This window comes from Mauremys mutica, chromosome 2 (genome assembly GCF_020497125.1).
Source record: "Mauremys mutica isolate MM-2020 ecotype Southern chromosome 2, ASM2049712v1, whole genome shotgun sequence".
NCBI lineage: Eukaryota > Metazoa > Chordata > Testudines > Geoemydidae > Mauremys > Mauremys mutica.
In genome coordinates, this window is record NC_059073.1 from 27,508,070 (window position 1) to 27,579,555 (window position 71,486).

At 46.8% G+C, this 71,486-nt stretch overlaps 1 protein-coding gene and 2 long non-coding RNA genes across 5 annotated transcripts; 1 reads left to right on the top strand and 2 right to left on the bottom strand.

The window, feature by feature from the left end:
* The first annotated feature begins 17,419 nt into the window (after positions 1–17,419).
* Positions 17,420–30,854, top strand: LOC123364983. Its single transcript, XR_006577387.1, has 3 exons — positions 17,420–17,688; positions 23,550–23,654; positions 30,437–30,854. It is a non-coding gene; the product is annotated as an uncharacterized LOC123364983 (long non-coding RNA).
* On the bottom strand, positions 27,291–33,624 carry CCN3 (cellular communication network factor 3). The gene is made up of 5 exons (XM_045007558.1): positions 33,486–33,624; positions 33,180–33,405; positions 32,315–32,566; positions 29,484–29,692; positions 27,291–28,609 (listed from the first exon to the last, which is right to left on the bottom strand). The coding sequence occupies exons 1-5, from the start codon at positions 33,555–33,557 to the stop codon at positions 28,316–28,318; spliced, it is 1,053 nt and encodes a 350-aa protein (XP_044863493.1). The 5' UTR covers positions 33,558–33,624; the 3' UTR covers positions 27,291–28,315.
* Positions 33,625–45,004: 11,380 nt separating this feature from the next.
* Positions 45,005–50,231, bottom strand: LOC123362900. 3 transcript variants are annotated; one of them, XR_006576633.1, is made up of 5 exons: positions 50,123–50,231; positions 48,587–48,682; positions 47,731–47,835; positions 47,178–47,333; positions 45,005–46,610 (listed from the first exon to the last, which is right to left on the bottom strand). It is a non-coding gene; the product is annotated as an uncharacterized LOC123362900 (long non-coding RNA). The 3 variants fall into 3 exon arrangements; XR_006576634.1 differs by lacking the exon at positions 50,123–50,231 and adding an exon at positions 49,138–49,292; XR_006576635.1 differs by lacking the exon at positions 48,587–48,682 and having other exon boundaries at positions 50,123–50,230.
* Positions 50,232–71,486: the final 21,255 nt, after the last annotated feature.

A 71,486-nucleotide genomic window follows, 5' to 3' on the forward strand; every position in this document is an offset into this window, starting at 1 on the left:
AGCCCTCACTTCTATTTTCCCAGCCTCCTACTCTTGACTTAACCCTTCTTGCTTGTTCTTTTAGTTCTATCTCTATTTCATTTTAAAGGTACAAATATAAGTGCAAGTGAGCTTTTTATCTGTATTACGGTAGCATTTAGAAGCCTCAAATGCAGGGGTCTCAAACTCCTGGCCCATGGGCCATCTGCAACCAGAGAACCTCCCCAATGTGGCCTGCTGGGCTCCAGCAGTTTTGGGACCAGGTCTCTCCCTTGGCCCCACCTGCCACCCCTGGGCGCTCCCCCGACCTCACAGGTCTCCCGGGTGATTTACAATGGCCTGGGACCCCGCCCACCAGCAGCAGCATCTGCCTGCTCGCTCCACGTGTCTGCCGGCCCCTCCCTTCAGTCCCGGGGCGGGGCTGCCCTGTGCCTCCACGTGCTGCCCCCACCCCAAGCACCCCTGCGGCCAAAGGGAAGCTGCGGGGCAGTGCCTGGGGACAGCAGTGTGTGGAGGCCCCCCCGGCCCAGCCCGCCTTGGAGTCCCAGGTAAGTGCTGCCCCTCGACCCCCCTCCCAGAGCCTGCACCCCCTCCCCTTCCCACAAACCCTCTCCCACCCCCAACCTCCCTCCCAGAGCCTGCTTCCCCTCCCCCTTCCCACAAACCCTCTCCCGCCCCAACCTCCCTCCCAGAGCCTGCTTCCCCTCCCCCTTCCCACAAACCCTCTCCCGCCCCCAACCTCCCTCCCAGAGCCTGCTTCCCCTCCCTCTTCCCACACACTCCCTCCTGCCTCCCTCTCAGAGCCTGCACCCTCCCCCTCCTCTCTCCCAGATCCTGCAACCCCACCCTCTCCTCCTGCACCCCCACCCCTGCCCCAGCCCAGAGCCTGCATCCAGTACCCAAACTCCCTCCCAGAGCCTGCACCCCCTCCCCTTCCCACAAACCCTCTCCCGCCCCCAACCTCCCTCCCAGAGCCTGCTTCCCCTCCCCCTTCCCACAAACCCTCTCCTGCCTCCCTCCCAGAGCCTGCAACCCCACCCTCTCCTTCTGCACCCCCACCCCTGCCCCAGCCCAGAGCCTGCATCCAGTACCCAAAATCCCCCCCAGAGCCTGCAACCCAGACCCCCTCCCCCATCCAAACTGCAGCCCAGAGCCTGCACCCCAATCCCCTACCCCAGACCTCTTCCCCCAACCAAACTCCCTCCCAGAGCCTTAGGTGGGGGGCGGAGTTTGGGGGGGCCCAGAGTTTTAGGGCCCGGGTTCTGGGCAGCATGAGTGACATTATTGGCCTGCTGGGAGGATTTGAGGACTGGCACTGGCCCTAAGGTAAATTGAGTTTCAGACCCCTGCATAAATGAGATAAAAGCCCCGTTATGCTAGGCACAATATTTACTCAAGGGAATGGACAGTCCCTTCCTTGAAGAGCTTGGTGGAGGTGACTGAGGTGCAGAGACCTGGCCAGTGTCACATGGCACAGGCAAGAATAGAACTGAATTCTCCCAGGTCACAGCCCCATGCTCGAGCCATTGGATTACACTGCCTGTCTATAAGACTACACTCTGTTTTTATAACTGATCTTCAGCCTTTAATGGTGCATTTTTTTGGATTCACTAAAACCTTCCGGGGAGCATGGCCCCCACGCCCACTGAGAATCTCTTCCCTGGCTAGAGGTGCCTTTTTAATTTTTACACACCTGGCGGCTCTCCGGGTCTTCGGCGGCACTTCGCCAGTGGGTCCTTTGCTTGCTCTGGGTCTTTGGTGGCACTTCGGCGGTGGGTCCTTAAGTGCCACCAAAGACCTGGAGCGGGTGAAGGAGCCGCCGCTGAAGTGCCGCTGAAGACTCGGAGCACCGCCCACTGAGTATAAGCCGCATGTGGTTTTTTAAATTTTTTTTTTTTAGTCATCCCTGCCAGGGCCCTGTCAAAACTGTTCGAATTGGGCCCCGCACTTCCTAAAGCCGGCCCTGCCGGGGAGTAGGTCTGTCTTTTTTGGATTGTTAATTGTTTTAATTTCTTTTAATGTTATTTTTTATAGGGACGAATCCTAGGCCTAGTTTGTGCATCCTTAAGGGAAACAGAAGCTGCAAAGCTGCATGAACTGGATGCACATTGGGATGACAGACCCAGGGAACTGGGAAGGAATCTGCATTGGTGAAGTGTTGGGGACAAGGGGAAGAGAAATACAAGTGAGGGCTTGTCTACACTTAAAACAAAGCAGCAGCTCAGCTGTAGTGCTTTAGTGAAGCTGATGGGAGGCCTTCTCCCTGAGAAGCGATAGCTAGCTTCCCCTGACAGAATTCTCCTGTCAACCTAGCGCTGTCTACACCAGGGCTTCAGTTGGTTTAACTGTGTCACTCGGGGGGGGGGCGGGGGGTGGATTTTTCACACCTTTGAGTGACACAGTTATACTGATCTAATTTCCTAGTGTAGACCAGGCCTGAGTTTCTCAGTTCCATTTAGCAGTGCTGTGCCAGCCCTGCTCCTCCCCAGTGTGATCAAGGAGGTGAAAGTAGCCCTTGGAACAAGTGTGGAATTGACTGAGGAACAGCACAAGGAGAGGGACCACGTTAGACAGGCAACCTTAATTCTGGCATTTCCCAATTTTGGAAAGCTTGACTTTGCTACCTTAGTAATATTCTTTTTAATGTAGTTTTTTGTGTGTAATAGAGATATTTATGGTTTGAATCTCTGATCTCCCCAACACTAGAGAAGCTCTGTTGGCTTCACTGGTATTACTCCTGGTCTACTCTGGAGTAAAGTTCAGTCAGAATCAGATCCTAGGGCATGTGTGGAGCCAGTTCCCCAAGCAAATCCTTAGCCCAATGTCCCTGCACCCCTTCTGCATATCTTTACTACTGTTCAAAGTACTTCCTTCCTTCCAAGTTACCTGCAAGTTCTTTTCGTGAGGTGAAGTGAAGGTTATGTATGCCTGGATCAGAAACTGGTTTGGATGTGGGTTCTTCATTCTGGAAATACATGAAGCTATTGCTTCAAATGGGGCTAGTACTTGCCAAGTGACATTAACACATCTACACTAATGGTAAGAACATAAGAATGGCGATACTGGGTCAGACCGAAAGTACATCTAGCCCAGTATCCTGATTCTGACAGTGCTCAATGCCAGGTGCCCCAGAGGGAATGAACAGAAAAGGTAATCACTATTGATGGACCTATCCTCCATGAGCTAATCTAGTTCTTTTTTGAACACTGTCATAGACTTGGCCTTCACAACATCCTCTGGCAAGGAGTTCCACAGGTTGACTGTGCATTGTATAATAAAATACTTCCTTTTGTTTGTTTTAAACCTGATGCCTATTAATTTCATTTGGTGATCCCTAGTTCTTGTGTTATGAGAAGGAGTAAATAACACTTCCTTATTTAGTTTCTCCACACCAGTCATGATTTTATAGATCTCTATCATATCCCCTTTAGTCATCTCTTTTACAAGCTGAAAAGTCCCAGTCTTATTTCTCTCTCCTCCTATGGCAGCCATTCCATACCCCTAATAATTTTTGTTGCCCTTTTCTGAACCTTTTCCAATTCCAATATATCTTTTTTGAGATGGGGTAACCACATCTACACACAGTATTCAAGATGTGGGTGTACCATGGGTTTATATAGAGGCAATATGATATTTTCTGTCTTATTATCTATCCCTTTCTTAATGATTCCCAACACGTTGTTCGCTTTTTTGACTGGTGCTGCACATTCAGTGGATGGTTTCAGAGAACTATCCACAATGACGCCAAGATCTCTTTCTTAAGTGGTAACAGCCAATTTAGACCCCATCATTTTGTATGTATAGTTGGGATTATGTTTTCCATTGTGCATTAATTTGCATGTATCTACACTGAATTTCTGAGAATTTCTGCCAAGATTTGTTTTCTATGAAATTGAGTTTACTCTAGGCCGATAGACACCATCTGTAAATTGCATTGATCACAAGGGCATAAATGTGCATTGTTTGATGTTGGCTTGAATAAGTAGGGTGTCACTCAACTGCTATTGTTGTTGCCTTTCTAACAGCAACAAATTACAAAGGATATAGTAGCTCTAGTTCCCGGTTGCCATGTGATGTGGTTCTGATTCCTGGTGGCACCTCGGGCTGGCCTTTCCTTGTGCTGCTGTAACAACTCATGACCACAGAGTATTAAGTGGAAAACACAAACATCGGGCCCCTGCTCGCATGCTGTGTCCCACACACATTGAACACTGCAATATTTGTCATTTGCAGTAATGTAATTCACTAACCCCTGAGTGGAGCTTTTCTAGAAAGTCATTCATTTTTAAGAACCCCCATCAAGCAAAAAAATAATGTTATGGAAAAATCTAGATAAAACCAATGGTTTGCACTTCTCTAGTGCCATCCACCCCGTTCTACCAACCAGGTGTCTAACAAGCAGGATTGGCATTTAAGAGTTTGCAGCACCACTGTGAGATAAGTAAATGCTGTTTTCTTCTCATTTTTACAACGGGGAAACTGAAGTGAAGAAAGACTGAGTGATTAGCCCAGTGCTACACAGCAAGTCTGTGGCAGGGTTTGGTGTAGAGCCCAGACTTCCTGACTCCCAGTCAGTGTGCTCTGACGTGGCACTAAAGGATGTATCAGATAACCACAGCTTAATTTGGTTTCTATGTGCTCTGTAAGCTGGGGAGGGAGCAGACCTTTGGCCACCCATAGGCATGTTATTGAGGGCTTTGCTGTTCATTCCCCTTTACGAGGCCCATCTTGTTATGGTTGGAGTTGCTCTCGGTTTCTGTTTGTTTTGCCTGTTTTTTTGCATGTGGGGCTTGTGTATTTTATTAAGCTCTTGGCTAGTATCTTGTGGCTATTTAAGATTATTCTTCTTATGAAGGGCTCTTTAGAAGTTATTCATTAGGGCTTTCAAAGGTGCCCTGTTATGTGGCCTTGCCATTGAATGACAGTGTTTGGTGGGTTTGTGTCTTATAGAGGGGAGATGTCTGGTTTTTATCTGTCCCTAATTATGGCTTCCCAAAAGCTAGTTCAGTTGACTTGATATTTTGTCCCTTAACTGCTTTGGTGCTTGCTAAAATTTCAGGTACTGTGTGTGGGGCCACAAAAGTTTATTTTTGTTAATGAAGTAACCAAATATGAGTCTAAATGCTCATGAGGTGCAGACTATAAATGGTGTGATCTAGTGCCTAGGGCACTGGACTAGGACTTGGGAGATCTCGATTCTGTTCTGGCTCTGGCACTGACCTGCCGTACGACCTTGGGCAAGTTACTCAACACTCTGTGCCTCTGTTTCCCTTCCCAGCCCTTGGCTGTGTCTACACTGCACACCAGTTTCAGCAGCCTCTAGGGTATGTGTAGCTACATGCCGCTGAAAAGCAGGTGGCATCTGCACTGCCATATGTAGCTATACGTATCAGTGAAAGTCTCTGGCGGGGGGAGGCAGTGCGGAAAGGCTTCCACGGGTCCCCATTGCCAAAGCCTTTCATTGGGTGAGGAAACGCTCAGACTTTCCTGCCTGCCACGCCCTGCCAGAGTCATTCCCTGCTGCCCAGGGCCAGATTTCCAATTAGGCACAGTAGGCACATGCCTAGGGGTGCCTAAAAGTGGCTTAAAAGTTAAAAAGTTAACACATACAGCGGGTTGGTGACCGCCCAGCATGTGGGGCTGGAGAAGGGTGAGCGTCCGAGTCAGCCCACCTTAGGGCGCTGTGAGCTGTGGCCGGGCGGGGCGGCTGCTGAAGGTTCTGGGAGCTTCCCAGCCCCTTCCCAATCTCGGCATCCCCACTGCATCCACCCTATGCCGGGGAGGGAGAAGGAGGGGCGTGGCCAGCACCCCTTTCACTTGCATGGGCAGAGCCAGAGTACAGCTGCCGCGCTGGGCTGCGGGAGGGATGGAAGATCCCTGGGGACCACTCGCTGTGGGGAAAGGTACAGTCCCCGTCTTGCACCTCACCTAGGGCGGGTGGGCTGCACCCCGCCTCAAGCTGGGAGTGCCGTGCATGGCGGAAGATCTCATGCCTTCCTGAGGAGACTGTGCTTATATTTCTTTTCATTTAATTTTTTATGGAAAACACAAAGGTCAGCTGTAAGCAGTGGGGGAGGGGCAGTGCTGAAGATGCTGTGCCTAGGGGCATGTAAGGTGTAAATCCGGCCCTGCTGCTGCAGGAGTCTCCCCCTCTGGCAGGGAAAGGCTCTAGCAGTGGGGAGCTAGCAGAGCGTTTCTCTTCTGCTGGAGTCTTACCTGCAGTGGGGAAAGGTTTTAGCAGTGAGGAGCTGGCAGAGCCTTTCCCGGCCTCCTCCCTGCTGCCTGAGCCTTTCCCTTCTGCTGGAGTCTTTTCCTGCAGTGGGGAAGGGCTCCAGCAGCTGGGAGGCAGCGTGGCACCAAATGGCTAAAACTAGCAGTGTAGACAGGGAAGCAAGTACACACCCTTCATGCATGTCTATATTCTACCAGCCAAGCCGTGCCTCACCGTCTACACTGCTACTTAATCCTGTGCTGGGGGACCACCTTCGAATGTACTCTACACAACGCCAAAAGAAGCGTGCAGTATAGATTAGCCATTGTCTGCCTTGTCTGTGCAGGCTCCGACTGAGTTATGTAGGCAGTGTATGATTTATGATGTCCTTAGCTATTGTTGATTTCTTTGCTTTCGCATTGTTGGGCTTTGTAAATGATGTCAAATAGGTACATTGTAGTCATTTGATAATTGTAACTGGTTTGGGAAGCAGAGAATTTTGGTTCTGGAATAGCACATCATTTTAGAGAGTATAGCTCTGGTTTTGACTTCATGCATACATTTTGGATTCAGTGTACAGCACAAGCAAACAATATGTAGCAGTGTATTATTCTTTGAGCTAGTTTGCAGATAAGTATGGAGGTGCATTTGCCATTTGATTTATATGTAGGATAGACTATTTTTGTCATTCCACAAAGGGTGTTATAGAAGCTGGTGCATGGTTTCAAATATCTGATCTCCTTTTCTTGCCTGATTTCAGAGTTTATTATAAAGCTATACAATGTGCATTTATTAGGGCTTTGAAAAATCTTCCTCAAGAAAAGGGCACCAATAAGAATGAAAAGCTGTGAAAGGGTTAAGATTTCCTGCTAAGCTCATGAGGACAGATTCTACCAACCTCCTTTTGTATGTGGCCCAGGTCTGCTTTCTCCAAAAAGCAAAGGAAATTTTAAAATGATTTTCTGATACATTTTCAGTTGGCTCCATCTTGTGGTAAATTGTGAAAACATCTTTACATGCAACTATATTAAGGGACTGAGGTTAATGGTACTACTTTGTACATCTATAACATTTTTGGGCTTAGGACTTCAACGTGATTGAGAAATTTATTAGCCTAAAATCCTCCTTTTAAGCCAGGGAAATATGGTAATCTCCATTTTATAGATGGGGAACAGAAACTCAGAACAAATTGGTATCAAAGCTGGAACTAGAATCCCTATCCTTAGACTCCGATTTACGTGCTTTGACCAAAAGCATTATAATATCTTAATCCGAGATGGACTGCTAGGTTATGCCTATGCTTAGGGTGGTATTTAGAGTACATACGCTGCATGCACGGGTGTAAATAGTAGTGTAAAGCCTGCTTAGGTGAGCAAGACACATCAGAACCTTAGGGTATATACCCTACAAGACTCTCTCTACATGCCCAAGCAGTGCCGTTTGCAGCCTCCCCACTGCCAAAGCCTTTCACTGCCATGTGCAGCTATACACCACAATGGGGATGCAGCTTGCTGTTAACTGTTGCATGTAGTTACATGTACCCTACATCCCACCACCAGTGTAGACAAGGCTTTAGGGTGAGAGGCGGGATGACTCAATAGCTAGGACGGTAGTTGGGCTTTGGTAGATCTGTATTAAATTCCCTGCCCAGGCTTCCTGAGTGACCTTGGGGTCTGTTTGGACTCACTGCCTGTGCCTCAGTTGTGTAAAATGGGGAGAGATGTTGGGAGGATAACTAAATTAAGAACTGTGAGGTTCTCAGATACCACAGTATTGGCAACCATATGAGGCATCTTAGACAGTTGGAGAATCCCACTTATTGTCCAAGAACAAATAATTCCTCTCCACTTAATCTTTTGGTTCCTTTCTGTTTAAGTGTCATGGATGTACTAATTACAATTAAATAATTAAAAATTCTAATTGTAAACCTGTTTAAACTTCCTAAATCAATCAATATTTATTTAAAAGAATCCTAATTTTCTCTCTTTAAAATGTGATTAATATAAACACAGAAGTTAAAAAGGTAGATAATATCATATGCAAAAGGCTTATAAAATGTAATAGAGATAAAGCCAATAGTTGTTCTAAAAACCTATAGAAATAACTGACTAGGGTGTTGTTTTTTTAAAACCATTCTGCTTTTGTTTAAGTGCGGTATTAATCTTTGGTTGAGCCTTAGGCTATGTCTACACTACTGCGGTAAGTCGACCTACGCTACGCAACTCCAGTTATGTTAGGTTTAGTCTACACCACGGGGGGTCGACTTGCCTTACTCTTCTTGTTGGGGGTAGAGAGAGTACAGGGGTTGACTGGAAAGCGATCTGCAGTCAATTTGGCAGGTCTTTACTAGACCGCCAGTGAGTGGATCGATCTCAGAGCATTCATCCCTGCCCTAGTGTAAACCTGCCCGTAGAGTTTTATGGCTTTTTGTTCTGAAACAGAAGGTTTAATTCTCAAGACAACCTGCATGGAAATGATTAGTCAAATTATCTGAATACTGTTTAGCACAAGTGGGAAGTGATTAGTCTTCTCCAAAACATCCCGAATGAAATGTACAAAATAAGATTTCTCCTGCACAAACTGAAAACTTACATGCAGTAAGGTAGTTTATTATCAAATGGGACAGGACTCTTGCATTAGTGTATGTAAGGCAACCAGATATTACAGCCATTCCCTGGAGGATGTGGTCATGCAGGAAAGCATGTATTTGGCTCTGTTTATTCGGAGTTGTTTTCTGAGTGTTGTTGTAGCTGTGTTGGTCCCAGGATATGAGAGAGCAAGATGGATGAGGTAATATCTTCTATTGGACAGTAGTCTGTATTTTTATTTACTGTATTTATTTAAATTCTTGTCATCTATAGGAATAGGCAGGGCCGGCTCCAGACCCCAGCACGCCAAGCGCGTGCTTGGGGTGGCATGCCGCGGGGGGCGCTCCGCCGGTTGCCAGGGGGGCGGCAGGCGGTTCCGGCGGACCTCCCACAGGTGTGCCTGCGGAGGGTCCACTGGTCCCACGGCTTCAGTGGAGCATCCGCAGGCGTGCCTGCGGGAGGTCCACCGGAGCCGTGGGACCAGTGGACCCTCCGCAGACACGTCTGAGGGAGGTCCACCGGAGCTGCGGGACCGGTGACTGGCAGAACGGCCCCCACGGTGTGCCGCCGTGCTTGGGGCGGCGAAATCGCTAGAGCCGCCCCTGGGAATAGGGAAGCATCCCTTTAATTAGTTTGTTAGCCTTCTAGTGGTGCTCCCTGTGTTCTATGTTTTAGAAGCAGCAGCAGTGTTTGAGTTGTAGGCCTGCTTGAGAACTTCCTGTTGAAATGATTTGTGACAGAAAATGCAGTTTCTGCAAAATTGAAATTTTCTGCTGGAAAATTTTAATTTTGATGAAATTTTCATTCTGGGTTGGAAAACAGTTTGATTTGAGTCAATCTGACATTAAACTGTATCTGCCTAAAGCATCATGGTGCCTCATGGGAGTTGTAGTTTTTGTACCTCATGCTCCCATTCTCCTCTATGGGCTGGGCTCCTTGGCCATACTACATCTTCCATGATGCACTGTGATCTTCCTCTGACCAAGATACTATGTGCATCATTGGAGTCTCATGGGATGTGGCCTGGCCAGGTAGCCTTGTCCATAAGAGGACACTGGGCTCCCAACCTATAATGCCCAGGAAGCATCATGGCACCACAGAGACATTACAGTGCATGTTGATACTACTCAAAACAAACCATTTTGATTTGGTTCCACAAACTGAACTGAAATGTTTACATTCTGGAATGATGAAAGTTAAATGAGTCATTCTGATCAAAATTTTCCAGAATTTTTCATTCCATGAGAGGTTTTAATATTTCAACTTTTCATTTCAATTCGGGACAAAAACAAATGTCACAAATCAAAATTTCCAGGGGACATAATTCAGATTTTTGCCTAGCTCTAGTATGTAGCTAGGCCTTGCATATATGTATATAGTTAACAAATATAGTTATCTGAGACCCAACTGTGCACATGTGATTTATTCATATTATTGTTGCTGTGTAAGGAGCAAAACCCACAATAAATCTTAATAAATCCCTCCTTTCATCTTGCTTCCCGCAAGCACTCTGAGGAAATCCACTTGCAACCACCCAATGTTTTATGTACATTGGGACAAATTCTGTCGTATGTCTTCTGAGAGATGCAACACAGAAGATACAGCTTAAGGCAGGGGCCAAAGGTGGTTTTAGGCCATCTTTGTGCTGTCAAGATTTCAGACTGTCAAGATGTCCAGACAGCCCCCGATGTAAGTTACAACAGCTCTGAGAGCTAATTTATGGCAGCTTTTCTTAGCCTGCCTTTGGGCTTCAGTGCAGCTCAGAATCTCTGTACTGGCATATAAGGGCCATAACTGGCCCTGTTGACTGCATTGCTTAGATGCTAGAGTCATCTATAAAATCTTAAAATACTTAACAAAACATTAACAGCATGCTTGTAGGAAAGAGAAAATGTTGAAACTGTGATATTGCTAACCCATGGCTATTGCTTCCAAGAGCAGTTCTCCTTTCCCTCTTGTTCTTTGTTGCCTCCTTCACATCCTCCTCCATCATAGTTTGTTTTCCTTGTGATTAAGACTGTAAACTTCTCTGAGCCAAGGATCTTATGGTCTGATGTCTCTGTAAAGTGCCTGACACTTCTATGGTGCTACCTAAAGAGAGAATATTGTTCCACTCCCCCTTGGAGCAGGAATCGTTTGAAGAAAAGGATGGAGGATAAGATGGAAGATAAGATAGGAAGGATGGCCCTAGATTGTGCCTCAACAGGCCCCAGTACACTTCCTGACTGTTAGCCTCTCTGTGTGACAGGGAAAAATCCTTCCCTTCTCCCATTCTTTACCTGTCTTATCTTTTTAGATTTTAAGCCTCTCTGGGGGCAGGGACTATCTATCTCTCACTATGTGTATCTACAACACCTACCACAATGGGGTCCCTAGTCTTGGTTGAGGCCCCCTGGTACTACCATCACGTTAATAATAATTTGAAATACTTAAAGAATGAGACAGCTGTCAGGGCATCTTTTGCCCTAACAGCCTTGGTAATGCCAGTCCAACATATGAAGATGAAATTACTATCAATCAAATTGTCTATAGGCTGAATCCTGCCAGATGTTGAGCACCCTCTACTTCCAGGATCAGACCCACACTAAGGCCTGGTCTACACTAGGACTTTAATTCGAATTTAGCAGCGTTAATTCGAACTAACCGCTCAACCGTCCACACCAGGAAGCCATTTAATTCGAACTAGAGGGCTCTTTAGTTCGAATTTGGTACTCCACCCCGGCAGGTGGAGTAACGCTAAATTCGACATGGCTAGCTCGAATTAGGCTAGGTGTGGATGCAAATCGAACTTAGTAGCTCCGGGAGCTATCCCACAGTGCACCACTCTGTTGACGCTCTGGACAGCAGTCCGAGCTTGGATTCTCTGACCAGCCACACAGGAAATGACCTGGGAAAATTTGAATTCATTTTCCTGTCTGGGCACTTTGAATCTGACGTCCTGGCTGGACATCGGGGCGAGCTCCGCAGCACCTGCAACGATGCAGAGCTCTCCAGCAGAGGAGTCCGGCCAATCCAAGAATAGAAAGAGGTCCCCAGCATGGACAGACCGGGAAGTCCTGGATCTGATCAGTGTGTGGGGCGAGGAGTCTGTGCTGTCGGAGCTGCGCTCCAGCAAGCGGAATGCAAAGACCTTCGAGAAGGTCTCCAAAGCAATGATAGAGAAAGGATACAGCCGGGATGCAATGCAGTGCCACGTGAAAATCAAGGACCTGAGACAAGGCTACCAAAAAGTCAGAGCGGCAAACGGACGCTCCGGAGCCCAGCCCCAGACATGCCGCTTCTACGAGGCACTGCATGCCATTCTAGGTGGGTCTGCCACCACTGCCCCACCAGTGACCGTGGACTCAGTGGATGGCATAGTGAACCTGGACAGTTCCTCCTCGATGTTCGCCGATGTGGAAGATGAGGAAGGGTCTGTGGAGGACGGCGCAGGCGACAGCGAACACAAAACCGCTTTCCCTGACAGCCAGGATCTCTTCATCACCCTTCAAGAGATCCCCTACCAACCCTCCCCGGCCGTTAACCCGGACTCTGAATCAGGGGAAGGATCAGGCGGTACGTGCTAGAAACATGTAAACATTTATTTTTTATAAAACAGGTATAAAAAATAGAAATACTATATATAAAATTTTCAATGAAAAACTATATGAAAAGTAGGTCCACACATATAGGGATTGAACAATAATCCTCCAGGGACAATTCAAGAAAGGTCTCATTTAGGTCCTCGAAAAGCCTCCGCAGGAGGTTCCTGGGGAGAGGTGCCTTGTTGGGTGCTCCGTGGAAGCACACTCTTCCGCGCCAGGACATCCTTATGTAGATGGGAATCATCGCCTCTACAAGCATGGCCGCATATGGTCCTGGTCTCTGCAGGGCTTCCCTTAGCATCCGCTCTTTGTGACTCCGAGGGACCCGCATCAGGGTGATCTTGTTCATGAAATGCTGCATCTAATTAGGGCAATTAGTGTATTGTTACTGTTGTGAATGGTTGACTTTTACTTTGCATAACAATGACCCTCGCTTAACAGCCACGTGTTGTAGGCCACATAGGAAAAGCATACATTGATCTTTCCCGTGCACTGGCGGGAGTGGCTGGAAAAGGGTCAGAGTATATGATTTCCAGATTGCCTTTAGCGGGAGGGCACAGCTATCCATTAACTGATAAGCAGAATGTACTGTAAGGCTTACCAGGACTGTCTGCTAGATGGATTCAGCTGTCTCTCCCCACTTGTCCGCTCTCCTGTGCAATGCCGCAGCCAATGAGAGCGTATTCCAAAATCTCGAACTTGTCCCGAGATCTCATGAGACTTGTTGCCCTGTATGGTCTTGTTCAGAGAAACTGACTAGACTGTGTTCACTGTTCGCAAACATGTATCTGTTCAAGGAAATCAGTTACTTTTCCCATCACACAGCTTCGGCTCTTTCCCGGACTGCCCCGGCATCCCCCTCGCAGAGGCTGGCGCAGATTAGGCGGCGAAAGAAAAAGACTAGGGACGAGATGTTCGCGGAACTGATGGCTTCCTCCAGAGCCGAGGTGGCAGAGCAGACACAGTGGAGGGAGACCCTATGTCAACAGCATCGCACACACATCGAACGGGAGGATAGGTGGCGGCAGGAAGACCAGCAGGCGACTCAAACGCTGCTTGGGCTAATGAGGGAGCAAACGGACACGCTCCGGCGCCTTGTTGATGTTCTGCAGGACCGCAGGCAGGAGGACAGAGCCCCCCTGCAGTGTATCTGCAACCGCCCTCCCCCGCCAAGAAGTCCTGCCCCCCCCCCACCCAAAAGTACAAGACGGAGGGGCGGTAGGGGCCGTGAGAACTGTCACTGCACCACTGCATAGCGCTAATGTACCACACACCTCTCATGCTATACATTTGTAGAAGTGCTTCCCTTACAGGCTCACCCAGTCCCAAATCCAAGTTTCATCCCCCCACTGTGTATTAGATTATTAAAAGCTGTTTGCTGTTATTCACTGTTTCGGTCACGTCTTTCGTGTCAGAGGATTTCTTTGTGTATGGGGGGGGGAGGGGATTTATAATTGCACGATATAGCCTACATTACCAGGGTACAGACTTGGGGGCATGATCAACTGCAGGGCACACACACACTGCAGTCAGTAGGCACCAGGGTCACTCTGTGTGGTGTATGCTGCCCCGGGTCATTCTGTGATGTGTATGCTTGTCCAGGGTCCTAGCACCTGCCACCCCCTTAATGTTAAGGCACGCTGCCCTTACCATGCACTTCCACCGTAGCAACGAGCCTCTCCGCTGCCCTGAGCCCCAGCAAGAGCCCTCATCCACGGACAGATACTCACCCTTCCCCCACACCCCTCACCCCTTCCTACGCCCAAACCCGCAGCCCACTGCCGTCATCAAAACCCCTATCCAAAGAAGGCACCACTCGCCCCTTCCTGCAAACCCACCCCTTCCTGCAATCCCTCCCCTTGATGCACAACCACTTGCAACCGTCCCCCACCCCAGAGACCTATGTAGGAGCAGGAGGATGTCATTCCTCTATGGAACAAGTGGTCTGTACATCAGTGCACACCGTGCCCAGCACAGTATGCGTCCGTGTTTCAACAACTGAACAGAAATGCAAAGTAAAACAAAGATTTATTAATAATGAGTGTAACAATTAATTGTATTTAAAACGTGCTTTGGAAGTGGGGGAAACTTGGAGAACGGGGTATGTAACCACAGATCGAAATCGACACATACAGACACAGGCCCAGGGTCAGTTTCTCTTGAAAGCAAGTGGAGAGTCAAAGGTTACCCTGCTCTCTGAGGAAACTAGCTTTCAAAGCCTCCCGGATACACAGCGCTTCCCGCTGGGATATTCTCTCGGCACGGGTGTCTGGCTGAGCGTAAACTGCAGCCAGGCGATTTGCCTCAACCTCCCATCCGGACAAAAAGGTCTCGCCATTGCTCTCACAGAGATTGTGGAGCACACAGCAAGCAGCAATAACTGCGGGGATATTCTTTTCGCTGATGTCCGAGCGAGTCAGTAAGCTCCGCCATCTCCCCTTGAGACGTCCGAAAGCACACTCCACCACCATTCTGCACTTGCTCAGCCGGTAGTTGAAGAGTTCCTTCTCTCTGTCCAAGGCGCCTGTATAGGGCTTCATGAGCCAGGGCATTAGCGGGTAGGCTGGGTCCCCGAGGATCATTGTAGGCATCTGCACATCCCCAACCGTTACTTTGTGGTCCGGGAAGAAAGTTCCTGCCTGGAGGCGTCTAAACAGACCAGAGTTCCTGAACACACGCGCGTCATGAACCTTGCCCGCCCACCCAACGAAGATGTTGGTAAAACGTCCCCTATGGTCCACCAGTGCTTGCACCACCATTGAAAAGTAGCCCTTTCGGTTAATGTACTCGCTGGCCTGGTGGGCCGGTGCCAGGATAGGGATGTGAGTCCCATCTATAGCCCCACCGCAGTTTGGGAATCCCATCGCGGCGAAACCATCTATGATGTCCTGGACATTTCCGAGAGTCACTACCTTTGAGAGCAGTTGCTCAACGATTGCGTGGGCTACTTCAATCACAGCAACCCCCACAGTAGATTTGCCCACGCCAAAGTGGTTCGCTACTGACCGGTAGCTGTCTGGCGTTGCAAGTTTCCAGAGGGTTATGGCCACTCGCTTCTGCACACTCAGGGCTGCTCGCATCCGGGTGTCCTGGCGCTTCAGGGCAGGGGACAGCAAGTCACAGAGTTCAAGGAAAGTGCCCTTACGCATCCTGAAGTTTCGCAGCCACTGTGATTCATCCCAGACCTGCAGCACTATGCGGTCCCACCAGTCCGTGCTTGTTTCCCGGGCCCAGAATCGCCGTTCCACACCATGAACTTGACCCATTGCCACCATGATCTCCACGGCGCGGCGTACCCTGCTTTGTGAGAGGTCTGCGCCACTCTGTGAATTCCTGTCCTCACCGCGCTGCCGGAGCCTCCTCGCACGATTTCTCAGCAGCTGACTGTGGAAGAGGTGGACGATAAGGTGCGAGGAGTTGACAACGGCCATAAGTGCAGCGATGATCGCAGCGGGCTCCATGCTCGCAGTGCTGTGGCGTCCGAGCTGTAACCGACCAGAGAAGGGCGCGAACAGATTTCCCACCGGAGCTTTCAGGGAGGGAGGGTGTGATTGACGGTTCTATGATGACAGTTACCCAAAACCACCCTCGACACATTTTTCCCCCCAGCAGGCATTGGGGGCTCTACCCAGCATTCCAATGGGCAGCAGGGACTGCGGGAACTGTGGGATAGCTTCCCACAGTGCACCGCTTCCAAAGTCGACGCCAGCCCCGTTACTTTGGACTCAGAAATTCGAATTAGTGTATTTACTGTGGATCCACAAATTCGACTTCATAAGGTCGAATCCACAAATTCGACTTAAGTAGATTCGAAATAGTCTTGTAGTGTAGACAAGGCCTAAGTAAATTGTAATTTCCATATAAATTCATTTATTACCACTAGATGTCTCTCTTTTCTGTAGTTTGCTATATAATGTGGCCAGTCTGTTTAAATCCATATAATGAAGTACAATGCTAGTAGAGCAGTGGCTATCAACCTTTCCAGACTATTGTACCCCTTTCAGGAGTTTGATTTGTCTTGCGTACCCCAAGTGTTACCTCACTTTAAAACGACTTGCTTACAAAATCAGACATAAAAATACAAAAGTGTCAGACCACACTATTACAGAAAAATTGCTTACTTTCTAATTTTTACCATATAATTATAAAATAAGTCAACTGGTATATAAATATTGTACTTACATTTCAGTGTATAGTACATAGAGCAGTATAAACAAGTCATTGGCCATATAAAATTTTAGTTTGTACTGACTTCGCTAGGCCTTTTTATGTAGCCTGTTGTAAAACTAGGCAACTATCTAGATGAGTTGATGCACCCCTTGAAGACCTTTGCATACGCCCAGGGGTACATGTGCCCCCAGCTGAGAACCACTGCCCTGGAATCACTGGGGACATTGGGGTTTGTCCTTTTTGCTTTCCTTTTTCCTCTTTCCCTCCCTCCTTTCTCTTGCTTCTTTTGTTCCTTTTCCCTGCTTCTTTCCCTTCACAAAGCAGGTTTGTGTTGGGGGGAGGGGGAGGGACTACTCTCATTGTGGGAGGCCCTCACAAAGAGGTGGGGCTGGAATAGTGCTCAGAGAGTGATCCCCTCCGGTGGTGACCTGGGCCATCCTTTGGGACATCTGGTGAGACCCTCTCAGACTCTCACCTCTAAGAGGCTCAATGCTGTTTGGCCGAGCAGCAGGCTATTGACAGGGAGGACACAGGTCTCTTGGTTCTCTTTTAAGATCAAGCAAATAAGTCATAGCCAATCATGTATTTGATTAATCTTGCTGCTTCTCTCCAATAGTTGTCTCTGTGCGGTTCCTGATTTTCTCTAACGTTCTAGTTCTTCTAACATACCAGCTGAATAATGGCTATGAACAAACTGTTAGTTGGTAGCTCATTTGAGAGCACTTCATTCTGATCAGTCAGTGTATCCAAAAGGGCAGGCCAGGCTCAGGACATCAGCCATGCAGTGGAGAAGTGGGCATGGCAGTGACATCACAAAGGCCTGTATTAGAACCTCAGCCTATTGGGCAAAGGTGTGTTTGTGTGTGTGTGGGGAGGGGGAGGAAGTGTTGACCTAAAAGAGAGACCCTGACATCAGCCAGGCAGGACAGAGGTGCAGGGCAGGGGGTAAACTCAGAGACCCCTGTGGCTTTGCTGCAGTAAGTCTCCTCCTCAAAGTCTCTCCCTGAGGCTGAGAGAGAATTAATATTCACGTACGTGAGCATGAGGATGAACCTCTTCGGAGTTTTCTCCTTTCCTACTACTGATTTTGCTAGAAAATGAGCATCCACATTTCCTACCTAGGACTTTCTCCCATAGAATCACTGAGGACATTGAGGTTTGTCATTTTAGGTTTCGCTTTTCCTCCCTCCTTTCTCTTCTTCTCTGCTTCTTTTTTCATCCTTTTACTTGCTTCCCTCCCTCCACCTCCCTTACCTGTGTTGGGGGGAGAAGGGGAGGGGTTGTCTCATTGCAGGACACCCTCACAAAAAGGTGGGTCTGGAATAGTGCTCTGAGAGTGATCCCCTCCGGTGGCGACCTGGGCCATCCTTTGGGACAACTGGTGAGACCCCTCAGACTCCCACCTCTCAGAGTCTCAATGCTGATTGGCCAGGCAGGAGGCTATTGACAGGGAGGAGAAATTTCCCCAGCTTCCCTAACTCTGACCCATGGCTCTCCCTTCCTTGGCAGGCTCTGCACAAGCTCTTGGCAGAACTCCTGGATGCCATGCTGGGAAACCCTCTGGCAGAGTCCGCAGACACAGACAGGCTCCAATACATATTGGAGGTGAGCACAAGGAGAGGCAGGGGACAATTTTACCTAAGCTCTGGGGAGGACTAGAAAGGAGAGACTGGAAGATGCATTTTCCAATCTATCCTCCGAGCCCATAGGCACTGACTCAGTGGGTGCTCCAGGGCTGGAGCACCCATGAGGAAAAAGTGCTGGGTGCTGAGCAACCCCCCATCAGCTCCCCCGCTTCCTCCCAGTGCCTCCCACCCACCGTTGAGCCCCTCTGATCAGCGCTTCCTCCTCTCTCCCTGTGCCTCCCGCCTCCCACAATCAGCTGTTTCGTGGTGTGCAGTAGGCTCTGGGGTGTGGGGGGGGAGGAGCGAGGGTGTGGCGTGAGGGGGCGAACAGAGCTGCTGGGCTGGCCACTGTGTACGTATGCCTGACATTCGCCTCCCGAAGCCAGTGCTCTTCTCTCTGTTAAGTCAGGGAAGAAGGGCTCATGGAGGGCAGCAGAAGCACTTCAAAGACATGCTGAAAGTACACCTTAAAAAGGGAGGCAGCAACCCAACAAACTGGGAGGACTTGGGGCGGAACATAACACAGTGGCGCCACACCATACACCAGGGGTGGGCAAACTTTTTGCCCTGACGGCCACATCTGAGTGTAAAAATTGTATGGCAGGCCATGAATGCTCATGAAATTGGGGGTTCAGGTGCAGGAAGGGGTGAGGGTTCCGGCTGGGGGTGTGGGCTCTGGGGTGGGGCCAAAAATGAGGAGTTCAGGATGTGGGAGGGGGCTCCGGACTGGGGCAGGGATGTGGGGGGTATGTGCGCGAAGGCTCTGGCTGGGGGTGTGAGCTCTGGGATGGGGCTGGAGATGAGGGGTTTCGGGTGCAAGAGGGTGCTCCAGGCTGGGACTGAGGGGTTCAGAGGGTGGGAGGGGACTCTGGGCTGAGGCAGGGAGTTGAGGTGCGGGGTGTGTGTGAGGGCTTCGGCTGGGGGTGCAGGCTCTTGGGTGGGGCTGGGGATGAGGCACTTGGGGTGCAGGAGGGTACTTCAGGCTGGGACTGAGGGGTTTGGAGGGTGTGAGGGGGACCAGGGCTGAGGCAGGGGATTGGGGCACAGGGAGAGGGCTCAGGGGTGCAGGCTTTGTGCAGCATGTCCCCACTCTGGCTTCTACATGGAGGCATGGCGCCGGCCATGCATCTCTACGCACTGCCCCATCCAGAGGCACCGCACCTGCAGCTCCCATTGGCCATGATTCCCGGTCAATGGAAGCTGCGGATGGCAGGGCTTGGGGTGGGGGCAGTGTGCAGAGAGCCCCCGGCTACCCCTACATGTAGGAGCTGGAGGGCAGCTAAAGAGGACTGAGGAGGCAGGACAAAGGAACTCCTGTCAGCAGAGTGCTAGAGAGCCGCCCAGAAAGGGGTGAACCATGCCAACAGACCGAAGAACCTAAAGAGGCCTGAGGAAGGAGCTCAGGGCACTGTCAGACTCAGCAAACCCTGACTCCTTGTCTAGTTTGAGGATCCTGAGCTGTAGCCCGATGGAGGGGCAGGCCTGGGTTCCCCTTACCGATATCCTGATGGACCTGAGAACCTAGAAGATGTCCAGATTACTGGACACCAGGAGTGGACTGACAGCCCCGCTGAGCTGAGTGAGCTGGAGCCACACCACCCACCCCATTTGGCTAGGGCAGGACGCCCCACCTCACAGAGCCAGACAGCTCAGAAAGGGGAGAGACAACAGAGAATAAGAGACTTACCTCAGAAGATCCTGAATAAGGGTGCGGCAGGCGTCTGGGCTGCAGGAGAGATTCTGCTAGTAGCAGCTACCCCAGGCCTGAGAGGAGGGGCTAGCCTGTCCCTAAGACTACAGAACCCTTTGATCTAACTTCTGGAGGATCATGGGTGACGCATTTGACCATATGCCCAGTGGAGAGGGAGGGCCCAGGCTCCAGTAATGACCACCCATTTCATGGATGGGATATGGGCCCCTTTTCCCTCCCTTGGAGAGCAGGAGAGGTTAGAGACATTATAAACCATGTGCGACTTACAGGCAACCAGAGGTGGGTTGAAGACCCTTTCTTTTGTGGGGATGTTGGATTGTATACATTTTGTTAGACTCTATTAATCCAGAACCTAATTGGTGAACCGGCCAGAGGACCAAGGCCTCAGATCCCCAACACTGAGCCTGGTTGATCCCATGCCTCCTATTATCCCCTTTTGAGCTACTATATGGGAGGCAGCCCTACAGGATCCTAGCTCTCCTCCACCAGGCATGGGAGGAGCCAGACCCAGGAACAACCAACATGGTACAATATGTGTTCTGTTTGAGGATAAGGACGCCTCAGGCTTTCTTGAGGGAGAACCTGCTGAAATCTCAGTAGAACCAGGAATGGGCCTAGAATAATGGGGCCAGGATGTGAAAATTTAAGCCTGATCCTAGGGTTTGTTGTTGCTGCCAACCTTGAAGTCAAAACTGCTGGCCAATTGGCAAGGATCATTCAAGGTTGTAAAAAGGGCAAGGGCAATTGATTATGAAATCTGCCATCCAGGGAAGAGAAAAGAGACACAGGTGTACCATGTGGACCTACTGAAGGCTTGGAAGGACCAAGAGGTCCTTTTCCACCAGAACTTGGACTCAGCCAAAAAGTGCCCTTAAACCATTATTCTGACCTGAACAGAAACAGCAATACAACGGCTAATCGAAGACTTCCCCTTGGTGTTCTTAGAACAAACCCACCCAGCCTACCATCAGGTGGATACCAACCTGGGGAAAAAGGTCCTTGAGAATCTATGACCCCCTTTGGCAGAAGTTGTGGAAAACAGTGTGCCAGAAACTATTGGCCATGTTGGACCTCAGGGTTATTGGGGAATCATCCCCTACTGCAGTCTTCTTAAATTGAGGATCCCAACCCAAAATGGTGTCACAAGGTAGTGTAGGGGGGGTCGCAAGCAGGGTCACCATACGTCCAGGTATTCCTGGACGTGACCTCTTTTTTGGTCCTCTGATCTCCCTCTGGGTAGATTTTGGAAATATGAAGAAATGTCTATGACTTTCCCTTGTCTTCAAAGCTGGGCAGCGTGAGAGCAGCAGTCACTGGTCAGGTGTCCAGCTTGGATGCCAATGACGCCACCAGCAGCAGGGCAGAAGGTAGGGTGGCATGGTGTGGTATTGCTTTCCTTCTGCACCACTGTTGGCGGTGGTGCTGCCTTCTGAGCAGACATGCCAAACTTGCAAAAAAAAAAAAAACCACACAGAAACTGGGCTTGTTTTTGGCTTAGTTGGCTTGTGAGTTGCTTGTTGGCTAGTTTTTGGCTTGTAGCTTGTTGCTTCTTTATTTTTTGATCGGCTCCCAGCAAGCAGGGGCAAGGCGGGGAGAGAATCAGGGGTGCACAGTGGGCCCACCACAGTCCCAGACTGCACGCCGGGCGGAATCTAGTGACAGAGTGTTGGGGTTCTTAGGGATTGGCTCATTTTGGCCTTATTTTGAAATGGGATTAGCTTGATTTTTTGGCTTATTGTGAAAGTCAGGGTGCTTCAGAGCTGGGTGGCTGCAGAGCAAGTGGCTGCTAGCTGGGTGCCCCCATAGATGGCAGCGCCACCTCCAGCAGCAGCGCAGAGGGAAGGGTGGCATGGTATGGTATTACCACCCTTACTTCTGCATCACAGCTGGTGGTGGCACTGCCTTTTGAACTGGGCAGCAGAGAGCAGCTGCTACTCTATAGCCACCCAGTTCTGAAGGCAAGGAAAAATCATGGACATTTTTTCATATTTCCAAAATAATCCAAGATGGAGATTGGAGGACTAAAGAAGTTGGCCCAGGAAAACCCAGATGAATGGTGACCCTACTTGTGACCCTCCTGCACTAGCCTTGTCATCCCATTTTGGGTTGGGACCCCCAGTTTGAGAAACACTGCACTAGGGGATTCCCCTACAATACTGAGGTACAACACAACCAGTAATTCTTGGTGGACTGTTTCCCACATCTTCCATGGAAGTGGTCACAGATTCTGAGGAAATCTTTTCATATTTCAAATATCCGCCCAGATGGAGATCAGAGGACTAAAAAAGAGGTCATGTTCAGGAAAACCCAGACTATGGTACCCCTATCAAAACATCAGCACTCCTAACTTTACATTTCCAGATACTTGTTTGTATATAGTTGTGTATAAAGCCACAATCCATGGACAACATTGTGATTATTACCACAAATTGGTCAATGTTATGATTCTTGCCACAATCACTGAAAAAGGCTTCCAGCTCCCCAAACTGTATCCTGTTGTCTATTTTTTCCCCAGAAAACATGTTTCTTAAATGTCCACCTATTTATTCCTGAAGGCTGTTGCTTTACACTTTTTGAGAGGCTTCAGAGCCTTTGACTGCAAGGATAATGATTACATGCTTCATTTAATGCCCCTTAAAGTATGTACAGTAATTTGCAATCACTTTTTCTTGGGGGTGGGGGGGCAGTGCCAGCTCCAGACCCCAGCGTGCCAAGTGCGTGCTTGGGGCGGCATGCCACGGGGGGCGCTCTGCCTGTCGCCGGGAGGGTGGCAGGTGGCTCCAGTGGACCTCCCGCAGGCATGCCTGCGGATGCTCCACCGGAGCCGCGGGACCAGCGGACCCTCCGCAGGCACGTCTGCAGGAGGTCCACCGGAGCCGCGGGACCGGCAACCGCCAGAGTGCCCCCCGCAGTGTGCCGCCGTGCTTGGGGCGGCGAAATTCCTAGAACCACCCCTGGAATCACAGCCCGAAATATTTTCAAAGGGGAAGGGGGGCAGCAAAAAAAGAGAACCCCTGCCTTAGACACTGCTTTAGTTGAATTCAACAAGGAAAAATACATTGGCCTTGTCGAGGTTATTGGCCCAATGATTTATTAAGACAAAGTTCATATGAAGCCAAATTGTTATTCAACCTTCTAGTGCCCAATCTTGCTCCTGTTGAAGTCAAAGGTGAAACTTCCAATAGATCCTCATTTGTGTTTGTGTACGCGTGCGTGTGTGTGTGCAGACAGATCTAATGCAGAGTCACCAATGAGTGAGGGAGTTTCCAATGAACTCCTGCAGGGATTGGTTCTTGGCACAATACTATTCAATGTTTTTCAATATGCAATGACCTAGAAGAAAGTATAAAATAATTACCAACAAAGTTTGCAGATGACACAAAGGTTGGCGGGGTGGTAAATAACGATGAGAACAGATCACAGATGCGGTGTGATCTGATTCGCTTGGCAAACTAAGCACAATCAAAACATATCTTTTAATGCAACCAAATGTATAGACACAGATAACTATGTATATATTCATATACTCATGAGAAATCAGGTTGTTGTCATGCTGTTTTGTAAGTATAGCTTGAAGTAGAACTGACCTTATGCACTACCAAATTAATAAGCATCACATTTTCTGCCCAGTTCAGTTTTGTTTCAAGTTTCATGAAATTATTTTTAAAATGCGCCTTTCAGTATTGCAGTGGTGGAGTGAGGAGTCCATGCATCCATTGTGAACTGAGAAAGTGTCTGATGTGTCCTTTCCCCAGAAGGAGAGATCTAGATACTATCAATTGGCAGGTGAGTGGATTTTTTTTTAAATATACCAGGCCCTCCACTGACAGCAGGGAAGAGGACTTAAAGATTGTTGACCCAGTATTCTTGGGGCACCTTTAAAGACAGGGGTTCAAGTGTTGATTGCTTAACTTTAGGAGCACCTTATCTGAAACCTTGAATATTATGGGCCAATGTGAGAGGTCCCATTTTAAGCCAATATGAGGTTTATATTATACATTGTGAGGAAAATGTTGATCTCATATCTGTGTGGCAGGTGTCTTGACTGATATCAGTTCAGATATTCTACATCCATAGACCAGCTGTTGACATTACTGGAGTACAGAATATTGGAGCTAAGAGATTAATAATGTGGCTCTCAGAGCAAAATTTTGCACTAATTTTCAGCCCTGTGTTAAATCTCAAAGCAAATATTGTAACTTAGACATTGATGACTACACTAGATATTTGAATATAAATGGTAGGAATAACCATAATAGGTATGTCTACACTACCCACCGGATCAGCAGGCAGCGATCGATCCAGCGGGATCGATTTATCGCATCTAGTCTAGACATGATAAATCAACTCCCAAGCCCTCTCCCGTCGACTCCTGTACTCCAGCGCTGCGAGAGGCACAGGCGGAGTTGATGGGAGAGTGGCAGCAGTCGACTCACTGTGGTGGACACCACAGTAAGTCGATCTAAGTATGTCAACTTCAGTTACGTTATTCATGTAGCTGAAGTTGCATAACTTAGATCGATTCGCCCCACACACTCCCAGTGTAGACCAGGGAAATGGCTCAGTGAGACTTGAGCTAATGCATGAGGCTTCAATGCATAACAATTCTTCATGACCGTTTAGAGAAAAATTAACTAAAAGTAGGACTAACTATATTCTGGATCTTCCTAGCAGAGAAGAAGGGTACAAGTCTGCTCCATTAGCTTTAGATTTGTTACGGGATGTACATTGCCATGCACAGCTGCAGCACTATATAAATAATAATACCCAGATAGTAAAGCTTGCTTTACTACAAAGCCTAGACTGGGAAGGAAGAGTGGAAATGGTTCTATTATCCCTGCAGTTGTCATGTAATGCAACATCTGAAAAAGCACACAGGATGAAATCCTGATCCCATTGAAGTCAACCCCAAAATTTCACTCACAATGTTTGCTCCTAGCAGAAGGGGAAAAAATATCTTTGTTTTCCCACCGAGAGGATTCTCACTTTAGTAACTTGCGGAGAGCTTCATAGGCACAGAGGCAATGACTTAGTCCTTCAGAGCAGCAGCTTGTACAGAGATTGGTGCACATATCAAAAAATGTTGTAGCAAAGTTGCTGCCCTCAACATGCTCCCTCCTGACTGGATGTGGTGTTGCAGCACATTTTGCCTCAGTTTCCCTCACCTTCTTTTGGCCTACTCGGGCTGTAGGAGTGTCCTTGGCCTTCCAGCCAGACTATTTTGCTGCATCCTGCTCCTTTTGGGGCCACAGAGTTCTTAGCAAAGTCCAACAGAAATATATACAAAACCTAAATTTCAGTCTGTCTGGGCTCAGCTGGTAGCCACCTCATCACAGGCATGCCTCTGTTGCTCTAGACTGTCTTCCTGCCTAACCAGTGTTCTAAGCCTTGATCAACCCCACAGACCAAGGCGAACTCCTCCTCTCACTCATCCGACGAAGTGGGCATTCACTCACAAAAGCTCATGCTGCAAAACGTCTGTTAGTCTATAAGGTGCCACAGGATTCTTTGCTGCTTTTACAGAACCAGACTAACACGGCTACCCCTCTGATCCTCTCACTCAGGCATTCAGGCAGGCTAAAGTCCATCGATAAGTTTAGCCTTAAAATTAGATGAATGTTTCTAACCATCAGAGGAGTGAAGTTCTGGAACACCTTCCAAGGGGAGCAGTGGGGGCAATACTGACTTGGACTCTAAATACATTCTATGGGTGGTGTACCCAAGATGACTTATCCACTGACATTTTAAAAACTTCTGCACCCCAATCTGGGTCTATGCTGGTTATATACTATTATATATCTTATGAACCTTGTAACCAAACACTTGTAATCCCTCCTAACCCAAGCCTGACCCCAAGTGTACAGTACCTTCCTTCTTAATATTTAAAATCAATTTTACATGAGTTAACTTTAATTCTAAAGTGTTAAAACACACCTGGGCAACTGCACCACTTTGCTACCTAATACTTGGCTTGTCTGCTGCAAATTAAGAGATGAAAGTAATAATTTGCAGGAAGTTTTAAGAAATTTGTTAACTTACATAGTGCTAAAAGTGTACTAGGGTCTTAATAAACAGGCCTAAACACACACAACTGAGTAGCTGGAGCACAAACTGCTTTGACCTCTCCCCATCTTGGCACACCTCTGTACTGGGGGCTTAGAGGGAGGAATCATAGCATTTCCTACACAAACTCTGCTGTGGGAATTCAGATGTGGGATTGTGTGTGTTACAGAATCTTTATGCCACATGAGCAGTGTAGAGTGGCTAGAACATAAACTAGAATTTGGCCCAAGCTTCCTATTTTAGGGAGCTACATTCTCAGTCATTAAGACTGAAGCCACAAAATGCAGATTTATTGAGCTGATTCTACACATAGCACTTTATTATATTTACATGAGAGCATTTCCTGCTTTAGCAATGAATGAAATTATATCTTGTAAAATTTTAAGAGCTATAGTGAAAGGTTTCAATAAGCTTCTTTGTGATCATTAATGTTTTCATCAGTAGGTTGTCACTAGTACATTCAGTCATGCAGGCCATGAGTAAGCAACCAAATTCCCCCTGGCTTCAGAAAAATGAAGACTGGGGCCTTTTCAAGGTGACCTGGATGAGAAAGTTTCAAATTTATGATAGATCTTTATAAGAGTAAGGCATCTACACACCTGGTTAGCTTTACTCATGGAAGTAGACCCATAATGATGGTGCTGTTTAGCCAATTGAATGGCTGAACATGGTACAGTGCTTTGATATGGAGTTTATATCCTCCACATTGTAAAGTTTGCATGACCTAAGACCAAATTCAACACAATGTATACAAAATAATGCAAATCCATATTAATGCAGTCTCCCTATTGTAAGTTCCTTGGGGGACAGTGTTTGTACAGTACCCCACACTGTGGGGTCCTGGTCGATGTTTTGGTTTCATAGGTGTTACCACAGCATGGTTCTTTAATAGGTAATTACCATTGCAGTCTATTTATAGAGTGGTTGCTATTACAAGGCAACACTTCCACAGTGGAAGAGTTATTTCCTAATTATAGGAGAAAATTGTAGTATCTTACAACTGTGTGCCACAGTAAATGCTGGAAATTAACTTGTTAGACAGTAGTCACAGATTAAGAAAAGCCACCAAAACCCTTATGACAGTATATCTAATCCCATCACTTCTTTGCTGCACAAGCCTTTCCCAATGTCAGTTAACTGCTCAAAAGGTGAGTATCAGGTGTGTACATTCTAAACCTATCCCCTTACAAATTCTCCATCTCTTCTAGGAACTTGTATCACCTCACTGTTAGTCAGTAGAGATTTAGGATTTAGAGGTGTACCAAGCACCTCACAAGAATAGGATCTGATTTTAACTGCATCTTTTCGCCTTTTCCTTTTTGGAAGTTTGGTAGTAACAAAAATAACTTTTTCTTAAAGTTTCAGCTCAGTTTTATTTACTCAATGCTTAGACATTTACAGAAACATTACAATATATACAGTTTCTATATACACATGTATTGTGTTCCATTTTATAGAAAGAGTAACAATACTTTAAAGTAATTTACAAACCTTTTACTGTTGCAGACTAACATTGTAATAACACTTGGGAGGCAGGGTTGTCTAATGGCTAGAGAACTGGACAGTGATTCAGACATAGTCATATTTCTGGCCTGAGCACCAGATGACCTTGGGCAAGTCACTTCACTGCCCTGTGCCTCAGTTTCCCTATCTGTAAACTAGGGATAAGAATACTGACCTTCCTTTGAAGAGTGCTGTAAGAACTAGGTAGTATTAGATGGTCAACTTCAATAGGATTTGGACTGGGCTCCTTGTGAAGCCATTAAGTATCTGGAGATTAGTGAAGTTGCTCTCATCTGCCTTGTGTCTTATGCCTCTTCTCTAGCATTCTTGGGGCCACATGTGGCACTTGATTCTCAGTAAAAAAAACAAGTCAGATGCGCCACTTTTTACCCGCACATGGCCTCAAAAATACAATGTTCTTTTCAATAGGGTTTTACAGTACTCAATTTGTTCTTATTGTAATGAACTGTTCTGTAGAAACAGAGCTAGTACATTATGCAAATTGAGAGGACAAGAACATGGAAGTTTTTACATAAAGTAGCAGGAAGAGGATTTTTTAAATAAATGCATGATAAAGGGCACAGATCCTGTTGCCACTGAGGTCAATGGCATAATTTCCCAAGGAGGAGAGAAATTGGTCATTTGCTTACTCATCTTTACATTAAAGATGAAACTATATTCCAGGAAATTGAACTGTCTCCAAGTTAGTGAAATACCCTATACTTTAGGGGAGGAAAAATGTGAGTTATCTGACTACAGGAAGAAATTATATGAGTTTAGAAAGAGACTGGATATATTACATTCATCTGATCATGGGTTAAGTTTCATATAAACTGTTCAAACAGTCTAAGTTTTTAAAAAAGTAACCTGGTTTAAGCATTTCATATTTTTACTCCACTGAACATTGGCTCTAACAGTTGGAAGAAAACATTGTCCTGGGGACAGTTGTTATGACAGACACAGGTAGTGATCAGCATCATTGGCTTTTTGAGGACTTTGCTCTGGGGACACTGGAACTCAACCTTGATTGTCTTGGTGTTGTGTGGTGTGCAGCATCGTCCATCAGTGCAGAGCCCACAATAGCGGGGTTTATAGGTCTGAATACTAGTGCAGTTCTTGTACTCAAAGTGAACAGCTTTCAATGACTTCTTTGTTCGGACACACTTTTTCCCTTTCTAAGAAAAACATGAAGTGGCATTAAATGTGTCATACAGGCAGTTTAGCATACTAACTGACTGAAAAACAAAAGAAAGTTAGAAACGTGCAAGTTTACTGTGGGGTTTGGAAACCTTGAGCCGGTTTCTCATCTTTTCACTGGCACTACAGCAGTCAGACTCCAGTTACTTCAATAGACATTACTAGCAGAGGCAGACTAGGGTTTTGTGAGGGCCTGGGCCAGAGCAAATGGGGCCCCATCCCCACCCTTTCTGCCTGTAATCCCCCTCACTCGCTCCTGCTGTGGAGCAGGGTCGGGGCATGGGAGCTTTCCCTGCTCTGCTTGCCTGGCACTCCTGCCAGGGAGTGGGGTCAGGGCATGGGGCTTGTCCCCATGGAGTGCTGGGCAGGCAGAGCAGGGGTGCCCATTTTTCTGCCCCCCCCGCCAGCTGGCCAGAATTACTATTCTCACACATGTGAGATTTGACCCAGGCCCCTTAATTCATGTATTGCACAAGTCTCTGGTAAGCCACCTCTACTTATTCTGTGGTCAGGTCCACTGTTGAAAATTAAGTGTACCAAGAAAAATCCAAAACCCTTGCCCAAATTAAACCTTTGACACCTCTGAAGTCAGTAAAGTTGCACCAGGAAGTTTAGAAACTAAAACGATTATTAATTATAATAAATCCTATGAAACATACAGATGCCAGAACATAGTTAACTGACAGCACCTCCCTACAAATAAAACTTCTGTAATGTGTTGGAACAAGCAAAGTTTGCTTGTTCGTGAGTCTGTTTAATGCACTTGAAATGCCAGCATTATATTTTGTATTTGAAAAGGAGGAGGAATTAGAGCAACAAAGAACTCACTCTAGCAAGTGCTTGGGTTCATACCTTATCAATCAGCTGTTCGCTCTCACAAGGTCGCACCATGCAGAGTCGTGTCTGCTTCACCATCTCACACTGAGGATTCCTGTTTGTAATGCGGGTGGAAAAGCCCATTCCACAGCTTTTGGAACATGAACTCCATTCTGTTGTCTGCTCAATACAGTTGGAACGTGAGTCAGAGGCATCAATTCCAAGAGTTGATTCTTTTCTATATGCTATAAATAAAAAAACCCAAATACTCCATTACAATAAAAATATTGGATTCCTGTAAGAGTCCATTTGAACTCCACCTAGTTCGTTAATAGCAAACAGAGACAAAAATAGATTCTCTAAATTTATGACTTTGAAATAGGACTTAGCAAATTTAAAGCGGATTACTGGAGTGCTTTTAAGTACTAGAGATTTGTTATTTAGGTGTTTGAAAGGTGCTCACTTGACAGCCCTGGAGACTGAAGTCCTCTGTTGATCAACAAAATGGGTACTCCTTAGTGCAGAAATTTATGTACACTATCCCTTCCCACGCATCCCAACCCTAATCCAGAGGGGAGAATCATTCAGTCTCCATGCCCAGTGTGACAACTTCCCCATCACTGCTAGTTGTGATGAGGATTTTACTGCTGATTTGCAAGTCATGTATGAATGACTGTGTTTTACAAAAAGTTTATCTTTTGTTCTTTGTCAGATTAGTCAAAAATTTAGGTATGAAATAATTTCAAGACAAGCCTTACGTTTTATTGAACTGTAGTAAACTGCAGTGGAAGTAAGTTAGCCATAAAATCATCTATGGGAATAAAGCAATCTTGTCAATGATTAAAAAAAGTGATGTCAGTCAAAGTACTTACAAAGACTGATCATTGTTATGACACTGTACTAAAACGTGTACAGCATGTGTTAAGCTGTAAAATAAATATTACCAGCTTTATGGTTACTTGGTGAAGGCTAACATTCTTTTACCATAGGAGAGAACCAGAGTGAGCCCAAATGACGTTGGAACACCCATTTCCTGAGCCAGTCAAGAGTGCTTGGCTTGATTCCCAGTGGAAACCTACTGGCTACATCATTGTGACAACTATTGCTAGAAGCTATTCCACTATCCTCTTGCAAAGTAAGGCTCCAAAAAACTGGAGACTTTCTAAGGGATATCTCCAGTTGCAAAAGGGGGCAGGGAGAGGGGAAGGCCAGGACCAATATTGACAATGTCCATGCATCTACCTGTCATCAGCAAAAAGCAAACCTTATGAGGAATTGTAGGATGAAGGTGGCAATATTTTGTACTTACATCATGCGGTACCTTTCATCAGATATTTCAGAGCATGTTCTAAACTGTAACTAGAGCTCAACATTCTTGCCAGGCAAGAACCAGTAAATATGGTTTCCTTTTTCAAATACGTGAGCTGATGTTCTGCAGTGTTAAGTGACTGGATCAAGGCCCTACTGAAAAGCAGTGTGTAGTAGCCCCAACGCCTACCTTTTACCTCTAGATTTGCAGGTTTACCTTACAAAGAACTGGTAAGTTTAACTACAGTTTTAAAAAGGAAGAACATTCATAATTTCAGAAAGGGTGGAGGGGAAATTACATGGCTGCTGCTTAAAAAAAAAAATCCAACTGGTACTTGATTTTTCTAAAATGCTCAAGTTCCCTGAGACCTGAGCTGAAGACTTCTCCAGTTTTCCTGCCAGACCAAGTGACAACAAGAGGAATGAGAACGTTTGGAGTGGGACGGTTCTTTCAGACCCATTGACTGACTGTATCTACACTAGTAGTTTCCCCTAATGTTGCCTGCTGCTAACAGCTGTAGCTATGGGAGCTCCAACTTATACAGCTGTTGGAAGCTGGTGCCATTTTAACTACCATGTCTATACCACATCTTCCACCATTGTTACCACTTGCAATGGACAGAAGTTTAAGGAAGAACATATAGTATAGGTAAGGTGGCTTCTGTAGTATCTGATGTTACTTAGTCTCATAAAGAAACCAGCAAGAGTGTAGATCTAGGAGCAGTAGGACTCAGGTGGTTGGTTCCCCCTCCCTGTCTCTGTCCCTCGCCCCCATGTGGCCTTGGGAGAAGACTGCAGAGAGAAAGCCATCCAAAGTCTCCTGCAAGTAGGAGTGGATACAGTCCAAGCAGAGACCTTTGGTCCTTGGAGAGCTTTTGAGGGTTTTGACCAGACTCTCTCTGCCCTGTACTGATAGGTTCTTTGCACCAACCCTTTTCCTCCCAATCTCTACATCTTAGCTTCACTCCACAGCTACTCCTCATCCCCCTTCCTTTCAGGATATCACTTCCTAGCTAACCGCTCACCCCAAAAGAATCAGAAGTCACATGACGTTTGCCACCATCCCATTGTTCACTATGCTTGTGTTCTACTCTTTCCCCCACCCTGTTTCTGCCATGTCTATTTAGATAGCAAGCTTGTCAGGACAGGGACCATTTGCTGCTCTTCGCACAGTGAGGGTCCCTTCTTGGTTGGCCCTTAGGCACTATCATAATAAAATCATTTCTCAGGCCGGCCCCATCTCTGCACACACTACCAGGTGTAGTGCTTATGGGACTAGTGACTGGGCACTGCTGTTCCTGGTAGGTAGTGTCTGCAGGATCAGGCCTTGGTTTTAAGAGGCTAATTACAGTTAAAAATGGCTATGCATTGGTTTCCTTTGGGGGTGTTTTAAGTGCCTTTTGCAATTCTACTTTTATTCCTATTTTCTGTATGTTCTATATGCATTTCTTATAGAAGAACTAGAAGCAGAGTTCTAGGTTTGATAACCAAGTAGGCATTTCCAATACACAATCATTACAGGGTTAATTTGACTGCAATAGCTAGTCTGAATAGCTCACCAGCCATCGCAAAACTGCCCAAAGTCACTTCCTCTTTAGGGTCACAAGTCCACTTCTCACAGCACTCTCCTGGGACTTCAGTTTTCCTTGGGAAAGGGCAATCAGGACCAGGGAGCAGCAGGTCAAGGTTACAGCGGGGCACACAGCCAATCTGTCCATCTCTGCAAGCACACTGGTATTTACAGCTGGGCTGGAATGTCTCCCCACTCTGATAAATAACCCCATCAAACACACAGCTGTCTCCTTCAAGCACTGGTATAAAGAGGGAAAAGTGCATGAGTTACATGTAAAACTAAGACTACACACAGGCGGCACTATTTGCACCACTTCATTAAAAGAATAACAATGTTCTCTATTACAGCAGAACACAGACACTGCCGTTCTGAGGTGAAAGATTTCTCCTCATTTACACTGTGGAAGAGCTCACTTTGTCTGCCACACCTGCTACCCCAGTGGTGGTGAAATCCCTAGGTGATGCCAGGAAGAGGTGTCCAAGCAGTGATCTAAAGTAGGCAGTGCCATGGTAGCTCATATGGTTAGCAAACAGGAATGTAAATCACAGAAAGATACACGGGGGTGGAGAAGAGAGAGATATTTCGCTAGCTGAGGAGGAAGCCAGCAGATTTCCTTGGTGCCCGAGCATCCCCACGGCTAAATTCTCCCCCTGTGACACACTCCAGGTTAGGGGCAGCCACGCCCATCTCTAGGGGCCCCCCGATCTGTGTGTGGGGAACAGGGAAGCGTGCCTGGCTCTGCCCCCAGGAGGTACCGGCACCGGGAGCAGCAGCTCTGGCTGCGACGCGCTCAGGCGGGCCCCGTTGCCGCTGGCCCAAGACCCGGTCTCCGGCTCCGCAGCCGCACTTACCCACGCAGATGCCCGGCCCGGCCCCGGCGCCGCGGTCGCAGTGGAGGCCGCTGCCCTGGTCGCAGGGCTGCCGCTCGGAGCAGCTCTCCCCGCGCTGCCGGGCGCACACCAGGCAGCAGGCGCAGGCGTCCAGCACGGCGGGCACTCCCGGGGCGCAGCTGGGCGGCTCGGGCGGGCACGGGCGGCCGCCGCACTGCGGGGGGCACGGCGGCGGCTGGCCACTCACCTGCGGGGCAGAGACACAGACCAGGTCAGCGGGCACCCTGCGGCCCCCTCCCCGCAGCCCCGGCCCGGCCCGGCCCTTGCCTTGCACAGCAGCAGCAGCAGCCCCAGGCTGGGCAGGCTCTGCCTCCGCTCACAGCCACGCGTCGCCCTCATCCCGCTGCCAGTCCCACCCGGCTCCGTTTGCCTCCCTGCGCGCAGCCCTCTGGAGCCGGTTATATAGAGCGCCTCTGGACCCCCCTCCTCCCATTGGGTCGCGCGGGGGCGGGGCGCGGCCAGGGAACCAATCCCCGGCGCAGGGGCCGGTTCTGGTCCCCTCTCCCCCGCGCCATCGGACTCAGCTGTCCCAGCCCGTGGCGCGGCGTGGTGCCGCGGGCTGAGCGTGTGCGGGGACAGCGGTGGGCGCTGCTGCCGGGGCGCTGGGAATGCGCGGCCTGAGCTGGGCGGGTGGGGATGTGACGGAGGTGCATCAAGAGGGAGGGAGAACGTGTGTATATGCGAGAGAAGTTGCTAAGAGGGCAGGGAGAGGGACTTGTGCTCCTCCCTGGCCATCGAGTCTGCACTCTGCCGCCTGCCTAGGGGTTAACGCTCTAGAGCGGCCAAATGCCCAGATACAGTAATCCAGCTCTTTAACTGAAAACCTGGAAGTAGGTGCCTGCTAGACGGACCGAAGAAGTGAGCTGCAGCTCACGAAAGCTCATGCTAAAATAAATTTGTTAGTCTTTAAGGTGCCACAAGTACTCCTGTTCTTTTTCCGGGATTTAGTGAGTACCTGCCTCCCCCCTCCGGCCAGGACTCAGCTCTCTCAGAAGTCAGTCTGCTGTTTAAGGGAATAATTTCCCAGCCACCAGTTTCAGGAAACAAAACAACATAAAAAATGCTAATCAGCCTGGCACGTGCAGAGCTGAGGCATGAAGCAGATGGACTGGGGGGGGGGGCGGGGAAGATGGGCATCCTCACCTTTGCACTGTGTATGTGTGCACTCACCACATCTTCTACTTGGGTGCTGCTAGAGTTCTCAGTAAGGAATAAGCGATTTGCTAAGATTAGTCCAGAGGTTACCGGGTGGGCTCTCTGAGAAGATCAGCACTATTGTTTCCTTGAGCCTGGACTGTTTGCTACAGTAGCACGGAGAGCATCAGTGCAGGAGTTAATATTAGGTGGCGTATATGACCCACCATATTGCCAACCCCAAATGTTCAAAAAAATCATGAGTCAGGCTTACCAAAAATAATGATTGGCCTTAAAATCATGAGATTATGTAAAAAATAATAGATTCCATGTTTCTTTTTATTTGCCTTCTCCTTTTTGAGTCATGAGTGTGGACTGGGGTCACATTTTGAAGTTCTCCCCAGCCACCAGAGCTAGAAAATTACTTTTCATTTAAGAATGAAGGCTGAAATCATCACATATCCACTTGACTCCAGGAGCTGGGGCTTTAAGCAAAACAATTATTATAAGACTCACGACAAAATCATGAGAGTTGGCAACAGCAGTGCTCCTTGGATCAGTCCTGGGAAGGCCCCCGGAGATCTGTGAGAAGCCTAATGTTTATCCATTTGTCAAATGAAAGTTACTTTGTTGCTTATCTGGGCTCAGTATTTTCTGTTGGGAATCTGGACTCCTGTTTGTTTTCTGTTCTGTTTCAGCTAATATACTACCCCATGGTATCTAAGCACTTTCCCATAGTGCATTCAGCAACATGACTGGCATGTGACATGCTGTTCTTTCTTCTTGCAGGCAAACTGCAGAGGACTTAAAAATTATGAGGGTTAGTGAAGGGAAGAAGTGCCCCTGGGAGAAAGTGATGAGCTTTATACTAGTTCTTGGCCAAGAATGGGCCTTTGACCCTGCACAAGGCCTCAAGGTGCTACTCTAATAGGTGTAATAACTAGAGGGGGGAGCAGGGCCGGTGCAAGGAAGTTTCAAGCCCTAGGCAAAACTTCTACCTTGAGCCCCCCCCAGCTAACCCTGCCCACCAACCCCCCCCCCCACCGGGGAGTCCCCCCCTGCAGCAGCAGCTTCCCTCCCCCCCCCTGCAAGCCCCCCTCCACGGCAGCTAACCCTGCCCGGGGAGCCTGCCCCAGCTCTCCGCCACTGAGCACGCCGGCGCTGCTCTAATTCTCCTCCCCTCCCAGGCTTGCGGCGCTGATTGGAGGAGACTTAGAGCAGGGGCTGTGTGCTCAGAAGAGGCAGAATAGAGGTGATCTGGGGTGGGAAACGGTTCTCCTGTGTGAATGTTACTGCAGGTGGCCCTCCCTGTGTGCCCTCCCTCCCCACCCCAACTCACCTCCACTCCACCTCCTCACCTGAGTGGGCTTTTAGGCGCCCGCCTAGTTTGCATAGTGGTTGCACCGGCCCTCGAGGGGAGACTTTTGAAAGTTTGGCAATTTTTTGGTGAAATTCTGTTTTTCATCCAGCTCTAAGTATTACGTTGCTTCATTGATATAAACAACACTGAATGTGCACTATAGGGAGAGGGAGTGTCCGTCACCAGCTAGCTATACAGTTTCCCAGTTTCAGTCAGAGTTCATTCAGCATATGCAAGCAGGTATATTTACATCAGTAGTTTGTTTTTAATGGAAATTCTACTCAAACTCCTTCACACTCACATTGCTTAATGAAGAGCCCCTGTGATGTCTTGAAAAGATCAGTCCTCTCTTTGCATATTGTATGTGCATGACTGTGAAATGTGCAGAACCCTGAGCATCAAACCGTGGGAATAATTTATAGACATAGCTCTTGTGCTCTGTAATGGGAAATTATTTTAGAATGTAGGGTGCCAAATTCAGGCCAAGTGTAATCAGAAGTAACTACTCAACTTATTTTATTCATCAAGAGCTGCACTATGAATCCAAGGGTAACCACCACCCCAGGCAGACTCAGTTGCACAGAAGGCCTGTATCCACAATTGTCTGAAGCAGGTAAATAACGGAGTCTAACTCAGACTGTTAAACAGCATCATTTGAAAAGAAACAAAAATGGAAGACACTGGTGAAAACTGGAGGTCTTTAAGCTTAAAGAACCAACAGGGGGTATTTAGGTGGTTAAAAGATTGCTCTAGCAACCAGCCAAAATGGTGCTCAGCATCAGCACAGAAGTATGTTGCTATAATTGAAGTCACCAGATGTGTTTTGATTGGGACCATGTTGCCACATCCTTCTGGAAGTTACTTGGTAACAGCTAGGTTGCTGAATGACCCAGCTTGCAGAGGGTGCAAACCACACCATCATGGATGCCTCTCCTTCGTCTCCCAGGACTCACAAATCTACTGTCACAGCTTTGGCCCTTTGTTCTCTTACTCCTGAAGAGTGTTCTGACCAGACTGGGCAAGGATAGGGAACCAGATGGTACCACAAGCTACACTAAGTTATAGCTTGAGTATGAACTTGAGGTTTCTGCAATCACCACCTACCTAATTTGTCATTTCCCCTTCCCCATCTTGTTTCTTTTCTTTACTATCTTTCTCTTGCCTTCTGGCTTAGCTAGCCAAGACAAAGCCATCTTTTGCAGCACTGCTGTGTGCCTGTGGCTAGAAAGACAAATTTATAAACAATGCTTTTAGTCCAACTACTAGAAGTTCGCCAAACCTTAAGAGTGGCTAATCAGATACCATGCTTTCCCTGTAATTTTCTCAGCAGCTAGGTTGTAAGAGAGGTTCTGTATAAGAGAGGAACTCAGAAGATGCATTCTCTCTCCCCCTCTAAGTCCTAAAAAAAACAAAAACAAAAAAAACCCGACACAATAACCCAATGCTATTAAAAGCCAATTCTACCCTCACCCCTCAATAAGAACATTTCATGTTGCTATTTAATGCCATCCAAAGACCATTAAGCAAAGGAGTTTCCCCTATAAAAGTCTATAAAACTACAGGGAAGGAGAATAAGGGAAAATAAAATAAAATGTTTAACTATTTAAAAAACTTGAGATGTTAGTGGTTTTTATGGGTGCTCAATATACGTTTTAACTATTTTTTTAAAAAAAGACAACAACATGACACAGGCCCTCACAGTTTAGTGTAGAAAGCTGCAAACAAGGTTTTAAACACACCTTAGCTGCCATTGGGCCCAGTGCCGCTCCCCAACGTATACAAAAAACCTGCCTTTCCCAGGTACAAACCCTATCAAAAAAACATAAGTATTTCATTCTCAAGGTATAACAGCAGTCCCAAAATAAAAAATTCCCCCCCCTGCCCCAGGATATGAAACAATTTAAAATAAAGTTCCAGCATTGATAGACGATCTTACACTATGCTGTGCACCAGAACTCTCCCCACCAGCCATTCCAGCCCTTTTCCCTCTCTGGTTGATAGGCAACTGGTCCTGATTACCAGGTGGACTTTGGCTGTTTGGACCTCCCACCCTTTTAACTCCTACTTGCGTGGCCCTGGATTTCTACAGACTGGCGCAGGTAAATGAAGAATTTTGTAATTTACCACATCTTGGGTGATCCCAAGCCTCAGGTCTAGAGTCATCTTTATACCAAGACAATTTACTACAAGGTTAAATTGTATCCCGGGGGGTTAGTTTTTTTTTTTTAATAGTATCCTCTATGTAAATCACTAGAACAGTGAAGGAAAATTATGCTATGAATGAAAGAAAATGAATTAGAAGTGAAACCCAACATGAAAACTTAACACAAGACTACTACTAAGGTCACCAGGAATCACTTTGAATATCTTTACCATATGTAGATTGAAATGAGTTTCAGTTCATGAACTGAAAACTTTAATTTGATGGGTGATTATTATTTTGAATGTAGTTTACCTAAACTCTTGATAGCCTGAACTTTATGTAATTACCTTATTCTTTTCCTGGTTGCCTGAGACTTAGAGCTATACATTTCCAGCATCTGAGATTGTGACAGTCCTTTATCCAGGTTAAGGATGTAGCACCTTTTAACATCAAGGTACCAATCTGGGCCAGATTTAGGGGCACTTCTTATATGGGCATGCTGGGCCTGGATTGGCTGCTTCTCACAGCCCTTCCTCCTATTGGTTGCTTCCTCCAGCAGCATACCTAGACCTCTTAACCCCTTACTTGCCAGTGTGGGGTGGATGCCCCATCACACATGTGCAGCAGGCTGGTCTGCATCACTTTGTCTCGGCTCTCATCTGATCTGTGTTTTCCTTACATATCTCAGGATTCAGTATGCCCAGCAGGCCTGTGGTGGATATTTACTGCATTTATAAAAAAACAAAACAGTACATTATAGACTGTGCTGATGAATTTTCTGCCACAGGTGAGTTGGGAACTCAGTTACCCAGAGTTTCCTTGCTGGTTGCATGACATAATGGGCGAATTTCCACAGAAACAATGGATAAGTCAGGCAGCGGAGGGGGGAAAATGTACAGAAGCCTTTCCCTGCCACTGTACACCAAGACTAAGGTGCCACTGCAATTAATCATAAAGCTATCAGCACCTGGAGTAACTTCTCCAGAGGGCTATTTCAATTATGGAGACAGATAACAGTGAAAACACACAGGAACAATGTACTACAGATGAGTAAGGGAGCCTGCCTGGGACTAGCTTAGCATGTCAGCCCTTTTGTTGTGAAACTTAAGAATCAGATTAATTTCATTACAAGCAAAAAGCTATGATTAGAAAAGCAGCATGGTCTACTGGGTAAAGCCATGGCCGAGCACTCAGGAGGCCTGGGTGATATTCCCAGCTCTAACACGGACTTGCTGTATGACCCTGAGTCACTTCTACCCTCTATGCTACTGTTTAGCTTTCCACTTTTTGTCTATTTAGATTTTTTAAGCATCTTGAGGTGGCAACTGTGTGTACATACCAAGGTCAAATTGTGCTAGGCACTGTCTTTGTTGGTATTTATAGATGCTACGGAAATGCAAATCATAGTAATAAAAGTCATACAATAACTTTTTGATACTCCTTTGAAAGTTTGTATTGGTATTTTTATTTTTTTCCTACCAGCAACCATTCCACATTAGCTGGTCATTTTGTTACACCTTTGGCTTCATTCAAATGCTTTGGCTTCTATTCATGGATTTAAAAGTAATTAAGTGATATTAATAAATGAAACCTTACACTATTAGAAGGGAAACAATTGTCTGACTTTTCCATCTTGGGGAAAACCAAGGAACAGAGTCTGAGTTGCTAAAGACCACAGAAGAAGTTAATTTCAGAGAGGATTAGAATTCAAGGGCTCCTGGTGCTCAGTCGAGTGCTCAGACCACTAGATCATCTTAAATTCTGTAAATTGAGGCAGAAAGGAATCCTGATCCTGCACTGGGATCCACATGGGCAGGTCCTCAAAAGGTACTTAATTGCCTAACTCCTTTAATTTCAGTGAGAGTTAGGTTCCTCAATACCTTTGAGGATTTAAACTGTAGTGACTAAAGAAAGACCACTCCATCAGAACCATTGAACTTCTAGACAAAGGTTTGGAAAGAAGGAATAGTGATGCTTCCTCCTGCAAGTAATGAGTACAGGATGTTACTGAAGACTATGGCCAAAAAGTTGGTGCTAGCTTTATTCCAAAACTGTGGCTGTGCAGGCAGTTGCTATTCTTTATTCTCTCTGCCTACTAATTTGGTAATGCATAAGGACAGTTCTACTTCAAGCTATACTTACAAAACAGCATGACAGCAATCAACTATTTATGCTTCAGACATGCATAATTTACACACTATGAAGCTTTTATAAGCTAGACTGATTTCTCATGTGTATATATACATAGGTATCTGTGTCTATACATTTGGTTGCATTAAAAAGATGTTTTGATTGTGCCTAGTTTGAATCAGATCACACCACAGCTGCGTTCTGTTCTCATAGTTATTTACCACCCCACCAACATTTGTGTCATCTGCAAACTTTGTTGGTAGTTATTTTATATTTTCTTCCAGGTCATTGCATATTGAAAAATATTGAATAGTGTTGGGCCAAGAACCAAATCCCTGCTGGAGTCCATTGGAAACACTGTCCTTATTGGTGACTCTTCATTAGATCTATCCACGCACACACACGCACACACACATACATGGAGGGGTGTATTGGAAGTTGCACCTTTGACTTCAATGGGAGCAAAATTGCACATTATAAGATAGACTATGCCAGAGTTTTTGCTCATCTAGGTAACAGGAAATTCTCTCACTCAAGCAGGGTTTTGCTACATAGCTGCAAAAGAAAATGATTCGAATCATAGACTGTGTACAATACCAGAGGAGAAGTACTCCTCTGTGAATTCGGAACCCTCTCCCAATTCCCTGTTATTATTGCTGGGAACACCAATTCCCTGTTATTATTGCTGTTACTGGAAGAGCAAAGACACCACACTAGATGTTGAAAATTTACCAAGCAACACGGTGTCTAGCAAAGTAATTAATACAACCATTAATTTGATTTCATATGTACTTGGTCTTAGTAAATCATTGGGCCAATAACCTTGACAAAGCCTGTGACACTGCACCTCATATTCTTCATAGTTGTATAATTGATATCATTATGACATATTGCATTTTGTACAAGATGTGTCTTCTCATGTGTCTATGGAAAAGTTATGATTTGCTGAATATGATTTCTAGTTGTATGAATGTATCTTTTTTATATGAAGTTATGAATATTGACTATGTATCTATATTTCAAATGTGCTTACTCTGGAAAAACACCACAGTTAGCCTTTCAGGTACAACAATGAAGCAGCTAGAAAGTGCTGATGGCCCATCAGCAAAGACAATGGGACATGGAAGAGCTTAACCTTCTGGTGAACCTTTCAGCCAGCCCAACAAGGGGCATGTGACCAGCCCACATGACACTGACCTCCATTTTGGTACCTGTATTTTTCCACAAACTGGGCTGGGAACTATGTTTGATTCCAAGGTCTCCCGCCATATAGTAAAGCTATATAAAGTGGGGTGTTAGCTCATCTAGAGGCCTCACTCCCCACACAAGGACACTCCTGGAAACATCTGAAAAAACAAAGACTGAACTGGTCCCAGACTAAAAGGATTTCTAGCCTGTGCATGGAAACCTGGTGGACTGCTTGTAGCATCAGCCAGGGTGAGAAATTGCTAATTTATATCCAATCTTTCTAGTATTTTAGGCTTAGTTTGTGGTTTCGTTTATTTACTAGGTAATCTGCTTTGATCTGTTTGCTATCACTTATAACTTAAAATCTATCATTTTGTAGTTAAAAAACAGGGTTTTTTTTGCTCTATCTAAACCAGTGTGCCTTTGAGTGAAGTGTCTGGAGAAAAATCTTAGCTTGGTTAACACAGGCTTGTTGCATATCTTTCCCACATCGAGGGAAGCGTGAACTATTTGAGTTTACATTGTACAAATCCCTGTGCAGTGCAAGCAGGGGCGGCTCTACCTTTTTGGCCGCCCCAAGCAGTCATGCGCGGGAGGCGCCCCGGAGCCGCGGGAGCAGCGGACCTCCCGCGGGCATGACTGCGGAGGGTCCGCCGGTCATGCGGCTCGCTGGACCTCCCGCAGCTGCGGACGGTTCGCATGTCCAGCGGCTCTGCTTGAGCTGCCGCAGGCATGCCTGCGGGAGGTCCGGCCGAGCCGCGGGACCAGCGAACCGTCCGCAGTCATGCCTGCGGGAGGTCCACTGGCGCTGCGGGACGAGCGCCCCCTCCGCAGTCATGCCTGCTGCAGGTCCGGTCATCCCGGGGCTCCGGTGGACCTCCCGCAGGCATGACTGCGGACGGTCCGCCGGCCCAGCCTGCCGCCCCCCCGGGAAAGGGCCGCCCCACGCGCGTGCTTGCCGCGCTGGGGTCTGGAGCCGGCCCTGAGTGCAAGATGGTATAATTTTGGGTTTGTACTCCAGTGGGGGCATGCATGCCCAAGGAGCTGGGAAATTGACTGGTGTCCGCTGTTTGCACTCAGGTAGCTCAGTTTGGGTGAGTGGTGCCACGTGTTGGCTGATAATGGGGCCTGGTGAGGCTGGCTGTGTCTCCAACCAAGCCATATGAAAATAGGGCCACTGCAGCTGCATGTCTTAGAGGGGCACAGTGTTTCCCATAGCAAACAGAGTGCACCCCGAGGGTGACATCCCATCACAAAGCCAATGTATTTTCCTTATTGAATTCAGCTAAAGCAGCGTCTAAAGCAAGGGATCTCAAACTTATTTTGCAGGGCCCCTGTCGCGTGGTATGCGCACCCCGTCCTCATTTGGGGCATGGTGGGGTTGTGATACCACCACAGTTGCAGTCTACCTGACGGTCTTTAGGCTGAAAGCGGCATGGCCCAGACACCAGAGACAATATGATTGCCCTTAGGGTCAGGGAAGTGCAGCCTAATCAATTACAGAGACTCTTGCATTCAGGGTAGTGCGGCCTAGCGGCCAGAATCCATATAACTGCCCACAGACACAGGGCAGTGTGGCTTAGGGGCCAGAGTAAATTACAACAGCTTCTGTGTTCAGGGCAGCACAGCCTAGCAGCCTGAGTCCATATAACAGCCCACAGACAAGGGACAGTGCAGCCTAGTGGCCAGTACCCAGGGGGCCACCACCAGGGGGGAGCAGCAGTCCAGGGAGGGGGGCCCTGGCCCACCCAGGGCCTTAACAGTCAGCTGAGTGGTCTGCCACAGAGTTAGTGGGGAATCCCACTGAAACACACTGACCTCACTTGGGTGGGAGATATCACTCACGCATTCTCCCTGGGTTACTGCCTACCATGCTTCCAGAAGCTGCAGTCAGGTATTGGGGTCTCTGGGCTCATCAGCATGGATGATTTCCTGGGGCTCTGTTGGCCATAGACTTCCAGTCTGACTCACAGAATCTCCAGGTCCTGGCTGTGACAGCGCTTCAGCTGGAGCCTTCACTAACAGTCCTCCCCCTCCTGCATTCTACCTTGAATGAGCTGGGCTGCTCCCTTTTATACTGAGGCAGCAGCTGGAGCATGCCCAGCACAGTCTGAGGGGTGGGATTTCCACCATCCATAGCAGGGGATTAACCCTCTCTTGTCCAGTGTGTGGTATACATTAAAGCCCCCCTCTGAAAATATTTCAGGCTGTGATGGACTCTCCCTCCCTTCCGCAAAAGTGATAGTAAATTACTGTACAGACTCATAGGAGCACTAAATGAAGCATGTAACCATTATCCCTGCAGTCAAAGGCTCTGAAGCCTCTCAAAAAGTGTAAAGCAACAACCTTCAGGAATAAATATATTGACATTTAAGAAACTTATGTAACCCTTCAGCCAGGTGGAGCCAGCAGCAACCAGGGCTGGGTTCAATATCTAGGGGTTCCTTTCCATTGATACACCACAGAACTGGCTTGAGCCCACAACCAGTAACCTGGGAAAATTACACACCACCCATGGGTGCCTCTGAGAGGCAATACTTCCCCACTTGCAAGCACAGAGTCCGAGTGTAGAAAATAAACTTTTAATAAAAGGAGGGAAGTAACCAGACATTAATTTGGGGAAACACTGCAAACAGGGTTCATAAACATAAACCATGAGCAAAAGACCCACCCGCAAGTAGGTTGGGTAGTGTCCTTTTCCCCTCAGGTTCTTAAGTCCAGCAACCCCAAAGTCCCTTTCACATGCCTGACCTGTCTCTGCACCCTCATTTGTGGCAGGTTAAGAACAGTCCTGCTTTCCTGTATTCCTACAATAATTACAATGGTGGTAACCATATTTCACTACCCGTGCATTCAATACTACAGTCATTTGTACCCAACACCAGCCAAAATTGATCCTTTGACACAGCTATAAATGTTGAATATGTAATCAGAGCAGGAGAAAATTATTTACATAAACACACCCATAGTCTCTTCCCCTCCCAGCTAGTTGAATGAAGCATCCATTCAGACCCTGCTCACACATATTTCCTGAAATAAAAAATAGACCACAGGATACAGTTTGTGGATCTGGAAGCCTTTTTGATTGTGGCAATAATCAAAGCATTGTCCAAGGATTGTGGCGTTATACACAACTATGTACAAACAAATAGCTGGACACTTAATGTGAGGGGTTTTGATAGGGATAACCCTGGATGGCAGATTTGATAATCAACTGCCCTTGCCCTTTTTACAACCTTGAATGATCCTTGCCACTTGGCCAGAAGTTTTGACTTCAAGATTGGCAGCAACAACAAACACTAGCACCAGGCTTAAATTTTCACATTATTGTAGGTTAATTCGTGGTTCTACTGAGTTTTCAGCAAGTTCTCTCTCAAGAAAGCCTGCAGTGTCTCCAAGTTTTCCCTCAAACAGAACATGTATTGTACCACATTAGTTGTTCCTGGATCTGGCTTCTCCCATGTCTTGTGGAGGAGATCTAGGATCCTGTGGGGCTGCCTCCCATATAGTAGCTCAAATGAGGATAACAGAAGGCATGGGATCAACCGGGCTCAGTGATGGGTAAGGCCCTACCAAATTCACAGCCATGAAAAATGCATCACAGACTGTGAAATCTGGTCTCCCCCAATTAAATCTGGTCTTTTGTGTGCTTTTACCCTATGCTATACAGATTTCATGGGGGAGACCAGCGTTTCTCAAATTTGGGGTCCTGACCCAAAAGGGAGTTGCAGGGAGGTTGCAAGGTTATTTTAGAGGGGTCACAGTATTGCCACTCTTATTTCTGCGCTGCCTTCAGAGCTGGGCGGATCAGAGAGTGGTGGCTGCTGGCTTGGCACCCAGCTCTGAAGGAAGCACCCTGCCAGCAGCAGTGTAGAAGTAAGTGGCAATACCATACCATGCCACCCTTACTTCTGTGCAGTTGTCTTCAGAGCTGGGTGGCTGGAGAGTGGCAGCTGCTTACGGAGGGTCCAGCTGTGCAGGCTGCAGCGCAGAAGTAAGGGTGGTAATATCATACCATGCCATCTTTATTTCTGCACTGCTGCTGGAGGCGGATCTGCCTTCAGAGCTGGGATCCTGGCCAGCAGCTGCTGCTTTTCAGCTGTCCAGCTCTGAAGGCAGCGCTGCTGCCAGCAGCAGTGCAGAAGTAAGGGGAGCAGTACCGCAACACCCCCTACCCTCCCAACTCCTTTGTGGGTCAGGACCCATAGAATTACAACAGTGTGAAATTTCAGATTTAAATAGCTGAAATCATGAAAATTATGATTTTTAAATTCCTATGACTGTGAAATTGACCAAAATGGACCGTGAATTTGGTAGGGCCCTAGTGATGAGGATCTGAGGCCTTGGCCCTCTAGCCTGTTCACCAGTTGAGTTCCAGGTTAACAGAGTCCAACAAAATGTATACAGTCCAACGTCCCCACAAAAGAAAGGGTCTTCAACCCACTTCTGGTCGCCTGTGAGTGGCACACCTTTGGCTCAGGGCTTATAATGTTTCTACCCTCTCCTCCTCTTTGAGAGGGGAAAAAGAGTCTATGTCCCCTCCATGAAATGCGTCGTTAGTACAGAAGCCCAGGCCTTCCCTCTCCACTGGGCAGTCAAATGACCCTCCAGAAGTTAGATCAAAGGGTTCTGTAGTCTTAGGGACAGGCTAGCCCCTCCTCTCAGGCCTGGGGTAGCTGCTGCTAGCAGAATCTCTCCAGACACCTGCCGCACCCTTATTCAGGATCTTCTGAGGTAACTCTCTTGTTCTCTACTGTTTCTCCCCGTTCTGAGCTGTCTGGCTCTGTGAGGTGGGGCGTCAGTGCAAACAATGTCCTCTCTGTTCCCAGGTGCATCAGGAGGATTTAGGGGAACCCAGGCCTGCCCCCACACCCACCTGGTTCCAGCTCAGGGCCTTCAAGCTAGAGAAGGAGAGTCAGGGCTTACTGACTCTGACTGTGCCCTGAACTGCTTCCTACCTTCCTTCAGGCCTCTGTAGGCTTTTCAGTCTGTTGGCCTGTTCACCTCTTTCTGGGGTGATATCCCTGGGCGGCTCTCTAGCAGTCTGCTGACAGGCGTTCCTTTGTCCTGCCTCCTCACTCCTCTTTAGCTGCCCTGCCCTTCTGCTCCCAGCCCTTTTATCCTTCCAGCTGCTGTTAGCTTGTCAGTCAGCAGTGGCTGGCAGTGGCTGTGTTAACCCACTGGTTGCTGGGCTAGTGCAGGGGTACATACATCCCATGACAGGCTCCTTTTTAAACTTCTCTTCCATCTTGAGCAGGTTCTTGCAGGTGGAGTGGGGTGGGATCACAGCGGCCCAGGACTGCTCTCTAACTCCTCCTGGCCCAGTGTGGGGTTATACAACCCATCACAGGTGTCCTAAGAGATGCAGTGCCTCAGGGGCTTGGCAAAAGGAATGGATGGTGTGGAGCTGGCACATCATCTTGGCTGTGACGTCCTCCTGCCTCAAGAGAACAAGAACTTGTCAGAGACTTGGGTGCCCCCAGGAATCAGGGGGGATTAATGGTAACTGGAACCCTGGGATGGACTCTTGTCTTCCTCTCTAGTGACCTCCAGTGCCAACCCCTGCCACATTGAACAGTGAGCTCCTGCCTCTATTCCTTCAGTTTTCCCATGACAGCTGTTCCTTGGCAGCTTCTCTTTGTCAAATTTCTCTTTCTGGTTTCAGTGCCTGCATTGTTCCATTCCCAGTGGTGGCTACACAGTGGGAGGAACCCTCACTGAACCTCTGGTCCAACAGAATAGCAGGGCTCCCTCCAGTGGGTGGAGTATCCTGGGTGCCTGGGGAGAAAGTTTGATCCTAAATTGAGTAGGAGGAGAAGGAGAGAGGCAGACTTATCCAGCTTTGGTCAATCTCAGAAGAGCTGGCAGATTTGGGCAGGGCATCCAATTACACAATTGGGATCAGTCTGTGATGGGAGGAGGCTCATTTCTTCATGGGTCTCATTGCCCAGCTTGTCAGTGTCACTCTTCTATTGGGTCCCATTTCTCAGCTAGGTTTCCTTACCTCTCTGGTGCAGCAGCAGTTGGTACAGCCAGTAAATACCCTCCCTGGCCTGCTGGCTGACGTACAGATGTGCTGGCTGATGTCCTTAGCTGGGTCACTGATGTACAGACCCAGCTGAGCCACGAGGTTCCCCATCTTGTGGAACTGTGCTGAGTTCTAGTGGAAGGGAGAGGAGAGGGGGCTCCATCAGCATTTTACCATCAGCTCCCAGTCTCCCCTGGGCCAGGAGTCTCTCCTCCCCCGAATCCCTCTGCAGGAGACACTGGGGGAAAGGAGCATCCCCAGCTGATCCAGGATGACAAGAAAGGATCCAAGGCCAGGCACAAAGCTGGCTGGAGCAAGGAATGGACCATGGTCCCCTTAAAGGCCCAGAGTCACCACTGAACCAGGAAAAGAAGAACTTAACTGAAGCCTATCTCATTCCCTGTTCTGATTCTGTGTCCTCTAGGGGAACTCTCCCAACCTACCGCCCCTGCAGTAGCAGATCTTACAGCCTGTAGAAGTCAGCCCACCTAAGCCTGGAGTCAGGAAACTGGGGTCAGAGGTCACTTACATCAATTTCAGGGAGGGTGATGGTAAATCAGTGCAGGGCTGTGCTGCTCCTTATGGCCCTGGCTCTCTCCTGGGACACTCTGGACCTGATCCAGAAGTTGACATGCTGTGGGGGAAGGAAGCAGGTCAAGATCAATGGCAAGTTCACATGCTGTGTAAATGAATCCCTTCCCACCCCCAGGGTGCTGAGAGATATGCTCAGGGTGGAATATCTGATTAATTGATCATGGAGCTTTAAAAGGTGATTGTTGCACCCAGGACCATGTGTGTATCCTGCAGGTTACTAGTTGTCTTTGTCTCTCTAGACTGGGACAATGTTTGGTGTCGGGGCTGGTCCCAACCTCTCTGAACTCCTGATTCGTGAACGCCTTGTTAGGATGGAGACAGACGCCTTGCTGCTCCCAGGCGCTAAAATCCTGGTTGGATGAAGGGAATGACTATGAGGACGATCCCCACCTAGAATTTCAGTGCCCATAGGGGAGAAGGGCTGATTCCTTGAGGATCCTCCTGGTTCTCTAGGAAGGAGCCATGACTCTTCCCTGAGGACCATCTCCTGGATCTAATGTGGCGGGGGGGAGGAGCTTGAGGCATTCACTCCCCAAGTCATCACAGAGCCCTTTGGACGGTTACAGCTCAACAGAACCAGGCAGAGTCCTGGCTTGAAGTCCCAGCTCCTTCCTCTGTCCCTGAAGGAGGAAAGGCTCAACACAGCATTGCACTGACTGCCCTGACCAAGGATGGCCCACTGAGGTGCAGGGTAGGAGGACAGATTGGAAAATGGATCGTCCAGTCTCTTCTTTCTAGTCCTCCCCAGTGCTAAGGTAAAATTGCCCCCTACCCTTCCTTATTGTGCTCACCTCCAAGATGTTCTGGAGCCTATCTGTGTCTGGGGACTCTACCAGAGTGTTCCCCAGCATGGCATCCAGGAGGTCTGCCAAGAGCTTGTGCAGAACCTGCCAAGGAAGGGAGAACCATGGGTCAGAGTTAGGGAAACTGGGGAAACATCTCCTCCCTGTCAATAGCCTCCTGCCTGGCCAATCAGCATTGACACTCTGAGAGGTGCGAGGTTGAGGGGTATCACCAGATGTCCCAAAGGATGGCCTAGGTCACCATCGGAGGGGATCACTCTCAGAGCACTATTCCAGCCCCACCTCTTTGTGAGGGTGTCCTGCAATCAACCCCTCCCCCCCAACACACACACCTCTATGGTGGAGGGAGGGAAGCAGGGAAAGAAGCAAGAGAAGAAGAGAAAGGAAGGAGGGAAAGAGGAAAAGGGAAACCAAAAAGTACAAACCCCAATGTAGGAAATCAAATTCTACCATCTTAACCCAGTGTTTTCTGTGCCTAGAATTCAGCCAGCACCAGGTGGATCAGACTAAACAGGCTCCAAACCTTTAGAGGCTCTTACCTTCTAAACTGGGACATTCAATTTCTAGCAAAATCAGTAGTAGGAAAGGAGAAAACTCTGAAGAGGTTCATGCTCATGTACATGCATCCTAATTTTCTCGGGCCTTAGGGAGGGACCTTGAGGAGGAGACTTGCTGCAACAAAGCCATGGGGGTCCCTGAGGTTGCCCCTGCCCTGCACCTCTGTCCTGTCTGGTTTATATCAGGGTCTCTGTGATGTCACTGCCACACCCACCACTCCCCTGCAAGGCTGATGTCCTGCCCCTGGCAAGCCCCTTTGGATACACTGACTGATCAGAATAAAGTGCTCTCAAATGAGGTACAGACCAACAGCTGTTCATAGTCATTATTCAGCAAGTATTTTAGAAAAACAAGAACATTAGAGAGAATCATGAACTGCACAGATACAATTATTGGAGAGAAGCAGCAAGATTAATCAAATACATGATTGGCTATGACTTATTTGCTTGGTCTTAAAAGAGACCAAAATGACCTGAGTCCTCCTGTCAATAGCTTGCTGCTCGGCCAATCAGCATTGAGCCTCTTAGAGGTGGGAGGCTGAGGGGTCCCAAAGGATGGCCCAGGTCACCACTGGAGGGGGTCACTCTCAGAGCAGTATTGCAGCCCCACCTCTTTGTGAGGGCCTCCCACAATGAGAGAAGTTCTCACCCCCCAACACAAACCTCTTGGTGGAGGGAGGGAAGCAGGGAAAGGGAAAAAAGAAGCAAGATAAGAAGAGAAAGGAAGGAGGGAAAGAGGGAAAAGGAGAAACTTCAATGTCCCCAGTGATTCTAAGGTACATAGTCCTAGGTAGGAAATAAAATTCTGCCACCTTAATTTCTATGACTAGAATTCAGCTGGCACCTGGTGGATCAGACTGAACAGTTTCTGGACCTCTCTGAGGCTCTTATCTTCTAAACAGGGACTACAAAATCAGTAGTAGGAAAGGAGAAAACCCCAATGAGGTTCCTCATCATACTCACGTACATGAATCCTAATTCTCGCTCAGTCCTCAAGGAGAGACCATGAGAAGGATACTTGCTTCAGAAAAGCCACAGGGGTCTCTGAGGTTGCCCCTGCCCTGCACATCTGTCCTCCCTAACTGATGTCAGGGTTTCTCTGTGAGATCACTGCCTCCCAACCACCTTTGACGAATAGGCTGAGGTCCTGCAATGAGCCTTTGTGATGTCACTGCCACACCCATCCCTTCCCTGCAAGGCTGATGTCCTGTCCCTGCTTCTTTGGAAGTTTGAGTTGCTTCCCCCAGCTCACCCCACTCAACTGTTCAAGCCAGCTACACAGTAAAGCATCAGAGGCTGCTCAGTATGCCAGTCAGTTTTTGCATCTATATATTTTTCTGCTGCTATAAGATAAGTCTGGTCATATTTTCTATCATTCACTTTCAGTTGGAATAATAAAACAATACTGACAAGCACATTCTACTCCTGGAAGTTTATTTATCCAGTATAGGTTTTGTGGAAGAAAACAGAGTCTTCACTCTCGGGTTGGTTGCAACAAGTCAGAGACAGTTTATTTTCCTGACACTTGCAAGGGGAGAGTACACCCGGACAGGGATTCCCCTGTCCCAGGCAGGTCTCCGTTAGATAAACAATTAGGGCAAACATTTATACCTTTTGTTACAGACAATAATGATCAACAACTGCATCTTGTTTATACATATTCCTTCTGATATCTTACTTTTCTTAGCAGTTCCTGCTACAGTCTGTTTTCCATTCTTATCTAACACAAGGTCGAAAAACAGTGCCTGAAATTTTGCGTTATTAGAGCTAGTATTAACCTGATTCTTACTTTATTCCTAAAAGTTAAGATATCTGCATTCAAATTCCCTTTATCCTTTTCTCTGCTTCCACAGCTCCCCTAATCCATAAAACCAAATTAGCCTTCTTCCTTCTCTGAGAATATGCTTTATCTTGCCACCTTTCCCACCTCCTCCCCCACCCTCTCATTTAACGAACTACCAGCAATTTGCCTTAATACAGTGTAGAAGCAGGTAGAGTTATATAAAGAAAGCATGAAGAGACAGGGTGAGGTAGCAGCAGATACACACTAATTGTAGCATTCTCTGTTTATCTTTATTAATGAACAGCCTCAGATTGGGGTGCATATATTTAGCACTGGAAAAGCAATTACATGTTGTCTGCATCCATAGAGTAGTGTGCTGTTGTAATATTTTACAAGATACGCAGCGTCAAGATTGGTTGGTGCTTGGATAAGTGACCTCTGAAGAAAAGAGTGTGCTGGTGGGAGTAGGGGGGATGTTTTAGTAGGAAGCACTTCTGTCTGAGTTAGTTTGGAATCAGTGTCCTAGCAGGGTGCTGCTGGACATCCAGTTTTTTTGGAAGAGATGGAAAACGATGCTACTGACCACTCTGGTGCTCAAAAATCCTAGTCCCAATCTCCTGGCCAGATGCCAATGTAAGAAGCTACAACCTGCCTACCCAACCCCCCATTGAATACAGTATGTTTTCTTAAATACCCAGGGCCATCCTTCCCCATACGCAAAATATGCAGCTGTGTAGGGCACCAGGAAGCTTGGGGCAACAAATTTCCTGGTGCCCTGTGCAGCTGTGTGCTGCTCCAGCCCCTGCCTCACCTCTTCCCCAGGCCCCCCACCCTGCCTCTTCCCGCCCCTGAGGAGTGCAGCAGGGCCAGGCCTGCACTCACTGGCAGCAGGAAGTGCAGGGACCTGACCCCAGCTGTGCCACCGGTGAGTGCTGGGGAGTGGCTTCCCCTTGGCTCCCAAGCCAGGCCCCCATGTGGAGGCCAGGGCCGCCTCCCCCCACGGAGGCCTGGGGCTAGCCTCCCCCACCCCTGCGGAGGCCTGGGGCCCCACACACCCCCTGCGGGGGGTGCTGTGTATGGCCCCAGAATATCTAGGGATGGCCCTGTAAACACCGGTCCTCACCAGTTTTTCTACAGGTCATGTTAATACTGCACAACTATCATCTTCCACCTCAGAGGTAGCTGCATTTCAATAGAAGATTCAGTTTTTTATTAATCTGATTTAAAATCCAGTGAAGTCAATGAAGCTGCTGGAAAGACTCCCAATGAGCATTGGTGCAGGTCCTATATACATTAAGGAGAGCCTCATTAGATTGCAACCTGATCAGACTTTTCCAAGAGCTACTTTGTATTAGAAGAGCCGACTATAAAGGCTAATCCTATGATAAGGCATTTATTAGCCTTATGAAGATCCCTTGATTATGTCTGGAATGGATTTCAGGCCATCCAGAGAAGCAAATGATTCTGGAATTTAGACATCGCTATGAAGGGCTTCATTGTAAAACAGGAAAGTGAATGTAAAGAATATCCTACTCCTTTAAGGGTCAAACCGTAGGTGCCGACTCTGTGAGTGCCCTGGGGCTGGAGCATCCACGGGGAAAAAAGTAGTGCTCTGCACCCACCGGCAGCCAAGCTCCCCTTCCCGCCTCCTCCCCTGAGTGCACCACGTCCCCACTTCTCCGCCTACGTCCCAGTGCTTGCCACTGCAAAACAGCTGTTTCGTGGTGTAGCAAGCTCCAGGAGGGAGGAGGTGGGGGGAGGAGCGGGAATGCGGTGCGCTCAGGGGAAGAGGTGGGGCCAGGGTGGGGATTTGGGGAAGGGGTTGGAATAGGGGCAGAGAGGGGGTGGAGTTGGGGTGGGGACTTTGGGGAAGGGGTTGGAATGGGGCCGGGGCAGGGGTGGAGTCGGCATGGGGCCGGGGGCAAAGGGTGGGTCAAGCACCCACCGGTGCTAGCAGAAGTCAGCACCTATGGGTCAAAGTAAACACAAATACAACTGACATTTTCTGAGGCATATGAAGTCAAGAGCGGAGCAGAAGTCTAAGGTGAGTGTGGCCCTGGTCTGATTTAGGGGCAGGCAACCCAGGTGACTGCCTGGGGGTGCCAGGCTTGGGGTGGGCGGTGGGCTTGGGAAGCTGTTTTTGTTGTTAGCAACAAAGGGGAAAATAGAATGTTTGAAGTAACATATTTCAGGTATTCCATATGTGGATTCATTTTTCACTAACCTCCTAGAATGTTCTGAATCTTTGTAGAATCTCATGGAACCTTCCAGACTTTCTGAAAACTACATTTTCTTTGAACCTCCCAGACTGTTGTCAGCCATGCCATCGCGGGTATATAAGGGGCAGGACGTCACCAGTCAGTGAGATATAAGAACGAACTGAAGTGAAGTCATAGCCTCGCTACGATAGTGTGAACCTTGTTTTATTGTGTAATTGTGAAAGGGTACTTGTGTTTTAAGACTTGAAGTGTGTAGGCACTGACTAATAAAGGACATATTTAATGAGACACCAGAGATATCTATCAAACGTCTATCTATGCAACAATATAAAATAAATACAGTTATTTCTTTTGCCATGCCTAAAACGTAATGTTTGATGACTTTCTAAAATGTGGAACATAGACTTTTGCTCTCCCTAAAACTGACTGTTTTCACCCATAGAAAATAAATGATATCCCCAAAGAAGACTTCAGGAGCTAAGTATAGGCAGTGAAAAGCTCAATTGCAATCTAGTTTGCAGCAAGGGGCAAATTTGATGGGAAATTATCTGAAACAGAACAGTGTAGACCTTTTGAACTAAAGGATTAGGGTTAACATTCTCAGGCTATCACCTACTGTAAAACTATTTAACACTGATCCACCCAATGTTGGTGCACAATTCAATTGCTTGATGTTAGTACATTTCGGTTAGTCTTGAAATTTAAAAGTTTCTATAAACTTACAGGAAATGAAATTTTTATTTGCTTATATAAGACATGAATAAATACAGATTTACAGGTCCTAGCATGCAAATTTATTGACTTATATGACAGGGATATCATGCATGCAAATTATGCCTCAAAGTCGTGAAATGGGCACAAATGCAATAAAAATAAGGTATTCAAAAGTTTAACAAATGGAGGGAGAGGAGGAACCAAAGACATTTGCCTGGGGCACCTTTGGTCTAGGGCCAGCCATGCCCAGAATCCTTCCGGGCCAGATTTTCAAAGTTACAAACATGTAACTGTGCATATGCATTAGTGTGTGCACAAATAAGGTGCACACTGGTAGATGCATGCAATTGCACATGCCCAGTTATTCCACTCCCCTGGCTCATGGAAACTAATAATTCTAACAAGCTGCTTAATCTTTCCAATGGTGAATGGGGTCTTTGGGTTTTGGGGGTTTTTTTTGGCTTGTTTTATAACTTTTTATTAAAGGTCACAGTATCCACCAGTCATATAAAACTATCTGTTGTTATTCCTTGGAAATACAAAGTGAGCCAGAGATGATCAGGTGCAGGGCTTTATTGCTGATGCAGGCAGCCACAAAGTAATATCGATTAATCTATTATGAAAGATGCAAGGCCAAGTAAAAGTTTTAGTCTCTGTCGCTTTGTTTTTTATACCAATATAGTTATGTAAATTAGTATGCAAGTTGCCAAGGTGGTTGTGGGTATTACAAAGGTTGATCCTTCCTGTTCAAAGGTTATACGCTGTTACTCACTTTGCAGGAAGATATATTCCTTGAGCAATGCTCTCAGGCCCTGATTCAGAAAAAGCATTTAAGCACATTCTTAATTTTTAACATATGCTTTATTTCCACTGATGTAAGCACATGCTTCCTTGAATAGGGAGGCTTTCGCAAATAGGGGCCTTGGTGCAGTAGAATACTTTGTGTGGAAGTAGTTGTGAAAGAAAGGGTCAGAGTCACAAGCAGGCTCAGTCTTCGGCCTGGAGAGGGAAATACAAACAACAGGAGAGAACTGGGGCCCATCGTCAAAACTATGAGGAAAAATGTATTTACCCTCTTTCCAAGAAACCTTGAAGGGCAGGACCCAGTAAAGGACTTAACAGTTACTACAACCATCACATCTTACTCTTTGAAAGTAAAATGGTACAGCCATCGATAATGTCTGTTCATCTCCATGCCCATCTTTACAATGGCTTAAGGAAATGATGTTGTAGGCCAGTGTTTCCCACAGTATGTATTGCTTGTGGGTGTGGGAAGTACTAACTGGGGGCACAGACAGGCCTCTAAATTCCAAAGTCTCAGCTTTCTTTTTTTAAAATAAGTCTATAACTTTTAATCTATGTGAAGAAAACTTTGAAAACATGAAATGGCTGTAACTGATGCAGCAGTGTCTGTCTGAGTTTGCAGAGAGCCTGGTACAATAGCTCTGAGGTGTGAATTGCCTTGCTCATTTCAATAGGTAGCAACTCAGATTCCAGTGATACCTTAAATGTCTTATATTGTGAAATATTTTATCGCTCATTAAAGTACATGAGAAAAGAAGAGAAAGTTTCATATTATGAAGAGCTACATGATCTACTCTTGGCTCATTTTGAGTAGGTCTTCAACTACACATGTGGAGCTCAAGAGGGGAACTTGATTGGTTTCATTTTTCCTGACTGGGGTGGGTCTCAGCTTTCAACAGTTTGGGAAATACTATAACATTTATGATCTCTGAAGAAGTCACTTATCCTCTTCTCTCTGTCAAAGAATAAAATCTCAGATACCCGAGCGGAGTATGTACTGTAGGAAAATATTGCTCTATAGAGGGATGAATAGGCCAGTAAGGAATCCAGGGGATCTCTAGAATTACTTTTCTTAGGGCTAAGCCATGTGAGAAAGGAATCCTCATTCCAGTAACATGTGTATGTATCTGTCTGAGCGGGGCTGGGGGATAGAAATGGCAACACCTACAACCTCTGCCACCCTTGGATTAGAGTATATAAGGATTTTGTGTTAAAAATGAAAAGTGAAATACATTTTGAAGGAATATGATGCTCTTTTTATGCTGGATACCAGAGATAAAAATATTTTTTCCTGGCACTGAGCCTTCCTGAATGATTTTTAGGCAAACATCCCATTTCTTATTAAGTGCTAGAACATAAACTCTTCCTGGCTTAGTTGCTAGCAGCTAGTACCCAAGGAGAACTCTGTTCATCTCCATAAACTTTAGTTATCCTGCAAATATGGAAAAAAATTCATCTTAGTGGGAAACCTTAGTTCTTAATTTACTGTGAATCTGAAGGCAATTTAGGTGAAAGTGATCATGAAATGAGATGTTTCATGATTCTAATAAAAGGATGAGTGAGAACAGTAGAATAAAGATAGTGGACCTCAAAAAAGCAGACTGACAAACTCAGAGAATCTAAAGGAAAATGGAGTTTAGGAGAGCTGGTAGTTTCTCAGAGACACAATGATAAAGCCACATTAGCAAACTATCCTGATGCCAAGACAGGAAGGAAGAATAGCAAGAGGCCAATATGGCTCCATCAGGAGCTCTTTAATGACTTGAAAATTAAGAGGAATCCTACCAAAAGTAGAAACATGGACAAATTGCAAGTACAAAAGAATAGCACAAGCATGTAGAGACAAAATCAGAAAGGCTAAGGTATAAAATGACTTACACCTAGCAATGAACATAAAAGACAATAAGAGGCAGTTGTTTAAATACATTAAGAGCAAAAGAAAGATGAAAAAAATGTAGATGCCCTACTTAGTGGGGAAGAAGAACTAATAATGGATGACATCAAAAACGCTGAGGTCTTTAACTCCAGTTTTGCTTCAGTCTTCACTAGGAAGGTAAATTCTGACCAAATACTCAACATAATTAAGATAAACAATGAGGGGGAAGGAAGACAATCCAAAATAGAGAAAGACAGAGATACAGTTTACAAGCAACATGATTAGGATACACCTGGGGCAAGCCATGCTAGTCACATGGCCTTTTTATTGCTTTCTATCCTTGTTTTATTTGTATTACAAATATGTAGTTTTAGGAGGAGATCTTGGAAAGGGGGCTCAAAGTGGAATTTGGGGAAAGAAGGAATTAATGCAGTAAGCGGGGGACAGGATGAGGAAGACAGGAAGTGTAAAGGTTGAAAGGGGAAGGGAAGCAGCACCGTAAGTAGGGAGCATGCAGTGAAGTGGCTAATAGGTTACAGAGGTGAGGGGTGAGCTGAATGAAGAGGACCAATAATTCTTCCCCTCCTTACATCTCTGCTCTTTGGAGTTTGGTGTGAGATCCTCAGCCCTGATTCCACACAAAGATCCACCAAAAAGTCAAGTGAATGATGCAGATCTTCACTGGGGCAGGACTTGCCACTAATGGTGGAATTTCATGCAATTCATGCAGTTTCAGCCATCAGAAAATCCCTTTTCTTCAGTTGCTTATGTCAATGTGGCAACTAGGTATAAACTTTCACCAACCGTCTACTGTAAGGTGCCAAAACAGTTTTAAACACAGCTTGGCATGGGCACTCTTCCAGGGGTTACACAGCAGAAAGAGAAAGAGGCTGGATTTCATCCCCCACCCCCTCTTTGTATAATCCTATTCTAAAAGGTTCCATAGAAAGTTTATAATCTAATGCTCCAGCCCCGAGAAAGGGTTTTATATCTGAAATGTTTGACATGTGGAGGTCTTTTAAATCCTTTTTGGCAATCTGGGCCATCATTACAGATTGGAAATCTGTTGAAAAGATACTTTGGAGACTTGGCATCGCTGAGCATTTTTACAGAAAGCAACTATTCTGAAAAAAGGCCCAAAATAACTTCACTGTCTTGCTGAGAGTCACTTTACCTTTTCCTTTTTCCCTGCCACAGACAGTACTGGAAAAGCCTCATAATGGATGCCTGGATAGCTCTGATGACACCCTTTGAGCAGTAATTGAATTTTTGGCATATGCGTCTCAAAGCCCTACTGGCTTTTCCTCTGCCACTTTCTGACAATATCATTATAAGAATAACAAGTAGAGACACACAAAAGCCCAGGAAGAGCTGTAGCAGTGGACTGATTTCATTAGCCGGTTCTGTAAAGTTTAGGATTTAACCTTGATTTGTAATCATACACATGAATGGTTTGTTTCAAGGTCACAATAATCATCACTATAATTGGGCATTCACAGTGAGCTCTGTTCATTACAAAACAGTGGACAAGATGAACCTACCACAATGATTTTCCATTAAAAATAGACAAACAACAAAAATACAAATTGCACCAGAATGGAAGAAAATGGATTTGTCTTAAAGTAAGATAGGGTTAAACATATGATAGAGAGAGAGGAAGGAGTTTTTAAGTACATATCTTGGGAGGCCCCAGAGTCCTACTGAGACCCAATTAATAATATGCCCCATCACAATGTAAAAATACTTCTTACTTTGGTAGATTAGTCTTGCTAGTGCTCATGGATTTGCCAGCACCGTTCAAAGAGAGAACTGTGTCTCTGTAATTTCTGATATGCTGCTTCTGAATATTCAGCTCCCAAGCCCAACCAACGTTTTTGCTTTCATAGTTTATTGCAAACCAGCATCTAATTTTCAGTCCAATGTCATCTCTAAGCATCTTTCAGCATTATTGTGCTTCCCAAGTTTTTCTTCCCATTGATTTCAGATTTCTTTCCCCTAGTATTACCTAGCAATTATATACCTCATCAGCTGTAGCTCTCAAAGGGATTTACAATGATGAATGGGTCTCCTCATTTTTACAGATGGGGCAACCTAGGTGCCAAGAGCTTAGGTGACTTGCCCAAGGTCACAAAGCAAGTCAGTGCGAAAGACAGGGATGCATCTTTGGGCTCCTGACTACTATACACTGGATCTTGCTCCCTTATCATGGTTTAAGAGAGAGAGCCTAATCCCAACCATGGTGAAGCTGATGGGTGTCTTTTCATTGACTTCAATGGGCTTTGGATCAGATCCATAGTACTTCTGTGAACAAGGGGGCAGGATCACTGTAAAGAGAAATAATTTTTAAACAGAAAGGCGATACTTCTAAATTACCTAGGATTAAAATGTCAGCAAAGAGGTGATAAAAAGAGATGAGGTTAGAAATATGAAATAAATCAAATAGTAAGGTGATGGAATCCTGAGGAGGGAAACAGGGATGGATAAGTGAAACTAACATCGTTATTCAGAGAAGTTTAGGCAGACGGGGCTATGCTCTCAGAGACTAACCTGGTGTGGCAGGAGCTATGCTGACTTACACCAGTCGAGCAACTGACTCACAGTTATGAGCAGTACTGGTGTTTCCAGCTTTTAAATAAGCGAGGCTGGTGGCATTTTTGTATTGTGCATTTCCATCTATTTTCTCCACATTCTAGTGGCTTGCACATTAGCAAGTCAGCCAGTTGAGAGACATGCTTCCAAATAACACCAGCTGAGGATATTTCAAGTATGCCAGGATCTTTCCACATAAATTGAACCCTTGGTGAACAAGGTTAATCCCCTCTTCTTCCCTCTGTTCTCCTGTGTTCATTTTTTCTCCTCTCATCTTTTCCTTTCTCCTCCTTTACATCCCAATTTCATTTTCCTTCTCACTCTGTATCATCCTCTGGGGCCATGTCTCCTACTCTCTCATCTTCACTTCCGCTCCCCTTTTTACAATAGTTTAAGAGCCCTCTTACCATGACCACGGATGAGCAAACTGTAGTAAGCCACTGGTAGAGCTGTTTCTGGATGTGCCTTCTGGAGCCAATACTGCTCCCATAGAAATCAGTGACAGAAATTGCATTGACGTCAGTGTGAGCAGGGCTGGGTCCTGCCAGATTAAGTATATATCTGGAGAGACTGGGGAAGGCTACCAGAGAGCCTGCTGCAACATCCAGCCCAGTGTTGTTGGCCATGGTCTTGTCCTTTGTCATATCATGGATTTATCAAGTAATCTAAATCTGAAGATAGTTGCGCCCTTACATTTATGCTAAACACATCTCATTGCCTTGGTAAGGCAACCTCACAGCCTTTCTGCAGCAGGCCTGAATGGACATAAGATGGATTTGATTGTTGCAAAGATCTTGTGCTAACCCTCTGTACAGGGATGAGTTTTACCTTGAAGGAAAAAGATGCTAATCTATTTTAACATCACTAAAAGTGGTAGGAGACTAATCTAAAATGCAACATACGTAAGAGTGCACCTTGAAATACGGTAGGCTTGAAATAAATAAATCAGAACTGGAATTCCACCTTCTCTAACATTTTATCCTGGTCATGTGTTGTGGTGTAAACCCATGTTCTACTGGCAGTGAAGCAGGTTATTGTGTAAAAAGACAGCTTCCCTGCACTGCATCCTGTTTCAAACTAGACTGGCAGCTTTGTTTCTTTTTGTGCTGTTTTATTCCTTGCATCTTATATGCTTCTCTAATTATTCCCTTAGAATACACAAAACCTGTTTTACGTGTGCTAAATCTTACAGCAGCAACTAAGGACTATCTAGACAGAGAAGCAGACAGTGAGAAAAAATTCCCTTAAGAAACCAGCTGTGTTATACAAGTCTGATACTTCAGCCAGTGGACAACTCCTGTTAAGCCACACGCTATACACTTGGACATCGGAGGCCTAATGAATATTTTGGGTTTTCCACCTATATCACAATGACAGAAACAGCTGGGTGAAATAGCTTTGTGCTGATTCACTATGGCAATGCACAAATGAAGCACTCAGGATCCTTTCTCTCTGATGTGGTTGAAAGTTGAGCTAAGGTGTGAAAAAGATCAAGACAGACAGGTTCAATACTTCTATGGGGCTTTTTTTAAACTCTGTCTGCAAGGTAAACTCATTACTGATTGGTGAAGTGTTTTCCTTTGTTTCTCCCTTTTTATATAATGCATTCAAGAAAGAGAAAAATGGCTTTTATTGTGAAAGAAATAAGACCCGGGGAAACCCATCAAAGAAGTTTCTCTTTTTCTTTTCTAAAATGGATGTAACTTTTGTGAAGGTTTCTGGATAAACACACTAGTACAGGCCAAATACATACAGCATGGAGATCTGTACAGGATTCTCCTTCCCACTCAGCCCGCATGCCTCTTCTCTGATTTAGCAGGACCCACTATGTTTGTACAGCACCTAACAAAATAAGGTCCTGTCCATGATTAGGTCTCCAAAGCAATATGATAATACAAATAAATAATAATAAATATGTTCTTTATTCCCCCTCCCCCACCTGCTTACTCCCTAGCCTCTGTCCTGAGATGATCCCCACAGATGCCATTGTGATAATGGTTTTTGTGTTGTGCACATCTCTTCCACTGGTGCTGAATTAATGGCTTATCCACATTACAGAATGTTCTATTCACACACAATCATGATGATCAAGTTAGCTGATATCATGCTGATCACAACCGGCCAATCAATGTAAGCCAAGGCATGCTGTGCTCCTCTTCCCGTCAGATGGAAATCATGAATAAACCCATCTAGGACCATAGCTTTTTATTAAACATTAACAACATAAAAATAAATTAATATTTATTCCTAGATATTTCTTCTATGACACGGCTCCATTGAGACTCCTTAAAAGGAAATCTTATATTAATATAACAAATATGTTTCACAATCATTTGGAATCAAATATAAAATGTGAAATTCAGGCAATTTAGGCTACTGATTCTCATGCATCCTTGTGGTATCTCTCCATTCATTCATCAGTACCAGGATGGTATTGCTCCCACAATTTAGTTACTGCCTACTTGGACTTCACCATTTTGATGGTCTGTAACTTGCACAAGTGAATTGAAGTCCATTGTTTAAAATTTTCTTCTGATCTAAAAGGAAAGATTCTTCTAGCTTTGCATTGACAAATGCTGCGGCTATGGTATCTATGATTGTATACTACATCCCCTGTAGCAGATTAAGATGAGAAGGACTGACTAATCTACCAAATGAGGCAAAGATTACCATTTTATCAACCACTGAAATATGACAATATTGTGTTAAAAGATGACCCAAATTAAGGAAAAGAAAAATGATAAGACATAAGCAAGGGAGAATATATTTTCTCAGCTGATATATGAAAAGCGATGGAGGAGTCAATGAGGTAGAAAATACAGAAAGAATATTCCAGATGACAGGAGTTATGTAGGAGAAGACCTCTCTGACTCACTTTCTCCATCTGTATAATAGGTATAATACTGCTTAATCTACCTGAAAGCAATGTGTGTCTGTTAAATCTTACTATTATTTGACCCAACCCAAACTGGAAATGAGAACCTGTTGAATTGTGGTGGGTAGACCTCAGAGGTTAGAAGTTAATTCTCACAATCATCAGAACTGATAATTGTTTAAAGTTGGAGTGGTATAGTTCAATACACATACAGATTGATATTTAAAAGATGAACTTTTCTAAGTCTCATACCTTCTGTATATACATTTTTGGCTTAGTTACAGGAGAGAAATAACACTGTTTAGACTCCTCTGTGGAAAATGTTCAGTACGACCTTAGGTGCTACTGTACCTACTTTCCCCATACCTTTATGGATTAATAACCCTAATGCGTTGTGATACGTTAAGCATGTTACTCTTACTTAGACCGTAAGCAGTTTGGGGCTGTGTAACAGGATGGCTTGCCACTGAAGCCAGCCAACCATGATTACTAAAGAGGCAAACCTGGGAGAGATCGGGTGATTTCACTATAAAGAGCAGCAGGAGACTGCAGTGAAGACAAGGAGTAATTTAGAGGCTGCTGAGCTTGGGCTTAGGTTGAAGGCTGAGGCTGCTGACCTGGTGCTCAGTAGGCTACGAGCTGGCTGACGGACTAAGCAGAGTGAGATGAAAGACGTAACAAATGAAACAGAAACCACAGGCTTAGTTGGACTTTTATATTTGCAGGGGCAGCTCCAATCAGGTTAAATGAGGCTTGCAGATTGGGGGCAGAGATGACCTCTACCTGCTGATGTGGGCGGGGACACAATAATTTATAGGTTGGGGAGGTCATGTGACTGCCCCACCCCACACATCGCCTTTGGGTGCAGGAGCCTTCCAGCCAGGGCCAGTGCAACCATTTAGGTGACCTAGGCGGTCGCCTAGTGCACTAGGATTTGGGGGGCGCCATTTTCTTCGGCAGCGACCGCGGCAGCCAGATCTTCGGCCACCCCAGTTGCCACCGGCATTTAGGCAGAGGGAGCTGGGGCAGGGGAGCGCAGGGAGGGCCGCCTGCAGCAAGTAAGGGGGTGGGCGGCACACAGGGGAACTCCCCGCCCCAGCTCACCCCTGCCCTGCCTCCTCCCCAAGCACGCCATGGCTGCTTCACTTCTCCCGCCTCCCAGGCTTGTGGCGCCTAAGCTGATTGGCGCCGCAAGCCTAGGAGGCGGGAGAAGTGAAGCAGCCACGGTGTGCTCAGGGAGGAGGCAGAGTAGGGGTGAGCTGGAGTGGGGGGGGTGCCTCAGGGCGGAGGGTGGGGGGTGGTGAGATGCTGCAAGAGGGGCACCTCAGGGCGGAGGGGGGGAGCTGCCATGGGGGGCGCCTCAGGGCAGAGGGGGGGGGAAGCTGCCACGGGGAGCGCCTCAGGGCAGTGGCGTGGCGGGGGACGACCAGATGCTGGGCTAAGTGGACAATAGGTCTGATCCCACATGGCTGTTCTTATGTTCTTAAGTAACTAGCTGAAGGAATCTCAAAACCATTAGCTATTATCTTTGAGAACTCATAGAGGATAGATGAGGTCCCACAGGACTGGAGAAAGGCAAATATAGTACCTATTTTTAAAAAGAGGAACTGGGAAATTATAAGCTTCTGTGAGAATGGGAGAAACGGGGAGTCTGAGCCTCAAAGAATAAGCCACTGAGTCAGCTGGTTGTATATAATATTATTGTATTTTAAAATGTATTGAGTAAGCTGTATCTTATGGAAGCTGGTGACATGCTAATCATGAAGATCATCGTATTATGTATGTTTATATGGTGTATAAAGAGTTATGTATGTGTGCTGGAAATGTGTTCTTAAAATATGTTATGGAGAGAGTTGATAAACAAGCTTCTTTAGACAAAAGAGTGTGGATTTACCTGTCTGAGTGAAGTTTTGTAAGCCAGAGGACAATGACAGTACATTTACATATAGGATAAACAAAGCAATCAAGCTCACAAGTGGCAGCTTGGTGAGCACACCCAGGAATACGCAGAAGTCTGAACTCCCAGGAGGTCTTCCTGGCTCTTGAAGCAAAGACATTAGACTATGGGAAACATAAGGGGAGCAAAAAGACATTCTAGTTATCCATCACTCAGGGGACCTGGGCGACAGCACTTTAGAGCATGCGAATGGTGGATCCTCCTGGCTTGGTGGGCAGGAGCTGCTAACTTGCTGTAAACGTGAAATTGAGCATTGAATTTGGGGATGGTTTAGATCCAACGCAAAAGCAGGAAATGCCCGCCCTCTTAAAATATCACAAACAGATATTTTCCAATCAGCCAGGTTTAACTGACAGAATTGTATATTTCAATGGAACCTCAGGTCCCCGCCTTGCTCCTAGCAGAGCATACCCAGCTATAGGAGAAACAGAGAAACAAATTCAAGAAGAAGGGGAAAACATGTTGCAAATGGGAGTAATTACTGAGTCAAAAAAACCCTGGGCATCTCCTATTTGTAATGGTATCTAAAAAGGACAAAACGTGAGATTTTGTGTGGATTACAGAAAGCTAAAAGCTGTCACCCAGCCTGACGCATACCCAACATCCCAAATAGAGGATTTACTGGATCTGTTGGGGGTGCAGAATTCATGAGAACACTGGATTTGACTTGTGGATACTGACAAATTCCCTTAGATGCTGATTCTGAGGAAAAATCTGCTTTTATGGTGGAATATGGACGATATGAGTTTAAGGTTATGACTTTTGGATTAATAAATTCAGGGGCTACCTTTCAGTAACTTGCCAGTGATGTGCAGCAAGGGTTACAAGCTTTTGCCAGAGCCTGTATAGAAGACTTGGCTATTTTCAGCAGCTCCTGATGAGACCACTCAAACCATATGGGAATTGTGTTACAGAGGCTCAAAGAAGTCAACCTCACTGTCAAGGTCTCCAAATACACGATGGGGGCTGCAGAGGTATCCTACCTAGGACACAGGAGGGACAGTGGGCTGGTTTGCCCTGACCTTTCAAAGGTAGAAGCCATTTGGATTTGGCCTGCCCCACAAATCAAGAAGCAGGTCCTATCCAACTATTACCGGAGGTTTGGTGACATGGTGGCACCCATAACAGACCTTACAAAAAAAGGGGAAGCCAGACCAAGTGATCTGGACTGAAGCCTGTGAGAAAGGCTTCCAAAACATAAAAAAGGCTTTGTATGAAGAGATTGTCATAATCAGCCCTGATTTCAGCAAACCATTTGTGCTGTGTACTGACACTGGGTTAGGTACAGTGCTGATGCAGGAAGGAGTGTGGGACAAGAAGCATCCAAATGCCTACTTAAGCAAAAAACGGACTCACCCCTCACTGAGCAAAACTATGCTGTTATTGAAAAAAAATGTTATTCCATTGTCTGGGCTGTCAAACAATATTTGTGTAATAAATAATGTAAGGATTGACTGATCATGCACTATTAACATGGCTGCATTGAGCTAAGGGGATGAATTCTATATTATTGCATTGGAGTTTAGCCCTACAGTAATTTTACATGGAAATAATTCATATAAAGGGGAAAGAAAATGTGTAGTGTCTGATGCCTTATCAAGAATGGAGGGACCCTACGGTATATTCAGCAGCATTGGTGACACCCCTTCCTACACCAGTTTTGCATTGAGGGTGTGACAGTGATGCCAGCTTTGATCAAATCAGTTGACTTAGCTGTAAACTGAAAAACTCACAGCTGGAAGTCAGGCCAATTCATTTGTGTATTAGCAAAAGATCAAAAGAGGCTGATAAATGTATGTCAATGTGTTTTGGTGTTAAAATTTCATAACATTAATGAGATTTTGCATACTGTTTGCATATTGTTTTCACTTATCTGTATCTTGTTAATATTTTGCATTGTATATGACCCCCAATATCTAAATAACCCTCCAGCCACAAAATAAACCTTGTATAATGCAAATGAAGGACTCTTATCAGAAAGGAAATGTATCTCAGACACTTCAAAGTGAGTGGTTAAAACCTCTGTGTTTAAATCATTTAGATTGGTTAGGGTTTTATCATCAGTATTCTGCAGGCCATGGGCTACCCTATAGTGGATTAATCTTTTGTTTCCAACTAATCAAAAAGTTTACTTTTCAGTGATAGATTTAGGGTTAGTTTTATTCCTTTCAACTGATTTTTTTGAACTTGTTTCCCAGGTCTGATTGCTAATTACTGCCTCAAAGTCATTAGTCAATAACAGAGGAAAAGCAAAGGCTTTACATAATTATTTATTCTCAAAAAAGAATTTTATTCTGTTGTGTGTCTTTGTCTCTTTCCCTGGCAGCTGTCTAGTACATACAGAATGATGTGAGAAATCAGTCATGGCCTTTGCAGTCAGGGAGCAACTGTAAAGACTAAAGACAGTAACTCGGGAAAATGCCAATCCAATTGGCTAGTTTATAAACTCAGCTTCAGAGGTGGCTTGAAGAATAGCTAGAGAACAATACTACAAACTTCAAGTCACACCACTGCAAAGAGTTCAATATACGAAGTGCTAAATACTATTGTAATTACTGTGTGTATGTGCACATGAGTACACACACACACACACACATATATACACACTTGATTGTTGTGTTTGAAGCAGGATGATCTCAGAACTATGTGACATGTATTTATGTTTAGCAAAGGTGATTAGAGCCAGACTTGTCATTGTCTCATCACAGGTGTACCTCTGCCTTCCACAGGTTTGCCCAACCTTTCTAGAACCCAGGTCATATTAGAAATCTAATGTTAACCCATTGGTATTATACAGTTGTCATCCTGGTAACGATGAGTTAAAGTAAACAGTTGCTAAGCAAGGGATGCTTCTCTACCTCGCAATTCCCTACTTGGGCAGATTTGACTGTGACAAAGTTGTTCCCATCTGATTTGTTTGGTGCCCCATGCCCTGTACAGCTAGAGAAACAGAACAAAAAACATTCATGAATATTGTGGCAAATGAAACACACTGATTTGCTTTGCTGGTATTTACAACTCCTTTTATTTGCTGATTCCTGAGCATTTGGCCTAATTATTCACATATTTACAGAAGGCACAAGCATAATGAATTAGTACTAGCATGTGTATGTATATTCATGAGCATTTGCACCAGAATTGCTCTCACTGCCATTTTGAAAAGCCCTTTATCACTCCAGTAATAGATCTGAACAGTTGCAAACATTCATGGATAACTGGCAAACAGCTAAGAACAGAAACAGCACCAAGGGTCTCAGGTGACCCGTCCAGTGGTGCCTAGTCTGGGATCAGATTATGAGTAAACCTAAAAGGTGTTTGCATAAAATGACAACCCATTTGTGGATAATTTGCAAACAAAAAAATAGTCTGAATTAATTGTATAAATGTATTTGCTAAATAATGTGGCTGCCTTGTATCAGCTGTGACAAAGTTCCTCTTCTGCCTTGGTGGGTCCTGTGCTTTTTGGTGGATTTGCTCATCTCAGAGGTTCACAGCAGCCCTCAGTTTGGCCACTTCTGCTAGAGGCTCACTCAGCTAACCTCATCACTGGCCAGCATGGGGGAAAAGGGAAAACAGCCCCCGCAGTCTCTATTGTCCCACCTAGTGGGTTGGGGACAGGCCAGATCCCTTTCCAAATTAGACCTTCCCTTCCGGTGTTGATCACAGACCAGGTCAACTCCTCCTGTATCTGATCAGGAGTTGAGAGGTTTTGGGGGAACCCAGGCCCACCTGCTACACCAGGTTCCAGCCCAGTGCCCTGTGAATAGCAGCTGTCTACAATGTCTCCTGTATCAGCTGCGTGACAGCTACAACGCCTTGGGCTACTTCCCCATGGCCTCCCCCCAGCACCTTCTTTATCCTCACTGCAGGATCTTTCCCCTGAAGCCTGATCACGCTTGTACTCCTCAGTCCTCCAGCAGCACACCTCACTCCCTGCTCCTTGCATGTCCTCCACTAACCGATGGGAGGTCCTTTTTAAACCAGGTGTCCTGATTAGTCTGCCTGCCATAACTGATTCTAGTATGTTCTTAATTGGCTCCAAGTGTCTTAATTAGTTGCCTGTCTTAATTGGTTCTAGCAGGTTCCTGATTGCTCTAGCACAGCCCCTGCTCTGGTCACTCAGGGAACAGAAAACTGCTTATCCAGTGGCCAGTATATCTGCCTTCGACTACTCTGCTGTACCCATCTGGCCTGGGTCCATCACACAGCCTTTATGAGATTAGGTTAGTAATCTCAACCCTCTCAGCCCAGCTCCTAGAAAGCACTAGTGTATTCATATCACAAACTGCCATCTTCTGGCAGTCTCAGCAGAGGTCCAGGACTGAATTTCTAGGGAGACTGAAGCATGACTCATCCCCAGAGATGTGTCCTCTTCATGTCAGTGCTTCTCCACAACACCCCCCTGAAACCAGGGCCGCCCAGAGGGGGGGGGCAAAGGGGGCAATTTGCCCCGGGCCCCGAGCTCCGCAGGGGCCCCCAAGAGAACAGCGGAGGCTCCCGCCTCCGCCCCTCTCCTGGAGCCTCAGCGCATCAAGCGCTGAGTCTCCGCCGGGGCCCCTGAGCCCCGCCCCGCTCAGAGCCGCGTGGTGAGGGGCGGGGCTGGGAGCTCCGGGCTGAGCTCAGCTCCCTCCGCTCGGCGTGGAGCTTCCAGCCCCACCCCCTCACCACGCGGCTCTGAGCGGGACGGAGCTCAGGCCCCGCCGGCCACACGCTGTGGCTGTTCGGGCGAGGCGCTGAGACTCCAGGTGAGGAGGGAGCTGGGGGTAAGAGGCTGGGGCCGGGGCGGGGGGGAAGCGGGACCCGCTGCCGAAGCGCAGCCCGGTCTTCGGCGGCGGGGGGGGGCCCTTCCGTTCCGGGACCCGCCGCCGAAGTGCCCCGAAGACCCGCGGCGGGGACCCCCCCCGCCGAATTACCGCCGAAGACCGGGCTGCACTTCGGCAGTGGGCCCGCTTTGGCGGTAATTTGGCGGCGGGGGGCTCCCGCCGCGGGTCTTCGGGGCACTTCGGCGGCGGGTCCCGGAACGGAAGGGCCCCCCGCCGCCGAAGACCCCGGGCCCCCGGAATCCTCTGGGCAGCCCTGCCTGAAACGTAAGGCCTGTCTCTTGTGCTGTACTGTTCTGGGGATACATTACTTAATTCTCTAGGGCCTTTCATGACTATAAAAATTCACTTTATAACACAGAATGTATTAATGTTAATTGAAAACTTCACAGCACATACTGCGGGGCCTGATTCTCCACTGCCTTGTATTTTGTGTAGCCATTTACATCTGTGCAAAGCAGGTACCACTCTAATCTGATTGTGTTTTATGGATGTAAGCAGGGTCTGAATGAATGCTTCCCTGACACCTGAGACTCTAGATGTGTTTATGAAAATACAGTTTGCTGCTGCTCAGATTACGTAATCAGCAGATTCAGCAGTGTCAACGTGATCAACTTTGGCTGGTATTGGGTACAAATCAGCTTAGTACTGAATGCAAGGGTAGTGAAATGTGGTTACCAATGTTGTAATTATTGTAGGAATACAGGAAAGCAGAACTGTGCTTAACCTGTCCCAAATGAGGGGGCCACCCTCAGTTGAAAGAACCTCATTAAACTAGGGGGTCAAATGTCAGAGCTCTATGAAAGTAAGAGGGGTGGGGACAGATGTCCCCAGCCAGGGGACTGCACACCTTCACGGATCCTCCTTAGATTGGTTTAACCTGTTCCTCCTCACTGCTCAAAAAATAGAGCTACATAGGCTTAATTAGGAGCCTCTTGTAAAGCGACTGACAGTCAACTGGTGAACAAGTGGCTGGTGTAGCAGGGATGAGCAGCCACCAGAGTGGCTGGAGAAGTATGACGAGTAGGCAGCCAGCCAGCAGGGGGTGATGGAGAGGCATGATGAGCGGACAGCAGGGCAGCAGTGGAGAGGAACGGTGAGCAGGCAGCAGGGCGGTGGTGGAGAGGCACAATGAGTGGCCAGCAGGGCGGCAGTGGAGTGGCATGACGAGTTGACAGCAGGGCAGCAGTGGAGAGGAACGGTGAGCAGGCAGCAGGGCGGTGGTGGAGAGGCACGAGTGGCCAGCAGGGCGGCAGTGGAGTGGCATGACAAGTTGTCAGCAGGGCAGCAGTGGAGAGGCACAGTTAGCAGGCGGCCAGTAGACGGCAGTCGAGAGGCGCAATGAGCGGCCAGTAGGGTGGCAGTAGAGTGGTACAATGAGCAGCCAATAGGGTGGCAGTGGAGAGGCGCGACAAGCGGCCAGCAGGGCAGCAGTGGAGAGGCGCGACAAGCAGCCAGCAGGGCAGCAGTCGAGAGGCGCGACAAGTGGCCAGCAGGGCGGCAGTCGAGTGGTGTGATGAGTGGCCAGCAGGGCGGCAGTGGAGTGGCGTGATGAGTGGCCAGCAGGGCAGCAGTGGAGTGGCGTGACAAGCAGCCAGCAGGGTGGCAGTCGAGAGGTGCGACGAGCAGCCAGCACGGTGGCAGTCAAGAGGTGCGACAAGTGGCCAGCAGGGCAGCAGTCGAGTTGTGTGACGAGCGGCCAGCAGGGTGGCAGTCAAGAGGTGCGACAAGTGGCCAGCAGGGCAGCAGTCGAGTTGTGCGACAAGTGGCCAGCAGGGTGGCAGTCGAGAGGTGCGACGAGCAGCCAGCACGGTGGCAGTCAAGAGGCGTGACAAGTGGCCAGCAGGGCGGCAGTCGAGTTGCGTGACGAGCGGCCAGCAGGGTGGCAGTCGAGAGATGTGACGAGCGGCCAGCACGGCGGCTGGCGGTTTATGTTTATGAACTCTTTTTGCAGTGTTTTCCCAAATTAATGCTGAGTTACTTCCCTCCTTTAATAAAAAGTTCCTTTTCTACACTCAGACTCTGTGCTTGCGCATGGGGAAGTATTGCGTGGGGGCTCGAGCCAGTTCTGTGTTGTATCAGTGGAAAGGAACCCCTAGATATTAAACCCAGCCCTAGTTGCTGCTGGCTCCATCTGGCAGAAGGGTTACACACTCACTTTGTGCACACCTTTGTACAGGTGTAAATTACTACACAAGATTCAGGAATGGAGAACTGGGTCTTTCATAAATAACTGGTGTTTACTTGCTAGTTCTGTCCATTGCATGCCCAGTTTGGCTGAAATAGAATCAGACGTCTGCTGCAGGCAGCAGAGCATACATATAAAAATGATTTTGCTGACTATTATGGGACTCTGGAAGTTAAGATCCAAAGATGGAGGATGCTGAGTGTCCTAAGCTCCTACTGACTTCAGTGAATTAAAGGCACTCAGCATATTGGAATTGGGTCCAGTAGCATGAAAAGGACAAACTTCATGCAAAACAAAAAGCATTTTGGCAGTTCATAAGATATGGAGAAGTGAGTAACCAAAATGAAAGAGATCCAGTTAATCTGAGGTAGAGAACATGCTACACCAGTTATTGATACTTAGGCCAGGTCTACACTAAAAAGTTAGGTCAACTCAGCTACGTCACTCAGGGGTGTGAAAAATCCATTTCACTGAACAATGTAGTTAAGCTGACCTAACACCCCTGT

Bases quoted from the DNA above. Each gene is read 5' to 3' on its own strand.
- CCN3 (XM_045007558.1), bottom strand. From the start codon at position 33,557: ATGAGGGCGACGCGTGGCTGTGAGCGGAGGCAGAGCCTGCCCAGCCTG. The intron at 32,567-33,179 runs GTAAGTGCGGCT...TCTTTATACCAG, and splicing joins CGGGCCGGGCATCTGCGTGG to TGCTTGAAGGAGACAGCTGT. The intron at 28,610-29,483 runs GTATGAACCCAA...TGTTTTTCTTAG, and splicing joins GCGAACAGCTGATTGATAAG to AAAGGGAAAAAGTGTGTCCG.